This window comes from Alligator mississippiensis, chromosome 5 (genome assembly GCF_030867095.1).
Source record: "Alligator mississippiensis isolate rAllMis1 chromosome 5, rAllMis1, whole genome shotgun sequence".
Lineage (NCBI taxonomy): Eukaryota > Metazoa > Chordata > Crocodylia > Alligatoridae > Alligator > Alligator mississippiensis.
In genome coordinates this window covers 99,473,128-99,545,216 of record NC_081828.1, presented here as the reverse complement: position 1 = coordinate 99,545,216, position 72,089 = coordinate 99,473,128, and positions in this window count along the sequence as shown.

Here is a 72,089-nt window from a genome sequence, read left to right as displayed (position 1 = left end):
CAGAGAGAGAAGTCAGTCAATAAGCCTAGCGAATGAAGCACTGGACTATAAACTATAAATGATCTTTTCCTTCTCATAAAAACTTAGTCTTTGTCCCAAAAGAGCTTATATATCACAAAAATGTAAAGGTTCTGTTCTCTCTGTTGGTTAGTTGAACTTATTTATTAAAAGCACAAAGTTACCTCCAACCCAGGGCGGGCAATTATTTCATCTGGATGGATGCTTACCAACTTTTGGCAAGCTGTCAAGGGCTGCAAGAGTAGCCCTGCCCCTTGACTGGTGCCCCGTCCCCTAGTCACCATCTTGAAACTGCAATGCCTGCCCCCTCACCTCTGACTGTTGCCACCAGAATTCCCTCCCCTTGCCCTCAAAAGTACTCCTTTCAGCAAGGGGGTCTGACATCTCAGAACCAGAAAAATACCTAATTATGTTCTAAGAACCAAACATCTACTACAACATTCATTAATTTGATTTCAAAAAATATTTTTGTCCTGATTTACATGTGTTTGTGTAGTGTACATAGAAGTGACTGTATAATAGCTTAAAATGAAGTCTTATTCATATATTGTGAGGAGAGGTGTCGGGGGTATGGATGGGTGAGGGTGTGTGTGTGTGTGTGTGTGTGTGTGTGGGGAGCACATGGGTGCATGTATAGATATGTGGGTTGTGGGTAGGTATGGGGTTTGTGGGGGTTGTGAGTCTGTGGGGGGGAAGACAACTGGAGAGGGTTGTGGCATGTGTGGAGTGGGAGGGTGGCTGGGGTTTATGAGGAGATGTGGGTGTGGGGTCTGCATGTTTGGCAGTATGAGGGAGTGCGGGTACATGTGTGTGGTGGGATGTGCGTGTGGGACCTCTCTCTCTCTCTCTCTCTCTCTCTCATTGCCCACAGCCTCTGCCAGCACTCCTCCAAGCCTGGACTCCATGCTCTCAGTGTTCCTGGCTCAGGGCACTGACACGGGTCCCATGCTCCATCTTGCAACCACTTCCCCTTCCAATCTGCCACCACTGTTCTTCTCCTACCACTTCCCCCTTCCTCTCCCCCCCCCCCCCCGCCCCAGCTCACTGCTCTGGCACCATGTCCCAGCTATACGGCTGAAACTGCAGGACACAGCAGGAGCAAGATCAGCCCCCGTGATTCTTGACTGGCTCCCTGCAATGCCAGCCAGGCCAGCTCCTGCTGTATCCTGCAGTCTGGCAATGCAGCTGTGAACCACATGGTACCAGAGCAGCCAGCAGGCAGGCAGGGGGATGGGAAGAAGCGGCAGTGGCAGGCAGGAAAGCAGAGAAATGGCAGTGGCATGTGGAGGGGTGAGTGGCAGCTAGCAGGTACGCAGGAGCACAGCAACAGCTGGGTGGAAGCGCAGGGCTCGCACTGGTGCACCAGGGCTGGTGCCAGTGGAGGTCCAGAGTAGGGCAGCAGGAGTACAGGATCAGGTTGGCAGTGGCTCAGTGGAGACAGGCTGGCTCCCTCCCCTCCCTGCTGGTGCAGCCCATCCAGGCTTCGTGGAGCCCCTACCAGCCTGGCCCTGTGCTCCTGCCACCCTGCTCTGGGCCCCTGCTGGCACTGGCCCTGACACACCATTGTGGGCCCCATGCTCCTGCCCAGCTGCCGCTGCACTCGTGCTTGCTGCCACTTGCCCCCTCCACCTGCTGCCATTTCCCTGCTTTCCTTCCTGCCATGGCCGCTTCTCCCCACTCCTTCCCATCCACCTGGCCAGCCACTTTGGCACCACGTGGTTCCCAGCTGCATTGCCGGACTGCAGGACTCAGCAGGAGCTGGCCTGGCCCGGCCCCAAGGATTGCGGCAATCATCTGCAGTCCTTCCCTGCCTCCCTTCTCCTCCCCTCCACCCTTCTTAGCTGAATTTCCCTCTCCAGTGGAGGGATTTGAGGAACAGCCCCAGGGCCCCAGGCCAGAAGCCTCTACTAGGCAGAGGCTTCCAGTTGGGGACTGGGGGTGGAGTGGGGTGGGGTCAGGCTTTGCTGCTGTGGCTGCTGAGTCCTGCTGCTGGATCCTACTGCTGCTGGTGTCCTGTCATCTTTGACAGGCAGCCAAGGGCAGATAAATATTAAATTTTCTAAGTTTTTTAGGGGCCCCGTGGGCCAGATAGAATATCCTGGCAGGCTGGATCCAGTCCATGGGCTATATTTTGCATGCTCCTGCTCTAACCTCTGACCTAACTAGAATGTAATCGAACAAGACTGATTAATTCACAACAAATCTAAAATTTGAAGTTCAGTATGTCTGGGTGATAGTAAAGGTAACTTGCACCCTACAACAACTAACATATACTGCTACATCTCTTCTACCAACCTTAAAGTTAAAACAGATGAAAATGGGATGAAGGAGAATGACGACAACATTTAGACTAAAAATTAAAATTATTCTGTAATAACAAAAGTGAAAAGCAGCAAAGTATTTTTTGCAGTGTTTGAACTGCACCCAAAAAAGGAATGATAATTAAATGATTCATTTAGTATGTTGGGTGAATCCAGCTGCAAGTGATCCAATTTATCTATCTAAAGATGATGTAATCAATTACTTGTTTTTAGAAGATAATAACAATAGATTAGGTTTGCACATGCAGTTATTTTAATTTGCTGACCCTTTTGAGTATTTTGGCACTTAATGGGCCGTTTCAAGTTAAAAAATTAATAAAACAGCATCAAAAGGCAAAAGTTGAAATGCTTATGCATGTCTCCCAATTTGAGACCTTCTGGATCTGGTCATATAAAATATAAATAAAACACACTTTACAGGAAATTATTCAAAACTAAAGTAAACTAGATTGGACATTAGGAGGAACTTCTTCACAGTTCGAGTGGCCAGGGTCTGGAACGGGCTCCCAAGGGAGGTGGTGCTCTCCCCTACCCTGGGGGTCTTCAAGAGGAGGTTAGATGAGCATCTAGCTGGGGTCATCTAGACCCAGCACTCTTTCTGCTTACGCAGGGGGTCGGACTCGATGATCTATTGAGGTCCCTTCCGACCCTAACATCTATGAATCTATGAAACTAAAACATTGTCCCTGCCTCTTTAGTGTTATTTGTTACAAATATGAATGGGGAAAAAAAGTCAAAGTTCAATGTCATCTAAAAAAAGGCAGCGATTAGAAGACCATAGTACACATTACAGGCAACCCCTGCTTAATGCTGTTTTGCTTAGTGCTGTTTTGCTGTAATGCTCGTTTTAAATTGATACCTGATTCCGCTTAGCAAATTTCATTATAACGCTCACGGTTTCCATCTTGGGTCATTAAAAACACTTGCAGTTGCCATCTTGGGTTGTCAAAAACTTTTAGTTTCACTTAACGCTCAGTTTATCAGGAACCAATTAAGAGTACTAACTGTGGGTTGCCTGTACGATGAATGTGTGCAATGAATCTTGTGTGTTTTATTCCTAGCATGAGTCTATGCTTTTAGATTCCATAGGCTCTCTGAAGACAATCCATGGACCACTGGTGGCCTGGATAGTTATTACATGGAGACAAACTAGATGGTTACTACATGGAAATGAGAGCTAGAACTATGCAAGGTAGACAATGCAGTACAATGAAAAAGTACAGCTAAGAAAGAAAGAACGGTATTTGCCATAGGGAGGCTGTAAGATCAAGAATACGGAGGGATCCAGTCAGAGCAACTGTGACTAATAAGAGATTTCTACAAACACAGTTTCTATTACAGTAAGAGAGTCACATGCCAAAAACATTTCTGAATTCATTAATATTTAATTTTAAGACACAATTATGAAAAGTGAAGTCAACTGCTGCTGACTTCTAGAGGTGGATGCCCAGTAGATTTCTCTCTCAATAATGGTTTGAATTATTATATTTCTGCATATTGACACATTCTGCCTCATTCATGTAAGTTACTTTCAAGAAACTCAGTTTTGCAATCTATATCACAGCCAACATCCAGGAGTTGACTAATTTGAGTTCACGTGGCAGAATTTTCATCAACTGAATATACAAGGAGTAAATGAAATCTGAAGTAGATTGTACTTTGCTCAGACAGTTGGATCCCTTAATTAAGAAAAAGTGACATACACATATTTTAGCTCAGTGGTTCTCAACCTTTGGTACCTTACATGTCCTCTGCCAATCAACGCGGCAAAAGCGAAACTAGAAGTCCCACTGTGGCACTTCCGGTTTTGCTGCCGTGAACCGAGTCCCACTTTTTCCTCGTGGACCATGGCCCAGGGCAAAGCAGCCTGTGTGGAGCCTCCCTCCCTATCCCCTGGCACACTGACACTGGGGAGTGAAAGCTGCGGCACACCAGACACAGCAAGAGGGGCAGTAGCTGGAACTTCCAGCCTGAGCAAGCAAAGATGCCTCCAACCTGTCGAGCAGCCGGACGGGAGGAAAACTCAAAACGCACCACCCGTGTACCCCCTTCCCATGTCTCATGTACAACCAGGGGTACATGTACCATGGGTTGAGAGACACTGTTTTAGGTCAACAGGAACAGATACTAATGAGTGATGGAGATATCACCTTGGTATGCAAGACAGAGAAAGCCTGAAGGTTATAAGTAACACAAGAACGTTGCTAACATATGGATGTTAGGAAGGTCATATAAGGGTAATCCTTCTGCCCCCCCCCAATCAGAAAAAGAAAATGCAATGTGCCTCATTTCCATAACAATAATAATACAATAATGTTAGGCTGTGATGTGGATGACTGCACAGTCCGGTGGGTGGCGAATTGGCTGGAGGGTCACACCCAAAGAGTCGTGGTGGATGGGTCGGTCTCGATCTGGAAGGGTGTGGGCAGTGGGGTCCCGCAGGGCTCGGTCCTTGGACCGATACTCTTTAATGTCTTCATCAGCGACTTGGACGAGGGAGTCAAATGTACTCTGTCCAAGTTTGCAGATGACACAAAGCTATGGGGAGAAGTGGACACGCCGGAGGGCAGGGAACAGCTGCAGGCAGACCTGGATAGGTTGGACAAGTGGGCAGAAAACAACAGGATGCAGTTCAACAAGGAGAAATGCAAAGTGCTGCACCTAGGGAGGAAAAATGTCCAGCACACCTACAGCCTAGGGAATGACCTGCTGGGTGGCACAGAGGTGGAAAGGGATCTTGGAGTCCTAGTGGACTCCAAGATGAACATGAGCCGGCAGTGTGACGAAGCCATCAGAAAAGCCAATGGCACTTTATCGTGCATCAGCAGATGCATGACGAATAGGTCCAGGGAAGTGATACTTCCCCTCTATAGGGCACTGGTCAGACCGCAGTTGGAGTACTGCGTGCAGTTCTGGGCTCCACACTTCAAGAAGGATGCGGATAACCTGGAGAGGGTCCAGAGCAGGGCAACTCGTATGGTCAAGGGCCTGCAGACCAAGCCCTACAAGGAAAGACTAGAGAAACTGGACCTTTTCAGCCTCCGCAAGAGAAGGTTGAGAGGCGACCTTGTGGCTGCCTTTAAGTTCATCACGGGGGCACAGAAGGGAATTGATGAGGTTTTATTCACCAAGGCACCCCCGGGGGTTACAAGAAACAGTGGCCACAAGCTAGCAGAGAGCAGATTTAGATTGGACATTAGGAAGAACTTCTTCACAGTTCGAGTGGCCAAGATCTGGAACGGGCTCCCAAGGGAGGTGATGCTCTCCCCTACCCTGGGGGTCTTCAAGAGGAGGTTAGATGAGTATCTAGCTGGGGTCATCTAGACCCAGCACTCTTTCCTGCTTATGCAGGGGCTCAGACTTGATGATCTATTGAGGTCCCTTCCGACCCTAACATCTATGAAACTATCTATGAAACTATAAGAATATAAAATATTTTTATTCCAAGCAATTTATTTTTTAATGTCTATTAAAGAAAACAAAATGATTAAAAAGATACCTAATTGCATAGTAAGTTTTAGTTGCATGAACATTTTTATAATTATATCTCAAGAAACCCCTATGCCCCAATTTCTGTAATTATGGGAGAATATGGAGAGACTCCCTAGTCTACTACGGACTTTGGTACTGGCCTGGTTTCCTAGTCAGTGGTCTGCTGCTTTTTGCTCTTAGAAAGGATTGGACAGGATATAGCTTAGCTTAGTTTAGCTTCCAATTCATTTCTTTCAATTTATATTTGTTTTGTTTTGTTTTCCAATACTTCTTAAAGAGAAACCTCAGTGTTTTCCTTGGCAGTGTAATCCATCACTGTGCAGGGAAGCACACATTGCACACACACACACACACATCATAGAAGAAAAAGTCAGATATTCATAGAAAAAGAGATTCGGATTATATATAGTTATTAATATTATTATAGTCAGTTTAAATACAAACTGAAGACAACACAGAAGTCAGATAGAGATTCAGATTGAGATGAAAACACAACACAGAACTCAGTCTTAGAAGAAGCCAGTCATACATCACAGAAGAACAACACACACCATAGTTATTCATAATCAATAATCAGATTCATCAGCAAGCTGCAGTCGACTACACACAACACAAAGCAAACTAATCGCACAGCCCAGAAGAAAAAGAAGAGCCAGTCACACATCACATCACAGAAGAACAACACACACCATAGTTATTATTCATAATTAATAATCACAAAGCAAACTAATCACACAACCTAAAAGAAAAAGAAGTCAGACACACACAGCCACACACCTTTTGCAGCACAGGAAAGGTTAATATGAAGCGTGCTGGAAAGGCAGGTGCCAGGTCTTCCCTGGCTCAAGCAATTCTAGGGACCGAGGAGGAATCTGAGTTTGAGCTCCACACCCTCAAAGTTCCCCTAGATCCAGGTCTCCTTCTCCGGAAAGCAGCACCTCAGAGGAGTTTAAGGTTGTGGAGGCTCAGGCAAGTGGCTCAGCTGAGGCAGGTCCTCCTGCTGTTGTGCCTCAGCCTGCTGAGGAGGGGGATAAGGCAGGATTTCCACCCTCAACCCAAAAGCAGGGGAGTAGTGTAGTGTGGGATCACTTTGAGCTGGCAGATGATCCCAGGTTTGCTGTCTGCCAGCACTGCTGAAGGCAGATCAGCTGGGGCAAGGAGGTGAAACACTTTACCACGGCGATGCTGCTGCATCTCAGGAGGCAGCACCCCCTTGCCCTTTTTCCTTCTCAGTCTGGCACCAATGTGAGTATGCCCAAAGGAAAGTCTCCTGCTTGCTTTGAAGCCCCCATCCCCCCAAAGCAGAGGCAGGCCACCCTGGAGCGGTGGGGGAAAGCTGCAGACAGAGAGGGGTGCATTCCCAAGGTGAGCAAGATCACCCAGACCATTGGGGAGATGCTTGCTCTGGATAGCCAGCCCTTCTCCTTACTTGAATGGTCAGGGCTCAGGTAGCTCATGGCACTCAGACCCATCTTATCAAGTGCCCGCATGCACCATCTTTAGCAGGATGGCGGTGCCCTCCCTGTATGGAGGGAGGAGGGAGTACTTGAGGGAGGAGCTGCGCAAGGCAGGGCCGCAAGTAACCTTGCACTTCACCTCCAACATCTGGAGCAGCCAGGGTGGCAATCACACCTACCTCTCCCTCACAGGGTACTGATGAGATCAGTCAGGCCATCTGTGGGCACTCCTCCAAGCTGAGGTGCTGGATAAGACCCCCCCCCCCCACATCAAAGGGAGATCATGGTGGCCATGAACCGCATGGTATAGGGGTAGCTCATTGGGCAGGACAAGCTCACCCACGGGTTCATGGTCACCAACGTCTGGGATGCCAACTTTGTTGGCATCTGCTGTGCGGCACACAGGCTGCACCTCAAAGTCAGAGACATGTTGGAAGGATACAGGGCTGCTGTAGATGGTGCTGCCACCACTACCACTATGAGCCAGATCATTTCAAAATGCAGGAAGGTGGTGGGCTACTTCCACCACAGCATCAAGGTGGGCGAGATGCTGCAGGTTAAACAGGAAGAGCTGAGCATCCCACAGCACAAAATCATGCAGGATGTAGAGACTCAGTGGAACTCCACCTATCTGATGCTCAAGAGACTGGTGGAGCAACAGAAGGCCATTCATGAAATGGCCTTGCTCAGGGAGATCAGAATCAGTGGCCCCCTGAACAGAGCTGAGTGGGGTACCATCTCGTGATCATCAAGCCCTTCCTCAAGGCCACCGAGAGCCTCAGTGCTGGTGATGCCCTTCTTAGCCAGGTGGTCCCCGTAGTCATGGAACTAGAGAATGAAATGGAGAAGTTCCAGGGGAACAAAGTTTCTGGCTGAGACAGGCCGCTGGCACTGGTGTGACATCTGAAGGAGGGCATCAGGAGATGGCTGGATTCCTTGCGGTCCAGTACAGTCCACATGCTGGCAGGCATGTGTGACCCGAGGCTGAAGGGGACCATGTGCACTGGCAGCACCAAAACCCTCAATCACTGGATGCAGGTGTTGGTCAACAGAGTCAGGGAGGAAGAAGGATGGAGACGAGGGGATCTGGAAGAAGGGGATCCACTTTCCCATGACAGCACTTGCACCAGCACCAGCACCAGCCAGTCTCCACCACGCCAGCCACTGCCAATCTGGGCCAAGGGCATGGCTTCAATGCTGGGGTGCAAATGCCTCAAAAACCAGCCTCGGGCAGGTAGCATCAAGGCTTCTGTGGCTACCTCACCGAGGATGTGGAGTCACTGGACTGCAACCCCTTGGCCTACTGGGCAAGCTGCAGCCAGATGTGGCAGAATCTGGCCATGGTTGCCTAACAACACCTGTCCTGTCCACCAACCAGTGTTCCAAGTGAGGGGGTGTTCAGCATTGCTGGGGATGTTGTGACACCCCACTGCACCTGCTTGGATCCTGGTTTGGTGGAGTAGCTGGTGTTCTTGAGAGTGAACCTCCTGCTGCTGAGGTTCCCCAAGCTCCACCTGCATATAGACTGAGTGCCACCCTCCTCACTCTGTCTGCACCAAGTTCCTTTTTCAATTTTTTAAAAAAGTTAATGCCCTGCTCTCAGCTGGAGGGGACACACCACTCACTGCATCGCCAGCCAGCAAGGGAAGAACATGTCCCTGCTGAGCTCACTCCCATGCCAGGATAAGCTTGGAGGTATGGGCTGGGGCTATGGGGAAGGAGAAGTCCCCAGGTCCTGGGCATGACCACTAAAACTGCACCCTGCCAGGGTAGGGAGGCCTGGTGGGACTGCTGGCAATGCGACAGCCCAGTAGATGCCAGGACCAATGATCCCCTGGTAAAAGGCAGGTAGGAGGTGCCATAACCTCCAGCTGATGCACGCACGCATGCACGCAGTCCTGGCTGGGGAAAGCCCAGACCTGTCATGTCTTTGACAGGCCTGACACTTGCTGGTTGCAATGCAGTTGTGAGGCTCCAGGTGAGTTCAGTTTAGCTGCCTGGGATGCCAGCTTTTGGGTTGAAAAACCCTTTGTCAGGCTGAGAAAGCCCCTGCAGTTGGTATATCTCCTGGTCCTGGATGGAAGGAATAGTAAAAAAGCCAGAGGCTGGCCTGGCATGCAATGCAGGCAAGAAAGCCAGTCAGTGAAAATGGAAATGGAGGCATCAGGGAGTTGAGGGACAGGCTGGGGGTGGGGAGGGATGTAGCAGCACAGGTAAAATTGCAGAGGTACCTGGGGAGTCAGGATGTCCAGTGGGTTGTAGTGTATCAGAATTCCACTGTCTATATTGAGTGCATGAGTTTCTGAGGCACATAACCATGGATCCATGTTACATTCAGATGTACTTACAACATAACTGTTGCACAATATGTAAACTCTTCAATTTTCATTTGGGTCCCTCAATATTATTAAAGTTAACCTTCCCCCCCACCTCCCACCCCTGCCTTCCAAGCAGCTATAGCCCTGGGCTGGAAACCAAGGGATTGGGCTCTGTTCCAAGCTGTGCAACTGGCTACCTGAGTGACCTGCCCTCAGTTTGCCTATCAATAAAATGAGGATAAAGATGTTTACATAAAAAGAACTGACATCTATCAATAAAGCCCTAAGTAAGATGTTAGTACTAGCATCTATTTTGTGAAGCGACCACATGCTCTTTTTCAAGACACTATGAAGACCACAAGAGTGTTTCAAGATCTGCAAAGGTCACACACGCTATGCTGTCTTTGGACTTCAGTAATTGGCCCTGAACAATCCTGCCCTGCAACCCTTCCCTGATCCATGGCAGATCCAGGCAGGACAGGCACACCCAGCCCCAATTGCGGACAGCTCTGGGGAGATTCCAGTGCCCAGCCTGCTCCCACTGGCACTCAGCAGATGGGCTCCCCTGCCTGGATCCTGGCCCCGGCCAATCCCAGCCAGGCCCAGAGGTCCCTTCCAGCCCTGCTTCTCTGTAATTCCCCAATTCCTGTCACTGACAGAGCAGCAGGAGGGGGGACTGCTCCCCTGTGCCAAGCAACCAATCAGCGATGGTTCATCCCATTCAGCTATGCTCAGGAATGTCCAGCAGCCTAGGGAATCTGCAAGGCACTCTGGGAAGCATGCAAGCACTCCCCCTATCTGCTGAGCTCAAGCACCCCCCACCAAACACCAAATGTCTGTTCGTTTGAACATACTCTAACTTATAGTGATTTAAGCAAGGCATGATAGAGAGCTTTCACCACGAGCTTTTTCAACATCCGTATGTAGCTTTTGTTTCAGAAAGCCTTTTGTTTAGAATCTTTTCTTCTTGTGTGTTCCTAATGAATAAGTTCACAAACCTTGGCTTAAATATTCTAGTGTTTTTGCCAAAGGTTTAAGCAGGCCACAGCCTCTGTACTTAAATGTGTAACTGAAAAGGGAATAAAGCCCAAGCTTTCTAGTTACCAATTCTAGGATTCATAGGTATTAGTTTGTTCCTTGTCCCTCTCCACAATATTTTTTAGACAGATGCTAGATAGCATTGCTCAAGGTCATACCTAAAAACATTTCCAGATTAGTAGCATAACTCTTTACCATTGAGTATGACTTATTGACACACTTAATTCCAGAGGAAGTAGAGAATACACATATGTCAGAGGGAAGTACGTGCAGGTCTCTATCATGCCTGTAACTGCACGTGGGGTCAAAATTAAGAGAGATGAAGCCAAATGAATGAAAAAAATCACAGATGGAAGAGAACTTGTTTAATGTTCACTTCCATTATGTCTTTTTAACGATGAGAATGGGATAAACATTGGTATCTGCTCTTATGGTGAATTTTTCTAATATGCATTTTGACTAAATACTGTTCTAAAACTGCAAGCAAAGCAATGCTACATGACATTGCAAGGGTTGATTTATTATTCTAAGAAAACTTAGCATTTTATAATGCCATCTACTTTAAGGAAAAAACAACACATGAGATGGCCACTGCATGGCTATAGTTCCAGAAGAGAGACATAAATGAGAGCTAAATGGCACAGTTCCTGCTAACTGACATTTTGCTACTTTGCCTTATCCTGTTAGAAAAAAAAGCTGCATTGACAGAAATGCATGGAAACTAAGCCATAATATATTTTGCACCAGAAACAATCAATGGATAATGTAAGGTTATTCAATTATTTCACTACCAGTTCATTAGATACAGAATGTGAAAGTATTTGGCAAAGAGTCCTGATATAGAGCAAGTTAACTGAACAGAATGCATCATATCAGAGACATATATGGCACCAAAATGTTTAATGCATGGCTATGGAGAGACTATAAATTAAAAAAAAATGTAAGATAGCCCAAGTATACTGATAGGGTGACAATAATTTGGATTATTGAGGAGCATTGGATCTGTAGCTGGAACAAGGCTTTTAAATTTGTGTCTCAGCAAAGCTGCTGGTCACAAGGCAAAATGATGTATGAAAATAACCTTGCAAATACTCAGGCAAGTAGTTTCTTTAACAATGGAATAGTGTGCAGGATACATGATTCCTTGTGTAAGAAGAACAAGATGCAGCCCACCAGCTATCGTCAGGAGATAAGACAGAAGCCAGACCTTGGAGAGGCTGTTGGAGTCAGCAAAGAACCAAAACAAACTAGCAAATGACTGAAAGTACTTGAGTTCATGACCTTACGCATGCGCTCTTTGCAGAGAGGCATGTAAATGAATGAAATGCATAGGCAATTCCATGTTAATGAAGTAAACAGTAAACTGAGGAAGAGCTTGAGATGGGAGGCGAAATGGGTGGAACAAGAGGAGGGACACAGGTGGAATGAATGTTAATATGTATGAGCCAAGGTGTATAAAATGTAAAAAGAACTATTGTTCAGTGCAGGTCCCCGGTTTGTTGTTTTTTTGGGACCCTTGTCCGAGGCTGTCTCCATTCTGAATTAAGCTGTTGCGAGCAATGTGTGCTGGTGTTTGCTCCCTGCTTGCTCTGGCTAATGAGTAACAGGATCCATGGGCAATTGAATCGTCGTCTCCCTAGTCATTGGGTGCTGCATGGAGTCGGGGTCTAACGTATCTAATTAAGGAAGCAAGATATCAGTGCAGCCCACAGCCCAGATACAAGGCATTAAAGACAACATCATAATCCTATAGCCTTGTTAATTAGAAGCTTACTAGTGTGAAAGAAAAGAAAAACTCTTTTTAACTGAAGTTACAAAGGTTGATACAAATATTTCAATGGATGGATGTTCAGACATCAATAGGAAGTATATACAATATCAGGATATATATTTTAGTTATAGGTTTACATTTGACCCTGGATCATTAAAAAGTGAATGTGGCAAGGCACTTTTGGGTTCCTGCCACAACCTGAGCCCCTGCATCCTGGTGGGTAACCCTGTAGTAGGGATAGGCTTGCAGGTCCAGGCATGACTATCAGAGGCCAGGGGCCCATGCGGTGTAAGGCCTAGTGTTATGGTAAGAGGCCCAAGAAGGCGAACCTATATAAGATGGAGTGGTCTAGCTACTCAGAAGCCTGACCCAAGGTACCCTTGACTGGTCAGTGCTGGGGCCAGGACCAGAAGGATCAAAAGGGCCAAGAGTGCCTACTGCAAGGGATGCCCAGATCCAGAAGGCCTGGGATTCTGACTGGCCTAGAGGTGGGGCCAGAGCTTGTGTGCCCAAAGATCCCAGAGATGGAGCTACTGCTGAGAGGGAGAAAACTGCAGGGAGTTTGGCAGCCCAGAATGAGGGCAGAGTAGACTGCCTCATTAGGAGGGATCTAGTTGGGGTCCAGACTAGAATGTTATGGGGCCCAGTGTGGGGCTGGAGCCATTACCAACTTATGATGCCATCTGCGAGGCATGAGACATGGAGCAGGGACAGTATGCACCCCCTGGCATCAGGGCAGTAAAAGGGGCAGCCTCCCACATTTTGCACAAGTTTATGGAACAGCAAGTTGTGGCAGGTAAGGCTGGGCATACTGCCCTGAATCAACAGTTGGGCGGGCTGATGCTGAGACCCGGCCCCAGGATGGCCCCCTGCCACAGTGGAGCTATAAAATTTAACAAGTGGCTTCAAAAAGTATCATTTGAAAAACAAGTTTTCAACTTGTTTAGAATGGGTTTTGTTCTTGGTACAGTTTAAAAAAATACAGATGCAAATTCCTATAGCAAGTACACAGTGAGCACATCTACATGTGTTCATTTATTGCACAGTAACAGAAATTACTGTGCATTATGGGCACATGTCTACACATGCATGCCCATACAGCACAGTAAATATGGTAACTTATGCTGACTTGAGCGATTAGTTGACTGTGCAGTAATGCACGTGTAGATGCCTTACTGCACAATAACGCTTTAGTCACAAGTCAGTCCACACAGTGTTAATGTGCTTTAATGCCTGGACGTGTAGACACTGACCTATTCCCAGTTACTGCACAGTAAATTTAAGACAATATAAATGCACATGTAGACATGCTCAGTGAGTCCATCTACACATGTGCTTTACTGTGGAGTTGACTAATTAGCTTCACAGTAAAGCACCACATCTACATATTAGGGTGCAGTGAATGAACTCCTCCAGTACTGTCAGGAACAGTACTATCTTATGGCAGAGTACTTAACTGCACTGAAATGCACATGTAGATGGTAACAGGGGCTGGCTAGGGCACAAGGGTGCTGAAGTGTGGGGGCTGCCTGCCACCTAGCCCCATACTTTAGCATCCTCATGCCCCAGTCAGCCCCTCAGCTGCCTGATGCCACCACCTAGAGCCCAGGAATGACCCCTGATGCCTTCTGCCAGCCCCTGGCTGTTCCACCCCAGCTAAAAGAGCTGCTATTCTGGATGTAGATGTTGTGCCTGGCAGCACTTCAGTCAGTTGCAAACTATGCCAGAGTTTATTTCGTTACATTAACTTAACATGTAGATGCACCCAGGGTATAGGAAAAACATTACTGGGTTATTCATTCTACTAAGATATCCTGTTTTAAATAAAAGGAATTTCTATTAAAATAGTTGAATTAGACTTTATTTTAAGATTGTAATAGGGAACATTTTTCAACAAAATGTAATATTATTAGGTTTCTTACTCAATGTGATCTTATGATCCTTAAGCTAAGCCTGTAGCTCTACATCAAAAATGGGCAAAAGTTTGGTGGTCAGAGTCCAGAGCTGCAATAAAACCCAATTTTGAGGAAACAGGTGGCCACAATATCCAAGGGGAGCTACTTTTCACTGAAGAAAAGAAAATTCTTATTGCCAATATTAATGAAAATGACTAACATTTTTTAGTAGCGAGGGATCATTTCATCGTAAAAAGTGGAAGCAAGCTATTTTATGTAATTTTACCATTGCCCACAGACTTTAAATAGCATGTCTTGGATTTTAAAAAAAATCTTTTGCCAAAGAGCCAAGGCACAGTGTATTATTACTCTCACTTCACTTGACTTATTTTTTTACCATTCTTATGTAAACTATATGTAAAGAGTCCTCGGCTGGAGGGAAACTCAGCTGGGGCTGGGGGTGGCCAGGCCCCAGGAGGCCTAAGTATGACTGGGGTGTAGTTTAAATCCCTACCCTGGCCTGCAGGGTCCCCAGCCAGGGTATGCCTGGAGAGGGAGAGGGGAAGCAGCCCCTGTCAGGGGTCCCCATCCCCAAGTTTCAAGGAAATAGGTGCAGCGGTTTGGGGGAAACTACACCTTAAGCTGCAGACAAGCAAAACTCGTGACATAGGTGAGACTGTGTGTGTTAAAGGTGCAGCAGGGTGAAAACTGCAGGCATGCTAGCCCCTGCTGAGGCCATGAAGCCTGCCAGCTTTCAAGGAGATAGGTGCAGGGGCTTCTGGGTTCTGGGTCCCTACACCTCTGGCTGCTGACAGGCAAAACTCGTGACATGGGTGCTTGTGGGATTGTGTCTGTCTTGGGGCATAAAAGGGTGAAAACTACAGGCCTGCTAGGTCCTGCTGCAACCACAAAGCCGGCCAGCTGTCAAGGAGATAGGTGCAGGGGGAGTCTGGGTTCTGGACCTCTAGCTGCTGACAGGCAGTGTCATGGGTGAGTGACACTACATGTGTGTTAAGGTGCACCCTCACCCAACTGACACCAAGGCAGAAAGCAGGGCAGTTCAAACAATGCTGCCTTTTATGCAGTTTTTCCATCCCTCCCCCAGAACACTGGGATTGGAAGGGATCTCAGGAAAGGATGACAGTCAGTGGCCAGCTACACAGTCAATAATGAGAGCGCTCCTTCTCCACCCCCCACCCCGCTTCCCCCCTCCTCTCCTTACTTTAGTTTCTGTTTCCCTGCAGCCAAGCCCAGCTTGAGCTTCAAAACTTGAAACGTTTTGAAAGTTTCAAAACGTTTTGACTTGCCTCGTTTCGTTTCGAGGCTGCTTCAAAGTTCTCTGTTTCATTTCAATTTTGCTGTTTTGAGCTTGAAATGAGTCAAAACAGCGTCAAAACAAAACTGTCGGCAAAATTTTGCGCAGCCCTAATACTGGCCATATGCACACACAAACACATAGCACCCCCTTCCTCCAATCACCCCAAGTAGCTCCCTGCAGGCTGGAAGGCTGCCAGCCTGCATGGGGAAACCCATGGTTTCCTCCTTTAAAGAGGAAAAATCTGTGTTTTTCCACAGCAAACAGAAAAACCGGATCCATGGTAAACATGCATGCCACTAGGGCAAGCCAGGAAATGCAGTTCTACAAGCACTGGTGTTGAAAAAGGACTAGGAGAGTAAAATCCATTCATATTTCATAAAACTACATAAATGGAGATAGAAAAACCCAAAAAGAGGATATGTCCAGGAATACCCAGATATATGGTAACCCTAAGGTAGTTGCACTGCAGTTCATGGTTACTCATCTCCCTACTAATTATTCTTCCTAAAGGGGCACTGGAAGGGAAAAAAATGCAGAAGCATTTTCGAGTTTTGATTTTGAAAAGGTAAATAAATGCAAAAACTTCTTTAAGTCTATTGCACCAAAAAGTACTGGTACCAAATTCTTATTGTAGACAGTAGGCAGTGGTCTGACATGGGGTTTGTGGGCAGAGCCAAGTATGTAACTGAAAACAAGGACTGTCATTGACTCCTTGTTTGAGCTTTCAGTCATCAGAACCAAAATGAATCAAATCTTGGGCTCCCCAAATTAAACTCAATGTACAAGCAACTAAATGAGGAGTCCAAATTGTAGCAAAGCTAAGCACTTCTACAGTTCCCACTAGGCAATGGCAGCTATGAACTCTGAACACCTGGGGGGGGGGGGGGAGGGGAACACATCAAGGTAACCATTTTCCGCTCCTACATTTTCACCATGACCTCTGACACAGACACAGAGGAACACAAGAATAAGCAGAAACCTTTAACTATTTAACCAGCTATAACACACTTGTCCAGAAATGGTATAAGTAGGATCTCACAGGGGTAGCTTATATTTGATGTCTTTTAAAATCACTTGAAGATATTCAAACCAAAGTTTATTAAGGAGTCAGGCATCTTTTGAAAATGTCCCTCCATATGGATGCTGTTCAGTGGTATTTTTATTTGTTCCAGTGCCAAGTTCCAGTGCCAAGAGATGATATGAGGTAGTAAACTGATTTTTTTTATATTTAAAAAAAATCAAAAGCTACTGGAATCTGAAAGCTTTTAGATGTTCATACCTGGACACCTAACTGTTTCTCAGAAACATTGTTTTTAGCGAGAGACAAGAATCCAGTTAAATGAATTTCTGGCTGCATGAAACTTCTTGCTAGAGCTCAAGGGACTGGGAATGTTTTTATTTCAAACACATGAAGCAGTCCTCCTGAAGCTGTCTGTGCCTTATGCAGGGGAAGGGGGAGGGGGAAGAGACATCTCTCCTGTATTCATTTAATCCTAAATATAAGTTTACCACCATACGATTGGCTAGATTCTCAGCTGGTGTAAACCAGCAAAGCTCATTCTTGTCAATGGGGTTCTGTCAGTTTATGCCAACAAAGGCATAAAATGTCCTACCTCCTTTTAAAACAGACTTCTCATATTCATAACTTCAGTTTGAGTGCAGGGTGACTACACATCTCATACCTCTATATAGTAGACAGAAAATAACAGTAAAGTAAAGGAGCATAGTCCTGGCATCTAGGCCGGGAGAGAATGGTCACACATCTGAACACAACTCTTCCTAGCTCCTGGTTAATAGCAGCACTTCAATTACATTTAACAGCACTCAAAAAAGTCATTGTTTCAACAGCTAAACATCTGTTTCATGCAGGAGGATTCAAATCCCGAAGCAAGAGTTGAAGCACTGAAAGCTTATAAAAGGTTGACTTGGCCCCTTAAATCAAGTACTTTTTAAAATCCGTGCTATCTAAATAAAGCATTTAACTACTGCAGACAGAACAACGATACATGTCCTAGCAGCGTCACAGTGGGTTCTTAGTAGCTGCATCCATTTCTTCACCACAGTCTCATACCAAGGTAATTTTAAATCTATCCTTTTTCCTCCTAACCCCCAAACAGTTTCTCAGAGAATTAGTGGAAGTGACTCCTCCAGCTCTGAACTTTACTGTACTTTATCCATTACTAAATCATCACAAGTCCAACAAAATCCATTTAACTACCAATGAGCTGAAGAAACATGGAAGATGCTCAATTCAATGGAGCTGCTGTTGAATTTGGAACAGGGATGGGTCCACAGCAGTTTATCCTTAAGCAGGAAACCTGGCAGTTTGGATGTGCCACGGTTCAGGAAAGTGAGCAGGAGGATGTAATGACAGCAGTAGCCCTATGTTCCATGACCCCACTCGCCCTGCTGGCCAGGAAGGGGGTACACCAACCTCAATACCGCACCCCCCCCCCGAGGCAACGCAACCCATCCAGGACATCAGTCAGCAGCTGGAAGATGGAACCATCATTCAAACTCGTTCTCCATACAACAACCCGGTGTGGCCTGTACATAAACCAAATGGGGATTGGCGATTGACTATTGACTTTAGGGCTTTGAATGCCAACATCGACCATCCGACGGCCGCGGTCCCATCCATGCCTGCATTAACAGAAAACATTAAGTGTTATGGACCCCAGCGGATGGGATCCATGGACATTAAAGACATGTTCTTTGTGATCCCCATCCATGAAGATCACTGGCCTTTGTTTGCCTTCACATGGCCAGGACAGCAGTACACCTACACAGTCCTACCCCAGGGTTCGGTGCACAGCTCCACCTTGGCCCATGGAGTGCTAGCTGCAACGCTCCATGAAGTCCAACTGAGCCACCCGAAGGTGCATGTCTGGCAGTATGTCAACAATGTCACGATGGGGGGCCAGGACCAGGAATTAACCATTTGTGCTTTTGAGTCCCTAAAGAAGAAGGTGCAGGTGTTTGGGTTCACGCTTTCCAGCAAAAAGATCCAAGAAGTTGGGCCCCAGTGTGAATTCCTGGGAATCCAATGGCAACAAGGTGGACCCACCATACCAGCTAAAGAGCTGCAGAGCCTGGTAGATACCCCTACCCCCAACAATGTAAAAGAACTGCAAACCCAGCTGGGAGCTCTTAACTTCTGGCACCTGCATGTCCTCGAGTTTAGCGTGTTGGCCCAACCTCTGTATAATTTGTGCAAGAAAAAGGCACAGTGGGAATGGGGCCCTGAGCACCAACATGTCATGAGAGCCCTCAAGGAGGCGGTAACCACCCATGCCTCCCTAGCAGCACAACTCCCAGAAGGGGAGCTCTGGCACCATGTAAATGTGTCCATTGGACCTTATGCAGAGGGATACACCTAAGGCAAAGGGAAAGCCCCTTGGGTTTTGGAGCTGAGGCTAGAAGGGGGCTGAAGCCCAATACACCCTGCTAGAACAAATGCTGTGTGCAGCAGCCACAGCTTTAGAAGCTACAGAGGCCCTGCGAGGGGAGTTACCCACTGTCATAACCACCCTGGTACCCATCCTGGGAATGGCATTGTCTGACCGACACCTCCCGCCTGGAGGGAGGGCCCAAGAAACAACAGTGCAAAAATGGATCTATTATATTTTAAGTCAGGCTCAGCAGGTAACCCCAAAGGGGCGTCCAGCACTAGTAGAAAAAGTCACAGAAATCACGGTTAACATATACCCAGATGCAGCCAGCTCTGATGAGACATCTCCCATCAAGGAAGCACCTCCCTTCTCACCCGACACGGAAACATCAGAAGACATAGAGGTCTGGTTTACCGACAGCTCAGCCAAAGGTTGTACCTGGAGGAGTGCTGCCATATGGGTTCGAGATGGTAAGCAGCTTACGATGGGGGGAAACGGCCAAAGTGCACAGTACGCCGAACTGGCCGCTGTAGTCAACGTAGCCAAGTGTGAACTGTTACTAGGGTCAGGCTATACAAAACCCATTTATATCTACTGCGATTTGTGGATGCTAGTAGAGGGGTGCACCAAGTGGCTACCCCTAGGGAAAAGGAAAACTTCAAAAGGCAAGGCAGGGACATTTGGAGCTGTGATGAGTGGGAGGCTTTGTGAGAAATGGCACAGGGAGGCCTTCCCTTACATATATGACATGTTAGTGCAGCACATGGGAGCAAGAAAGCTGAAGGGCCTGAAGTAAAGTGGAACAGGCAAGTAGATGAGCTAGCCAAAGACAGCACAGAAGCTCTTGTTGCTGAAGCAGTGGCTCAACCACCCCCAGAGAAGGCACCCGGCCCTTCCAGCAGCCCCCTGGAGTGCTAGCTGCAGAATGGCTGCATCGGCAGCATGGGCACACTGCCCGCAATGGCACTGCTCACCTAGCAGCCACCTGGGGCATTCACCTAACTAAAAAGGAAGCGCAGGAATTGATCAACTCCTGCATCACCTGCCAGAAAGTCAAGGCCCGACTAACCCCCACCTCAACTACCCCTTTTTCGTTACACGATGAAAAGGTAATATGGCAAGTTTGGCAATGTGACTTTATAGGCCCACTTCCCCGCACCCTCAGAAAGTGACAGTATGTGTTTGTAGCAGTGAAAGCAGTCACCAGAATGATGTTCGCCTGGGCTTCCACCAAGGCCACTGCACAGGACACCTGTGCAGCACTGGAAAACCTGTTAGTCATCTACCCACCTCCCGTAGAGCTGCAAAGTGACAACGGTTCACATTTTCCCAACCATCTTGTCTATGAATGGGCCGCGAAACATCGTGTGCTGTGGACCTATCACCCGCAATCTAATGGACTGGTAGAACAAACCAACGGTATCTTAAAGTGCAACCTGCGAATGGCCGCTGGTTCGGCCCTCAAGGACTGGGACCTGCACCTGGATCGCTCAGTCAACCGGGCCAACAATCGGCCCCACACCAGAGGAAGCCCAATGCAGCAAGCCTTTGGTCAAAGCAGGCCCCATGAGCCAGCAGTGGAACGGCCAAGGGGTGGCTGGAGGAAACTCCAGGCGGGAGACCAGGTAGTAGTTAGGCATCCACAGGGGGACAAATGGGAAGGGGTGCTAATGGCACGGGACACATATAACTTATGGTAGGTGTCAAGGTCAGATCCATCTAACAGGAGCCAGACTCCATCTGTCCTTGTTCCTGCAGATTGGGTCCATCCATGGGCACAGCCGTAGAGGCCTCGGGGCGCTCTGGAGTCATCACCCTGCTCCAGAGCAATACTACCACCCTCATCCAGCAATGAAGGAGTGGAACATCATCATGACAGGACTGATAATCATTTGCTATTGTTTGACTAATGTGGGGCATTCCCACATTCCCACACCCCAGATTGCACCCACTGCCAAGGCCTCAGACACACTGGGATACTGGGAGTGCCTAGCTGCAATCCAAGAAGTGTGAAACTGGCCTTTCAGTCACCAGTGGTGGATTGTGGACTGGCAAGGGGGAATCTGTCAATGTTACTGTGGGACAGGGTGGTTGCTCGGTTTCCTCCCATATGCCGGGATCGGGAAAAACGAGTGTGGGACAGGGGGAGATTTTTCTGGTTTCCTCCAATGGCCCTGGTGCTGTTACATTCTGCCTGCAGGTACGCTGCCCACCCTGGGTCCCGACGTAACCACTGCTGCAATCCCACCTGCAGCTCAAAATTCTACAACCACCCAGAGCCCAAAGAGGTGACCAAAAACCTCCTACCCCACCTCCATGGGAAACAATAAGTCCAGCGGTTACCCTGCCCAATGATACTTTGGCACAATGGTGTACAGCTCACCAAATACACCGGTCCTCCAGGTATACCAAGGTACTATGGTGGTTTAAAAACGGCTCTTATGCTGTCAAGTGGTGGTCCACGGAATGGGAAGCCAACACATCCAATGTTCCAGGTATTTTGTGGTTCTGCCATATGGATGAAGGGGCGCACACTCATGGAATTGAATATACCATAGCCGCGTATCACCAAACAGTCTGGGAAAGTCTGCAGGCCACAGCCCTGGTCAACCCAGAAGAACTGGCTGAACCCATGGGGGGCAGAATCATTTTTGCAAGATACCTATGCCATAGTCGTACCTGGACAGTGTGCATTCAAGTTCACAGATGGAGATTCACTCCGGCGGATAGACCAACCCCATTGGGAAGTTTACCAATCCCAAAGACAAGAAGGGAAATGGTTAAGCACCCAAATGGGAGAACCCCTGTCCATTTTTTCCATTAAGCAGGGATGCACACTGCTAATCCAAAAGGACCATCCACAGATGTATCCGCTACCTTGCTGGTCTAATGTCACTCCATGGTGGAGGTCCCAGACCAGAGCTCCAGTTCTCCTTAATGCCTCCTTGTTTAATGCCCGTATCACCTTTAACCTTGAGCAATGGTTTATCAGAACAGCATTCCCCAACTGCTCCGCTGGCACCCGATTGGCAGAGAATATGTTGCGCTGGACTTGGCCAACTCTTTTCCAACCCACAGCCCAACAGCCTCCAAGCGCCCGAAAGAAAAGAGGTATCCTAGACCATGTGTGGAATGGGCTTAATTCAGCCATGGGAGTTTGGAACATAGATAAATCTCAGAAAAACACCGAAGGAGTCATGGATATATGCCAAGCCATAGATTTTCTCACTAAAGGGCGTATGATTGATAACATGGGCCCTAGAATACATTGATGAGTTAGTAGCAACCATTGGCCGAGAAGCAGCACAGATAAGTTACCTTTTAATGCATGCAGCCTTTCAAGCCGATGCTAATCAAACTTGGAGCACTGCGTGTGCCCAAGTGCAGCTTTCACTTAACTTTCACTTCTCCCAGGTGATGAGAGATCTCAGACACAAAGAATGGCTTGCTGGCTTAGAGCGCCATGGATTACCCCCAGTTTTAACCAAATGGTTAGTTTACTGAGACACGTGGAGCACACAACCAGAGGGGTGTGGCAACACAAAATGCTTTTTTGTCATCAATGGGGTAGCAAATGGCACATGATCCACTGCCCATCTCTTAACAACAGGTCTGGGGGGAGGATGTAATTTCCCATTTGGGAAATTATAACCCCAGAAGGTCCCAAGTATTTAGCTCAATCCCCAGTGTACCCTGTAAATGGCATTCTGATAGGCCTGGGAACTTTATAGAAGGGGTGGCCCAATAGTCCCACCGACATGGTTTGTATAACGCCCCTACCAGCAACTCCCTATATTACCCTAGCTCAGCAGATTTGTTGGGAAGGTTCTGGCCCCTTGTACTATCCCAACAGTATGTTTTGGACCTCCCGCACCAGCTGCTGTGCAAAAGCTCAAGATTTTCAAGGAGCATCAGCTACTTTAAATGTCCAAGGCCAGGAAGCTACTTTAATGTGGCCAAAGACCCAACTAGTAAGGTTTCACCCTTAACCTAAGTCTTCCAAAATCCTGGGTTCAAGATACAGACATGCCCCAACTAAAAAGGTGGGATAAAGTAGCGACCTACATCAAAAATTTGTTTGAAGATGCCCAAAAAGGTAAACAACTTGCCCTCATAGCTCAAGAGGGAGGGCAAATTATTAAGTGTGCTACTAACATTCTCCCGCTGTGTAAGTGGTATGAAGTAGCCTGTACTGTACAAATGTATACCTACACTAAAGGTGCTCCCTTTCCTTGGTTTGCAGTAGTAATAGGTTTAATCATAGGACTAATATTATTCAATATAATCCTTAGATATTGTTATTATAAAATTAGTCCTCGTGTTTATGCCAAAATAAATGTTGTTGCTCATTCTAATGTTACATATGCCGTCTGTCAAGAGTTATATTTGTAAAGTAGTTGCAGATACTTCAAGAAGCAAGGAGTGGATTGTGATGGTCAGAACTAAAGGGGTTAATGAGCAATTTATAGCAAAAAAAGATCTGCTTCTTGAAAGTATCTGGTAAAGCCATATAGTTAATACTGGCTGGGGCAAGGCTTGCAAAATTGTTTCCCGCAGACGTATCCCGTCTGTCAGAAGCATAACCATAATGTTAAAATTAACTGTCTGTACCAATCATAAGACTAACATGGGCCCCAAGAAGTGTAACTAGAAAACAAAACTGCAAACTTAGCTGACCTAATAATTTTTTGAATGTGGGGCCGGATCATGAACTGTTTATCACCCAGTGAGCCGGTGAGCCTGGATTATATGGTTATCACTTCTTGACCTCTTGAAGGTACGTAAGTGTAATACCAGGTAGAAATGTCATTAGAGTAGCCTATGCCTGATCTTTTCTCTGGAATAATTCTGAAATACAGTCACATAAGCCTATCACTGGAATAGTCATTAGGGATGTCCTATTTTTTTTTTTTTTTTACCCACTTTTACTTAGAAACGCTTCTGGAAACACAAGTTTGAATCCATTCATAGCTGCACAGCTCTCAATCCTATAATGCCCATGGAGTTAGATTTGGGGGGGGGGGGGGTTAGACCAGACCCTTGAATCCTGTTTTCTGCAGACAGCCAAGCATCTTGATCCATTTCTGAAGAGTAGATGTATTTTTGCCCTGTGTCACAGGCCAGCTGGGCACTGTGAGCACAATTTAGTTGCAGGCTGACAATTGTTAGGTCAGCCTAATTGATCACCACCCCAGCTGCTCCAGATGTCCGAGGTGAAGTGTAAGACCACCTGCGGACCTGTCTTGCGCAGCTCCTCCCTCAAGTACTCCCTGCATGCCTCATACAAGGAGGGCACCACTGTCCTGCTGAAGGTGAAGGGCATTTAGTATGATGGGGCCATGAGAGCCATGAGCCGCCTGAACCCTGGCTGCTGAACAAAAGAGAAAAGCAAGCATCTCCCCAATGCTCTGGGTGACCTCGCTCACCTTGGGAACACATCTCCCTGTGTGCCCACATTTCCCACACTGTTTCAGGGTGGCCTGCCTGTTCTTTGGGGGGATGAGGACTTTCGAGCGAGGGGAGGACTTTTTTTGGGCACGCTTCCAGTGGTGCCAGGCTGAGAAAGAGCAAGGGCAAAGGGGTGGTGCCTGCATAGATACAGCAGCATCCTCCTGGTGCTCATGTGTTTCGCTCCCTTGCCCTGGCTGGTTTTAGCTCAGCAGTGCAGGCAGGGTGCATATGTGGGATCATCTGCCACCTCAAACTGATCCCAGATCACACTACCCCCTCACTTCTGGGGTGCAGGTGGGGCTCCTGCCTTATCCCCCTCCTCAGCAGGCAGGAGGCACAACAACAGGATGAGCTGAGACAGCTGCCCCCACTGCCTCCTCCACAGTCCCTTCTGGGGAAGTGGACCTGGCTGTAGGGGAAATTTGAGTTTGTGCTCCACACCCCTCTGCTTTCCCCTCCTGCCCCAGAATTTATTGTGCTATTAAGCTGAGGTCCCCTACTTCAAGACTAAGCTCCTCTAAGACTGGGAGTGGGAGGCTCATGCTGTGACTGCAATTGGGGTGGAGGAGACTGTGCTGCTTGTTGTCATGCTGCTAGTGCTGAGGTTTATTATCACAGCTGGTGTCACAGGGGGTGCAGATGCAGGCACTTCTGTAACCTCCTTGCTCCTAGTACCAGCAGAAGCCTCACAGATGTTTGAAAAGAGGCTGCGTCTCAGCTTGGACGGCAGGGATCTGACATCTCTCCCTCTGCCCCCTCTCGCTCTCCTCCTAGACTTGGCAGCACCAGCCTTTCCAGCATGCTTCATGTTTTTCTGTGCTGGAAAAGGTGTCTGACTGTGTGTAGTATATGTAGATTGAATACACAGACACCTACATATAATCTATGCTGCACTTTCCTGAACAGTGCCCAGCGATCACACTGTCAGGCAAAACACAGATTTCTTTTTCTTCAGGTTAAAAAAAAAATACATTTCAAAGGAATAAATACAGGGGGAAAAATAAATAATATAGGGATAACAATACTAGTATTGAAGTTAGGCTAGAATAGGTAAGCTGTCAGTGTAAGCTGTATCCTATCCAATCCTTTGCAAGTAGAAGACAGTAGCCGCTAGGAAGCCGTCAGAGTCAGTGCCTTTCAGATGCTGCTCTCTGGTGAGAGAGAGGCTGACAGCTTAGGCACTCACAGGCGTATATGCTGTTTTAAAACTTTTTAGGTCCCTCCCCCAGAGCACTGGGATTGGAAGGGACTTCAGTGACAATTGGCAGACACTGGTCAGCTACTGATGTCAGTCTGTTCCCCCCTCTCCTCACTATCTCTTTCCCTGCAATCCCAGCTTCGAAACACCTTTGAAATGCTGAAACATCTTTGAAATATTTCAACTAGTTTCATTTTGTTTAGAATGTTTCGACATGTCTCCTGTTTTGTTTCAGATTTGGAGTTTCGAGCATCAAAATGGTCAAAACACCACCAAAATGAAATGGCAGTTGAAATTTTGCACAGCCCTACTACCTAGTATTGCACAACAGCATTCATGTCAGTAGTTGGCTATTAATACTACCAGCTAAAAAAGAAAAAGTACTCCCTTAGTTCAAGCAGGCACTAGTGCGTTGGCTGCTGAAGGTACTGGATTCTATACCTGAAGATCGTTTGAGAGGAGGATTCAGAAAAAGAAAAAACACAAACAAACCCATCCTCACGTTCCTAAACTAGGGACACAATCAGAATCAGTGGCAAATCTAAGAGAAACTACTAATGGGAGAGGTGTCCCACAGGTCATGGACCGTCTACGTACAGCAGCGGTTGGCAACGTATGGCCCACAGACCAAATCTGACCCACAAAGAGGTTAGAGCCAGCCTGGGAAGGTCCAACCTGGCTTGATGTAACACAAAAGATTGGGCAGCATGCAACCATGCCAATTCGCCCATCCCTTCCTCAACACCCGCTTTAGGCAACTCTGGTTTAACCCTCTCTGCAGAGGAGCCAGGGATCTGCAGGGAAGATAAGCAAAGGCAACTTCAGCTCTCTGCAGGGGTGGCCAAGATTTGCAGGTGGCCAGGTAACACGTTCTGGTCCATGGGGCCAAAGGAGGTTGCCAACTCTCAACATAGGCACGAAATACCATTAAGCTCTTAATGGGAGAAAAAATCCTAAATGCTCACAGTAGGGTTCATATATTTGTATTTACTGTAATTTTTCATACCAAGAAACAGGAATCTAAAATTGTACTGAAGAGGGGAAGACGTTCCCTATTCTGGCCCCCCCTCTTTAAGCAGAGCTAACGGTTCATGCTTCACTTCACCAATGTGTGTAACAGTAAACCTTTTCTACTGCAATCTAGGCCTTGGAAATAATTTTCTCCATAATCCTTCAGTAAACTACTAGGCAGTACTATTTTACCTTTGATAACTGAACCTTGTTCCCATGTCTCACCAGAGGAAGAGGTTTCCAGAGAAGTAAGCGCATCTTCTTCCTGTAAATGATGTGGGAGGGTTTGGGCTTGCAGACAGAATAACTCATGGAGCAAGAGCCATCATAATCAACCTATGGAGCCTGGGCCAAGGCTTGGGGCTGGTTCAGTCCCATGTGGCACAAGCCAAGTATTTGGGAAAGGAGTTATTTCAGAGTAAGATGAATTTAAACAATGATATGCTCCAAAGATTTTACTGTAAAAATGTTTTGTAAAACCCATCCCTTATTTAGGGCTACTGAAAACAGAAACAATAAAAATGTGTATGCTGGAAAAATAAAAAGCTTGGAGAAAGGCAGCTTTATAACTTATGGTCAATAAAGTCAATACTTAAGGCTATACAATCCATGTGGCAGAAATGGATTTCCAGACCTCTGTTGAAGAGTGCTACATTTGGGTTCACCACATATTTGTGAAGTTTCCAGAGAGCTCTTGCTTTCAGATCTGGTTGGAGAGATAAACAGTTCCCTTGTAGTGAATTTATTTTTCATGCTAATTGAAAAGATGGCTAAAACTCAGAGAAAGTCCTCCATTTTAAGGACATGCGCTGGAATTTTGAGTCTCAAGACTGACAGTTTCAAGTATTCGGGTCTTTCAGGTACAATAAACAACAGCTCCCAACTGTGCTAATCTAAGGAACTGCAATTACCAAAAAATTACAGAGAGATCATTCAATGTCTACCACATTTTTCATCCCTCAGAGGTTACATGTATTCAATATGCTGGGGGGGAGTAGGGGGGAGAATCTGTTAATTTAACATTAACTGAACAGTTTTGCCAGTCATCTGTAAAACATTTTAATTTGTGATAAACTAGTAGGTACGATTTTTGAACATTGTAACAGGGGGGACTTCTCGGGGCTGATTTCCCAGTGGCCCGCCCACCTGTTTCTGGGCTAACCGCCTGCCTTCTCACCCGTGACACCTTGTTGGTAATTAATTAATTGTTGTAAATTAAGTGGGAAGCTGCCCATTTCTTGCCCCAATGCCAGTGGGCGCTATCTGCAGCTCCGTTCTTCCCCTACACCGAGCCCAAGCTTCGCAGATGGCATCCAGATGTTATCAATATCACCAGCCCCACACTGGGCCCCAGAATCCCACTAGTTAGACCCCACTTGGATCCCTCCATTCAGGCAGCCTATTCTGCCTTCATTCCTGGCTACATAGGTCCTCGAGCTGCTTCCCCCTTACGAGTGAGGTCCCCCCAGGACCTTCGGCTCTACTGGCCCTGGCCCACCTCCAGGCCAGTCAGAACCCCAGGCCCTCAGCATTTGGGTGTTCCTCACATTGGGCCCCTGGGCCTTTGACCCTTCCAGTCCTGGTCCCAGCTTGGACTAGTCGGGGGGATGTCAAGAAGGTTAAGAGTCTATGGCCTGACTCTCTCTCTCTCTCTGGGGTCCACCTTCTAGACCCTACAAAGGGGTTAACCCAGCTGGTTGTGGTGGCTAGGGGGTTAAGGCACCCCAACCCGCCTTTCACCGGGATGGTAACTGGCCTGGCATTTCCTGGGGGCTCCTGTGCCACTGAGAGCCCCACCTAGCCACCCACTCCTGGCAGGATGCAGTTTTAGGTTGTTCCCAGGACCAGGAGCCTCCTGACCATTCCCTACAGCTCCTCCCTTATCTTGTGTATCTGTGTTTCATTGATCTGAATGTGGTAGTATTCCATGGTAGTTTCTTACCTATGATGTTAGATTCATAACGATAATCCCACCAAGAAGTGAATTCAACATGGGAATCAAGTCCAAGAATCCAGTTTGCTTAGACCATACACAGACACATTCTCTGAAATGTTCCCAATGCCTTTTAAGTGGTCCCTATAGAAGGGATGCAGACATTGCAGGAGATGGAAGGGGAGGAGGAAACCCTTGGGCAAGAAGAAACACCACGTTCTTCACACTCCGAACAGATCAAGAGATCCACGAGGACCCAGAGGAGGAGGTGACGAGTGCTCGTCATAGGCGACTCCATCCTGAGAGGTACAGAAGGACCCATCTGTCGCCAGGACCCCTCGGCACGAGAGGTATGCTGCCTCCCTGGAGCAAAGATTCGGGATGTGACGGAGGTAATCCAGGCCAGGATCAAGCCCATCGATTACTACCCCATGGTCCTAGTCCATGTGGGTACTAATGATGCGGCCAGGAGAACCCCTGATCACCTGATGGCGGACTACAGTGCTCTGGGTGGCGTGCTGAAGGAGTTCGGTGCATAGGTGGTTTTCACTTCCATCCTACCTGTGACCGGACGAGGAAGACGGCAGGAGAACTGCATCTGAGAAACCAACTGGCGGCTTCAGCAGTGGTGTCTCGAGGCAGGCTTCAGCTTCCTGGACAATGACTCGCACATCACGACGAGGGACATGCTCAGCTGGGATGGGCTTCACCTGTCCCCCAAAGGTAAGCGTGTGTTTTCTTCTAGGTTGGCGGATCTCTTCCGGCGGGCTTTAAACTAGGCTCGTCGGGGGGAGGGGAGTACGAGGGCAGGGGAAGCTGTGGACCACCAAACCATGTGGCACCCACAAGGACAGACCAGCCTGAAGAAAGAGAGCATTGGAAACCTGAAAGCCATGGGGAGACCAGCACTACAGAACAGGTAAGAAACAAGAAGGTAAGAAACAATGGGCCCCTTGGGACTCGGAGCGGGGGGGCAGCAAAGGCACCAGTCGCAGGGCTCAAGTACCTATATACTAATGCTAGGAGCATGGGGAACAAGCAGGATGAACTAGCGCTCCTGCTTGCACTAAACACCTATGACTTAGTGGGGCTAACAGAGACCTGGTGGGATTCATCCCACGACTGGGCGGTACATATTGAGGCTATAGATTGTACAGAAAGGACAGGTCGGGGAAGAAAGGGGGGGGGGGTTGCACTTTATGTCAGTGAGCAATATACATCAACCCTCATCAAGACAGAATCCAAGGTTGAGGAAGTAGAAGGATTGTAGGTTAGGCTAGGCTACATGGGGGGCAAGGAGAAAGGGATTTGGTGGTAGGGGTCTGCTACAGACCCCCACACCAAGGGGAAGAAATAGATGCGGGGCTCCTGAGGCAACTCTCAGAGACCATAAAAGCTAAAGAGGCGGTAGTCATGGGGGACCTAAACTACCCGGACATCTGCTGGGAGACACAGACAGCAAGGTCCCATCGCTCACGCAGGTTTCTAACCTGTGTACAGGAGCTCCACCTGACACAGGAGGTTCATGGTCCCACTAGGGGGAATGCCATACTGGATCTGGTATTGGCAACAGGGGATGACATGGTAGGGGACCTCCAGATCGGTAGCCATTTGGGAGACAGTGATCACCTAATAATAGAATTCAACATAAGACGTTGAGTGGGTAAGGTAACTAGTAGGGTGAAACTGCTAGACTTTAGGAAAGCTGATCTCAATGCACTCAAGCGATTAGTCAAGGACGCACTGCAGAGAAGGAGTTTTGAAGGGATGGGAGCCCAAGAAGGGTGGCTGTGCCTTAAGGAAACGATCCTTCGGGTACAAAGCAAGACGATCCCCGAGCAAGGCAAAAGAGGGAAAGGGGCCAGGAGGCTTCCCTGGCTGACCAGAGAAATCCAGGGCAGCCTAAGGGCCAAAAGGGGAGCACATAAAAAGTGGAAACAAGGTGAGATCACTAAAGATGAATATATCTCCTCTGCTCGTGCTTGTAGGGAGGCAGTTAGATGGGCCAAAGCTACCATGGAGCTGAGGATGGCAACCCAAGTAAAAGACAACAAGAAATTGTTTTTTAGATATATTGGGAGTAAAAGGAAGGCCCAGGGAGGAATAGGGCCCCTGCTAAATGGGCAGAAACAATTGGTGACAGACAGGGGGGACAAGGCTGAACTCCTCAACGAGTTCTTTGCCTCAGTGTTCCTAAGCGAGGGGCACGACAAGTCTCTCACTGGGGTTGTAGAGAGGCAGCAGCAAGGCGCCAGACTTCCATACGTAGATCCTGAGGTGGTGCAGAGTCACTTGGAAGAACTGGATGCCTTTAAGTCAGCAGGCCCGGATGAGCTTCATCCGAGGGTGCTGAAGGCACTGGCCGACATCACTGCAGAGCCACTGGCGGGAATATTCGAACGCTCGTGACACACGGGCCAAGTCCCGGAGGGCTGGAAAAGGGCTAACGTGGTCCCCATTTTCAAAAAGAGGAGGAAGGAGGACCCGGGCAACTATAGGCCAGTCAGTCTCACCTCCATCCTTGGTAAAGTCTTTGAAAAAATGATCAAGGCTCACATTTGTGAGAGCCCGGCAGGGCAAATTATGCTGAGGGGAAACCAGCACGGGTTTGTGGCGGGCAGATCGTGCCTGACCAATTTAGTCTCTTTCTATGACCAGGTTACGAAATGCCTGGACACAGGAGGAGGGGTGGATGTCGTATACTTAGACTTCAGGAAGGCCTTCGATACGGTATCCCACCCCATACTGGTGAACAAGTTAAGAGGCTGTGATGTGGATGACTACACAGTCCGGTGGGTGGCGAATTGGCTAGAGGGTTGCACCCAGAGAGTCGTGATGGATGGGTCGGTCTCGATCTGGAAGGGTGTGGGCAGTGGGGTCCCGCAGGGCTCGGTCCTTGGACCGATACTCTTTAATGTCTTCATCAGCGACTTGGACGAGGGAGTCAAATGTACTCTGTCCAAGTTTGCAGATGACACAAAGCTATGGGGAGAAGTGGACACGCCGGAGGGCAGGGAACAGCTGCAGGCAGACCTGGATAGGTTGGACAAGTGGGCAGAAAACAACAGGATGCAGTTCAACAAGGAGAAATGCAAAGTGCTGCACCTAGGGAGGAAAAATGTCCAGCACACCTACAGCCTAGGGAATGACCTGCTGGGTGGCACAGAGGTGGAAAGGGATCTTGGAGTCCTAGTGGACTCCAAGATGAACATGAGCCGGCAGTGTGACGAAGCCATCAGAAAAGCCAATGGCACTTTATCGTGCATCAGCAGATGCATGACGAATAGGTACAAGGAGGTGATCCTTCCCCTCTGGGCACTGGTCAGACCACAGTTGGAGTACTGCGTGCAATTTTGGGCGCCACACTTCAAGAGGGATGTGGATAACCTGGAGAGGGTCCAGAGAAGGGCCACTTGTATGGTTAAGGGCTTGCAGGCCAAGCCCTGTGAGGAGAGACTGGGGCACCTGGACCTCTTCAGCCTCTGCAAGAGAAGGTTGAGAGGCGACCTTGTGGCTGCCTATAAGTTCATCACGGGGGCACAGCAGGGAATTGGTGAGGTTTTATTCACCAAGGCACCCCCGGGAGTTACAAGAAATAATGGCCACAAACTAGCAGAGAGCAGATTTAGATTGGACATTAGGAAGAACTTCTTCACAGTTCGAGTGGCCAGGGTCTGGAAAGGGCTCCCAAGGGAGGTGGTGCTCTCCCCTACCCTGGGGGTCTTCAAGAGGAGGTTAGATGAGTATCTAGCTGGGGTCATCTAGACCCAGCACTCTTTCCTGCTTATGCAGGGGGTCGGACTCGATGATCTATTGAGGTCCCTTCCAACCCTAACATCTATGAATCTATGAATTCACAAATGAAAATGTGCTTCAAAAATGGCCCTTACAAAAAAAGAAGAACATCTTTAAAGCACTTCATTTTGAAGTGCTTCTGTGCACCACCCAGCAGAGCAAGATAACAAGTTGATAAGTCTTCTCGTATCTCACAATACCCTCTTCCCCCCATGCACAGACATGGTGGAGAGGGGCAGATAGCTGGCGAGCACTGCCCTGTGTGCTTCGCTATCCTCAGAAACTCTTTGAGACTGGAAGCCAAGCCGTATGTCAGGATTACAGATCTCCAGCCTTCCCCCTTCACTCCCCCACCCCACCACTACATGCTTTTGAGGCTGTTTTGAAGTCTGCACAGCAATGAAACATGCTGAATTTGATATGCTCTAAATATCCTTATTTGTTATGTTACAGTTTGTTGTTTGATGGTTTGTGTTTTCAGTGCTTACTGCAGGACTTAAGAAAACAAAGCCACCTAAAGCCTTGCACCTCCTCATTTCCCCCCCAAGATAAGCTAGTCAGATGATACACATCTTTACAGCATTATGTTCTAGTACACTGGTGCTCAACCTTTTTGGCTGGTAGGCCAGACAAGTGGCGCCCAGTCCCTCTCTGGGCCAGATCCAGCCAGTGGCCCCAATCTAGCACCCAGAGCAGGTACAGCGTGGCCCCATCCACCCATGCCCAGGGGAAACAGGGGGACAGCCCAGCCCCAATCCAACCATGCCAGGTGAGAATTGGCCCCATGTGGAGGGAAAGGGCATGGCCCAGCCCTGATCCAGCCACACAACAGAAGGGGGCATGGCCCAGCCCAGATCTGGCTGTGCAGGGGCAAGGGGATGTGGCCTGGCCCCAATCCAGCCATACAGAAAGAGGTGGCATGACCCAGCCCCACAGGGAAACAGAGCTGTGGCCCAGCCGCAACCTGGTCACATGGAGGGAAGAAGGCATGACTTGGCGCCAATCTGGCCATGCAGGGGGTGGGGGTGTGGTCTGGCTCCAACCTACAGGACAGGAGTTGGGAATTTAGCACCCAAGGAGGGTGGCAGTATTTAATCACCACTGTTCCCCGTCTACCAAATTTCCTAGCCTGGAAGAAGCCCTGTAGGCCAGATGCCATGGCTCTGCAGGTCAGATTGGGTCTGAGGGCCAGAGCACCCATGTTTTAGTAAGTCAGCTGCTACTGCCAAATGCATTTTGAGTACTCATCTTTGAGCAATGGTATACAGACCATAATCATAGTTACATGTTTGACTAGGGTTATGTTCTATAATGGAAACTTTGTGCTTTCTTCATCTTCATACCTTCATTTGTATGCAGATCTGAGGGGCCACTCACACCTGTTTTCACTGTTTGTGAGCTCAGGTTATACTGTGTGAAGTTACAAAGTGTAGCTCCCCGGGTTGGTTTGCCAGTGACTGACTGAACTGATCTGAGATAACTGCGACTGTGATCTGTTTTGAGCTATAGTTAAGGCTTAATAGTTAAGTTTTCCCTTAAGGTGTATGTTTGATCCTCTTCTCCCTTGTAATAAACCCTGTTTTAGTTTAACATTTTCTTCTGAGTAGAGAAGCTTGTTTACATTAGAAGAACATCCAGTTTCAATTTTACTTTCCCACTCAGTCACTACTTTTATTTTCTGGATGAGGACTCAAACTATATTTGAAAAGTGGTGTAAAACCCCTGAAGTTGAACCAAGCCCTTGTTATTGCTGTTCAGTGCCTGGCAGATATATCAGAGGTTACAGATATATACTAAAACTGTGAACTGAAAACCTTCTGCAAACTGACCCATAAAAGGAAAGAGTGGCTTCCCCACACTAGGAAGAACAGGCATCACCATATTCAGCCTGTAATAGATGATGAACTGGCTCACATAGCACAATTAAATAAAGCTTCATTTTAAATCAAGATTGATAACTTTTTGGTCTGGACAGTTTACACAGATGTATTTTGGCTATTCTCCAGGTTTGTAAAATAAGTCCAGATCTGAAGGGCAAAAAAAGTATTCCACTTAGGATTCCCTCTTCATCCAACACACACAACCACATACACACACATTAAAATTTGGAGTTCATACATTTGTCCTCTCTTATTTCCTCCTGCCTTCACAGGAATCTTTCCACACATCTATGTTGAGAAACAAGTCAATTAGCAGAATGGTTCACCATAAATCCAAGCAAAGCTGTGTCTTCACCACTTCCTTGGGAACAGAATATTCAGCTACTCAAGAGCTCCCACTTTTTGTTGGCCTAGCATACAGACCTAAGACATAAATTTTGGAACATAGCAAAGACAAAACAGACCTGTTCTATTAGTGTTTTTAAGCAAAGTAAGTAATAGCGATACACAGCCATATTTGAAAAGCTCTTGTCTGGTTATATTTGTTCTGGTTTGGATTCAACCCATCTGAAGGCTTATGAACTAACCTCACTTTCTGGTGTCTTTGTTCCTCACTTAGGCAATTAAATAAGAAATATTATACTGCTGTGTATGCGGGCCGGGTCAGGCCCTGGGCCCTTTTCGTCGCTCTGCACGCGGGCTGTGGCTGGCAACCCGGGCAGGCCGGGTAGGAGAGGGCGGGCGCCGAGTTAGAATTAGGCACGGACATGTAATGGTTGATTTTAAGATTGTTTACTTACACTGAGATGGTCGCGGTGCAGGCTGAGAACTTGCTTGAGTTCCGGTTACCACAGAAAACACGAACACACGTGGAGGTTGCTAGGCTCCACGCAGACAAAACACGAACAATCACGTGGAGTTTGCTAGGCTCCACGCAGACAGAACTCCGGATATCCAGGACAAGCGCGCATTAAACTCGTCGATACGTTTTATAGTAGGCTCCGTTCGAAGACGGGAAGAGGTGGGCGGTGGATCAGGCCGCCAAATTCCTCTGAGCGACACACAGGGTTTCTATTACCCTGCTGCGCACACCCAGAGTCCCCACGAGATGGATGCGGAGTCCTCTTCGGCTTGGGCGGAAACTGCTCAAGCCTCTTATACGGCTAGCAGGCCAATCGCTAGCCGCCATGTGTGAATAATTTAGCACTAGCCAATTGCGGGGCACGAATTTGCATACGACGAGCGGGAACTCTTTGCACCGTGCATTTAAATGCACCCTGCAAAGACCGCTGCAAAGTGGCGGGAACACTCCTTTGCACGCAGGTTCTCTGCGCAGCAGAACTCCTCCGTGCAATGAAGCTGTATACCCACGGGGATAATTCTTAGTGCTGAAGCACACCCAAAAAAATCAGACCTTCGGGTTATGACACTGTGAAGAAGTAGATCTTGCCCTGAGAAGGATGACACATTGCTCTAGAAAGTCACTTTTGGCAAAAGGAAACCTGGAAAACCAGAAAGGAGAAAGTGTAATGCTTGTTTTGCATGACTTTTATATTACTTGCATCTTTGTGTTTAGCTTTTATAGGAAGAGGGGGTAACTCATTTCCACTTGCATATACCCTACCAAATGGAGGAACAGAGACGCAATGCTTTACCTCAACATCTACAACCATTCCAGTTCAGCAATTAAAAAATGGGAATGTAATCACAGTACTGCAATGATTTAGGTATCCAGGGAGATCACTTTATAGAATGAAAGACTAGCTTCTCTTACTCACTTGCACTTCCTCTGACAAGCTGCTGTTCCATTCAGACTTCTGTTTTAAAATCCAATTCAATCTTTATAAACCATCAGTTTTGGGGAGAATTATCAACTCTTAAAGATTATGCTTTATAATCACCTTGATAATCACCTGGTAATTGTTTATGTATCTTGTCTTAACCATTCTCTGTACAGACTACTCAGTGGTGCCGATATACAAGAGTATGAATAACTGCATTACTCCAGAGCCATAAGAAAGTTATTCTGAATGTGCTAGGGGAGTGCCAATAAAAACTTAATAGCAGACTATATAATATATTTCTTACATGTATGAGTTGAAGACAATCTGGTTTAGCAAGGCTTTAAACAATGTTAAGGATGTTTCATCTGTAGTATTTTTCAAACTTCTGAACACAAAATCAAACCATGTGTCGCAGGGCACTAAGGTGCCTGCTCCTATTCGAGCAGAGACTGCCCGTGGAGGGAACACAAAGGGCCAGATAAGAGCCCAGGTGCAGGTTGCCATGACAACTGGCTAATGAGGGAATTGGCTGCACCTGCACCTGGTTAGCTGGCTGGAAGAGGTAGGGCCCTAAGCCCATATAAACCCTAGGGCTGGGACCTGGCAGTTCAGTTCCCTGCTAACAGCCGAAGGGGAAGGAGTCTTCAGGGAGGAAGGGCTCAGAGATGTGACAGCTATGGGATATGCTACCCTTAGGGCTAATGGGACACTAGGTGCCCATAAGGTACCCTTGCCTCCAGGCACCCAGTATTAGAGAGGGAGTTTTGCTCTTTTAAAGGGGCAGAACATGCCTTGCACTTTGTTATGTTATAGCCCAGGAGCTTATGTTTTGTTTGCTGTTTTACAAGACCGGTGCAGCATCTGGGGGGCACAGACCCTGGTGCCCAAGAGGATGCAGCATTTGGGGGGCACAGATCCCAGCACCGAGGGGCACAGAGACAAGGGGCTGTGGAGAGCCCAGCGCTAAGGGGCACAGAGACAAGGGGCCGAATTATAACGAGGCCTAGGCAAGACGACACCAGTACCATCTGCGAGGCTTGGGGCGTGGTAAAGGGACGGTTGGAGCCACACATATAGCCCATAAGGTTAGGGTGCCCTGAAACACCCATTGTAAAATGGGACCCACAAGGGGTCTGGGACCCCATGGGTTTTAGGGAGTCCATCAAACCGTGTCCAAGAGGACTTAAATGCAGCCTGCCTATTTTTATATTTTCCGTCAAAGATGTGGCAGGCGAGAGCTGAGGGTGCCCGTTGGGCCAAGTTGGCATGGTTGAGGGGCCTTAGGAAATCACTGCCATCCTGGAGGACCCCATCCCATGACACCATAATTTTAGCTTTGGCTGAACTTTTCAAGACCCTTCTTTGGCAGTATGTGGTCATAGGAGGTAGTCCCCCAAGAATTCAAGGATGCCTCCATCATCCACCTGTACAAGAGGAAGGGAAACCACCAACTCTGTGACAACCACAGGGTCATCTCTCTCCTCTCAACTGCTGAAAAGATACTCACAAGAGTCCTCCTCAACCAGCTGACTGACCATCTAAACGACCTAGTGCCTGAGGATCAATTCAGCTTCAGAAAAGGACACAGAGCCACTGACATGGTGTTTGCAGTTTGGCAGCTTCAAGAAAAGTGCCAGGAACAGAACTTTGACCTTCTCACATTCATGGATCTAACCAAAGCCATTGACATGGTGAACAGTGAAGGCCTCTGGGAAATCATGAAGAAGTATGGATGCCCCCCAAAATTCATCAATATGGTTCTGCAGTTCCACAATGGTATGATGGCACGTGACTGTGCAAGTGCTCTGACCCCTTTCCAGTCACAAATGGCATCAAGCAGGGCTGTGTGCTTGTACCTACACTCAGAGAATACCATGCTGAAGCTCTGCTTTTGGACACCTTCCAAGTGGTGACCTTGGTATGGGGATCAGGTACCGTTTTGATGGAGGTATCTTCAACCTGTGCAGGTTCCATGTGAGCTCCAAAGTCCAGGCAGCCACACTTCACAGCTTCCTCTTTGCATTATGCACAGGCTCACAGGCTGGCATGCAATTATCCACAGATCTACCCTCGTCAATAGTGAGTAGCACGAAGGATGAAAGTGTGTGTGCATGAATGCATGCATGCATGCATACACATACACTTTTGTCCTTCGCAGGCGAAGATACTTTTGGAAATATATATATACTTTCAGAGCTATATATATCTTCCAACATTCTGAACACACAAACTTCTGGAGCACAGTGGGTGATACTGATTCCACCGATTCCAGTCATACCATAATTTTAGCTTTGGTTGAACTTTTCAAGACCCCTCCACATAACTAGATGTTACTCTAAAAGTGAACACGTAATGAGTTATTGTGATACCCACACATGGTTTAATTCAGTGACTCTAAAACTTTCTGGATCAGCAGACCCCACCCAAGATTCATAGACCACCATGCACCCTTTTAATTAAGTCTGAAAAAAAGATGAGGGTGGTGGCATCAACAGACCTGCCATGCACCATTTACCATGGTATCGCAGACAGTGGGCACTGCCAGTTTTAAGACCACTGGTTTTCCAGGAAAAAATTAATGAGAAGGGAAAATGCACACAGTTACCATATTTACATTCATAATTGCCTCTTTTAGTCTGTCGGACAGAAAGCATACAGGAGAGACAGTTTTCATTTTAGCATGTGACCAGAATTTTATCCCAAGAGAAGGCTTTCATTCTTATTCTTTTTTAGGACCTCCTTCTCTGCAGATGGCAGGCTGAGTCCTGCTAAATATTATGAAGCCCCAGGATTATTTCTTGTTTACTACTTTCAGATTAAAATTGATTTTATTAATTTAAGATGCTGTTTAGTTTAGACTTCTGCAGGGCATTCCAATAATTTTAAAAGGTGATTGGTAACCAATTAAATTACAGTTAAAGGTTAAATGAAAATAATAACCTACACAGTAGGTACACACCACAGTACCACCTTTTGAACTAAAGATATCTAAAAGAAACAAAAGCTTTTACTCTAGCAGGAAGTGGATTTCCCTGCCATGTATTTTTAACTAGGAGTCAATGAACGAGCTTGAGAATTGCAGACAGGATTTCCTTTCAGGTTTAAATTCTGAGATGGTTTTTCATTTGTGTTTGTATTGTTTTAGAAAACAGATTACAATAACAATCACAAATAGAGTATAATTAGTTGAAGATAAACAATGACATACTGTGTCAATGTTACCTTTTCAAGCAAGCAGAATTGTCTCTAGTGCAAAAAAATCACAACACTTTGGCAACAATTTTATAATTGGCTTTCTGTCACCAAGTTGCTCAAGTTCTCCCTATGTCAAGAGCTTTTGAGGCATTTGATCTATTTTGTCAGTTCTTTACCCAAAGATTTTAGAGCCACAAGGAAGGGTTTCATTTCTGTGCATGCTGGAGAGCAAAATAGTAACTTAGATTAAAGAAAAGCCAAATCTGAACAAACACTAAGCTTTCTAGAGGTGCTATGTATACCCTCTGAGAAGCTGTAGCCAGGCAGAGACCAAAATGTCTATCATGTCCACAGAGGCACATTTCTCAGAAATGTTAATGTGCACTGAACAAAAAGTCCAAACCAGTCTCCAAGCAATGGCAGGGAGGTACTAAGACTTGAAGTACGAGGAACTTCTGAGGAAAAACAAAGGTGTTTGAACCAATATATTTCTAGCTTCAAATGTGTAAGTGGAATACTGCAAGGGATTGAGTTTATGAGTCAAGACAGCTTTAATGAAGTTAAGTGTTGAAACTTAATCAGGGCACCTGATCAGGGCATCTTTACTAGGGCTGTGCGAAGCTTCGGTCCCCGATTTGGTGGCTGAATCTCCAAATCCGAATCAAATCAGGAGACCCTTTAATCTCTCCAAATCGAATCGGAACCCTCCAAATCAATTTGGAGAGATTCAATGATTTGGACATAGACACAGCTTTAAATGTTTTTTCTACATACCTCAAGGTACCAGGAGGCTCACGAATGCTGAGATGCTGGGGTGGATGGAGAGTCCTACAGGAGCACAGGGGTCTCCCCTGCGCAATCCGGGTCTGCCCCTCCCCCCCCCCGCGCTCCCCGCAGCTCAGCAACTGTTGCCTCCTGGGTCTCCATCTGCCCCAGCATTGCAGCATTCATTTGCTGTGCCTGGTACCTTTAGGTATGTAGAAAAAACATTTAAAGCTGTGTCTACGGCTGAATTGCCGATTCTCCAAATCAACATGAATCTTCAGATTCGGATTCGGCCGAATCAAATCAGGGATTTGATCCAAATCTATGAATCGAATCACTGTCCCCGATTTGGGCCAAATCCGAATCAAATACATCCCATTTCACACACCCCTAATCTTTACATGTGCTCCGGGAGTGCAGGACGTGGTTTAATTAGAGCTGCTCTCAGGAGCCACTCTGAAAGCATCCGCAGCATCTTATGTATTCAGCATCCCATGCTTCAAAACGGCAGCGGCAGTGCTTAAATTAAAGTGCTTTGTGCCATCATTTTGAAGTGCAGGAACACTGAATACATAAGATGCTAAGTCTGCTGGAGTGTGCTCATTAGCATGCTCCAAGCAAATTCAATTAATAGAGTCTGCTCCAATGCACTGCAATTAGAGCACATCAGAGTAGGCGTCCCACACATCTACAGGCATCCTTTAGTCCTAAGAGTTAATCACTTCAAAGGCAATCAATGACTAAACTAAGTGAAGTTACTATCTTACTACCTTTCCTAGAGACTTGAGGAAGGGTACTGGAGGACCCAAAAGCTTGTCTACATCTATTCCAACTATGTAATTGGTCCAATAAAAGATATCATTTGAAAAATCCCCTGTCTCTTGCATCTTACCTCAGGTATTTGAGTTGCAGCAACATGCCACTATATGAGATTCTACTGCCTGCATCTGTTAAACATCCCAATCTCAAGAAAATATTTAATATAAGCTCATTTTCAGTAGTATCAGGAAGGACATCTATTTAACGAACACCAAACTTCCCAGTGACAGAGCAATACCTGCAATCCCAAAGTGCACTGGATACCCGTCCGTCCAGGCACTTCCTTTTCACTGCTACAGAAAGAGACAAGAAAGCAATACAGTCTCAGGGGAAACAGAAAAAGAAATTATGACAAACACTACTGAACAGCTGTTGGAGAGTCTCATGCTAGGTCATGCTGCAGCTGTAACAGAGCCACCTTTAGATGCCAGCTCCCCATCCTCAGGAAGCCATCCCTAAGGCAGTCATTTAAAACCTTTGCAGTTCAAACAGATATCATGCACAGCATAAACTGCTGCAATATATTGCACAATATAATTACATTAGACATTTCAGAACCTAAAACCTAGTGTCCATCTTCTTGATTCAAAAGAAAAGAAAAGCTACCACCGCAGACATATACCTGGATGCCCCCTTCCAGCCCAACTTTTCTAAGATACAACACTAATTGGTCCTCAGACACAGTCTAGGATACTAGGCAATTATAGGAAGTGGAGGTGGAAAATTCCCATTAGGTAGCACATTTCCTCATCTTTTCTATTTAGTTAGGGTTATCATAGTTCCAGTTTAAAAAAAAGAGGACACCTTTTGGGGGGAGGGGGCAGTAGCATATTGCTCATGCCCTGCCCCTGCTCCTCACTCCCAAGTCACAGTCCCCCCAGCCCTACTGCTGCCCCTCACTCCTGACCCATGGTACACCACCCCCCAGACCATGCTGGTGCCCCTCACTCCAAACCTACAGCTCCCTGGCCCTGCCTGTGCCCTGCACTCCTAGCCCACATTCCCCCAACCCCCTGGTGTCCCTCACTCCCAACCTGCAGCCCCCATAACCCTGCTGGTGTCCCTCACTCCCAACCTGCAGCCCCCTGTCACCCCAGCCGTGCTGCCCACATAGCGTCCTGCTGCCCCTGAAGAACCCCCCAGCCCCTTCCCCCACTGGAGGGGCAGGCAACTCCCATGCCTCCCTGCTCTGCTGCAGCTCTGGAGCCTGGACAGCTTCCCCCACTGCTGACAGGTATTCCCCCATACATACACCACCCCCCTGGACAGTCCCCAAGCCCTGGCCTTCCAACCCCCACTTCCCACAGACTTACCTGCATGCAGCAGCTGGGGCGCACATGCAGACATAAGTAATGTCCCTGCCTCCAATCACCCTCCCTGACTCTCCCCAGTCCCAGGAAGCTCCTTGCTAGGGCAAGCTGGAAAGTGCCAGGAAAAACTTTGATGCTGAGCAGAGCCAGAGCAAAATCCTAGACATCTGTTGTTTAACTGGAAAAAAAAAAAGAAGAAAAAAGAAAAGCCAAACATGCTTCTTTAAAAGCATCTTTTTTTTTTTTTTTACAGCTATACATGTCTCCTCATGACCCTTTTGATTATTTCATACTGGCCTTGTAAACATGGGAGTCCAGAGGCCAAAGGTGTGCCTGTAGATGTGAATTTTTACAAAATTAAGGAACATGTTAACTCCCAGCATAAATTACTTCTCCATGAGCCCCAGAGAAAGTAGAATGTCACATGATTTAAGATGTTAATATGACAAATTTATGTAGTTGGAGATGGGTATTTCTTGTTTCAGATACAAGCACAAGAGAGAACTTCCTGTTTCTTTCTTTTCTCTGTAACAGGAGGGACTTCAGGGTCGCCGTGCTCTCCCCTGCTGCCTCCTTCACCGTGCCAAGTGGTCGTCTTGCACCCTCCGATTCTCGCCTGCCACATCTTTGATTTTATTTTATAGGGAGGCTCCCTCCTGTCCTCTTGGCCACGGTTCTCCTGCCATGGGTGTCCCATGCACCCAAGCCTTATGGGCTATACATGGCTCCTACCACCCCAATACCACGCCCCAAGCCTCACAGATGGAAAAGATGATGTTCTGTCTGGGTCTACACCCCCTCTGGCACCCAGGCCCTTCGTGGCCCTGTCTCTCTCCGCACCTCTCTCCGGGGCTTTCTCTACAATGCTGCCCCTTCTCGGCAATGCGGCCCTCTCACAGGGGCCTTCTCGGCAATGCGGCCCTCTCACAGGAGCCTTCTCGGCAATGCGGCCCTCTCACAGGGCTCACCGCACCGCTACCCCCTCTTCTGGGATTTCTCAGCTGCCCCTCTCTGGAGCTGGGGTCTGTACACCCCAAACACTGCCCTCACTGGGGCTGGGGTCCTCACACTACCGTGAGTCCCCTATGAGGCCTCCTCCATCCCCTTATAGCCTCACCCAAACCACCGGTCTAACAAACAGTAACATAAACACAAGCCCCTAGGCTACAACGCAAACATAAGCCTCCAGCCAAACTATGCTCAGGCCTACCAGGGTTTTTTATCCCACCGCGGTGACCAACGCTGCTCTGGCATCCCAGCTTGGCTTCTCTTTTCTGGCAGGGAGCTCCTTCTTCCTTAGCTGCTGGTAGGGAACTACCACCTGGCCTCCTGCCTGTGGTTTATATAGGAGCCAGGCCCTGCCCCTTCTTGTCAGCTGGTTAGGCAGGTGCGGATCATTAGTTCCCTCTAGTTGCCTCAGCAACTGGCACCTGAGGAGTCTTCCCAGCTCCCTCAGTAGCAGGCACCTTAGTGCCCTGCTACATTCTCCAATAAAGTTCTTTAGAAGGCTTTACCAGTACAGCATACCATTAATTTCATGGAATACTCAGTGTGGTTAGGTATAATATTACCACATACAGTACTGCAACAAGGATTGTAGGGACAATAATAAATCTAACTGCATGACTCCCCACTTCATTTAAAAAATTGCCACTGTACTGTATGTCTCCACATTCAAGTTGCTGTAATAACTCACTTCCAGACTCCAATCCAAAAAACAGATGTGGTAGGTCAGATCCCTGACACTAGACAGAGATCCATTAGAGTCCATATAGTTGTCAGTATGCAGTTTGTAATTTGAGAGCTCTGCACTATCAGGGCCTGAGACTACCCTTGCAGGAAGGGGCTGTGCTGAGCCTCACAAAAAAATTAAACATTTCACAATTGTTATAATTGTCTCCATGCTGAAACAAACACACACATACACACACACACACATTTAGTACACTGTGGCAGGCAGCAAGGGGTGTGCCTGTGCTAAGCCACCCACCTCACTGCACCCAACCACCTACCAGGCCTTCAAGTGCCTCCCTGGGGCACCTCACATCTGGCCAACCCCCTTCTTGGAGCACACCCAGGCTACACTCCACCTGGTAGAGCAGACATTGGTGAAAGGTTGCTAGATACAGTGTATGAGAAGAAACTTGAACAGTGTGCAAGAAATACTTAGGGGAAAATTGACAGTTTAAGGCTTGCTGGGTGGTACACAATGATCCAGTAATATGTGCCTGTGTGACAACAGAAGATGGGGCTGCATATCTTTCAGAAACAATAGATACATTGGGAAATGCCCACACGGCAGAACATTTAAAAGATGTGGCAGTGAAAACTGTAATAAACTGTGAACAAAAATTCAACTGTCACATGCACAGTTTTATCACAGACAATGCTGCAAACGTGGCAAAGATGAGAAGATACTTAGAAGAAGAAACAGAAGGATGCTCCTTAATAACGTATGGCTGCAGTGCCCATTTAATGCATCTTTTAGCCAAAGACTTAAGTACTTCTCCAGGAATAAAAGAAAATGTTGAAGTTGCGAAATACTTCCGTAACAACCATTTTGCTTCAGCTTCACTGAAGAGAGCAGGAGGATCCAAACTAATTCCCCCTCAAGATGTTCGATGGAATTCTGTGGTTGATTGTTTTGAACTATTTATTAAGAACTGGCCTATTCTCATAAAAAATTGTGAAGAAAACCATGATAAAAGAGATGGAAGTATCTCATCCAAAGTATCTAACATTGGATTAAAGAGGAATGTACAGGATATGCTCGGTATACTGAAGCCTATATTCATAGACTTAAACTTCAGAGAGATTATTGCTGCAGTGCAGATGCTGTCAAAATTTGGAAGGCACTTCAAGAGACATTAAAGAAAGAAATAGCTAACCAGAAAGTTAAACTGCAGGCTATAAAGAAGCAAATGGATCAAGCACTAACTCCACCTCATTTTGTTGTGAACATTCTCAACCTCAGATATAAAGGCCTAACTTCTGAAGAAGATGCTGTTGCCATGGCATGGGCATCTCAAAATCACTCCTCAATTATGCCAGTCTTAATAAATTTCAGGGCTGGAGGGGAACCATTTAAACAGTACATGTTTACTGATGATGTTTTAAACAAAGTTACTCCCCTGAATTGGTGGAAATCATTAGCCAGGCACCTTGAAACAGAGTTCTCTCAGTTGAGAAGCCAACTTTTCAGAGCAGTAGCTTCCTCTGCAGGCACAGAAAGACTATTTTCATCATTTGGTATTATTCACTCAAAACTAAGAAATCGACTGGGAATTGAAAAAGAAGGAAAACTCATATTTCTGTTTCAGTCTATGAATAAAAATGACAGTGGGAGTGGGGAAGATGAGATATAGTTGCAGAAGTTTTAAGGACAGCATACGTTTAGTGTTGTGATAACTTGTCTGTTACAGTTAATAAAATTTGAAACATTAAAAGAAGAGAGTTTAAGGACAGATGTTGTAAAATGCTGTACTGAGTTGTAAATTAACATGTTTTAGTGATCAGATCTGTGCCATTGTTTAACATGTGAAGAAGTATCAGTGGGAAACTTGATTTAAATTAATGATTTAAATAACCTTGATTTAAATCAATCAACCCTGGTACAGCCACCCAGGATCTTTTAGCTGTAATGAAACATGAGCTCTTCAGGCATTAAAGTCAACTTAACTCAAGACAAAACACCAAAAATTGTTTGCTGGAAACTCCTTGTAACCTTTGCATGGAACCTGCAACCTCTGCACAGAACCATTTCCTTGCCCTTAGTATTTGTGTGTGTGCACATGCATATGTTGCAGTGGTATAAGTTATAAAGTAGAGACGCTACCTAGCAGAAGGCTGAGGAAATTGGGAATTGAGTGGTTTGCTTTTAGTACAGTCAATTAGACCAGGTACAGACATTACACTTTTACCAGTATAAGTGGTCGGAAACTAGTCCATAACCATAAGAGAACAGAAGTTCAGCACACATACACAGATTTAAAAATGGTGGAACCCAGTCAAAGATTTACCACCAAAGGGCAAATGTATGTCCTGTTCGCTACCGATCTAAACCATACTGCTTATAGAAAACTGCATAATTTAGATTCTACCTCCGGCTTTTTGAATGTTTGTATATAGCCTTAGTGACAGCCAGACAGGGACTGCAGGAGTTGCACACTTGTCCAGAATAAAACCTGTTGAGTTGTTCTTATTCATGCATACCTGTGTTAACTGAACCCAGTGATCACCGTGTGTGTATGTGTATGTGCAAGAGAGAGAGCTTTTATTGCTTCTGGGTGCTGCTGACCTGAGGAATAATTTTAAATTTTGGTGCTTGAGGTGGTACGGGGGAACGATCGCTCACCTCCTTCTGAAATCTGTGGTGGCAGCAGCAACAGTATGGGGCTCTGCTCCCTCTATGGGCTGCTGCTCCCAACATGGGCTGTGGCAGCAGCACAGGCTCTTTTGGGGGTTGCCATTCTGCCCCCCTGCCCCCAAATCAGCACCTGGGGGTAGTGTGCTAAGTTGTGCTGTTCCTGCTGAAAAAGCCTGCACTTTAGAGTAGCGGAAGAAAGTGAAGCAAGGAGTACCTATTTCAAGCCCTATCCTACAAGCAAGTCAGTACATGCAGACACTTATGCCCACAGAGAACCCTAAAGAAGCCAGTGAGGCTCTGTATGGATCAAACAAATGTCCCCATGTGGAGCAGTATCAGGACCTTGTTATGTTTTTCTGGAGGTTTCACAGAAAGTAATAAGCCATTTAACTTTGTTCCATAAACACAATGGAATCCTGTTTGGGGGCCTCATACTGTTTGTCCCCTCAGAAATTTGTACCATTGAGGAATTAGCACCACACTTTATCTGGCTGTTTCTGTAAATATCTGTGTCACTCCTGACTGATACTGATACTTAACATTCACTTTGAATTATGTAAAGAAAACATCGGCTTTATTGCTTACTTGGGGCTATTAAAGGATCAGGGGAGAATAAAAATAACTAATTACTTTTCTTTAAAAGAAAAACTTAAATGAAAGGATATGATAGTTCATCCTGCTGAGAGTTGAGAATTTCTAAAAACATACACTGTATACCAAGATCTCTCTCCCTCATTTTTTCCCTCCTGGCAGACAGTAGGGACCAGACTGGTCTTTCATTAAGGTTTTATTTAGTTTATTTTCAGGGGTTTTTTTCCTTTTATAAAGACTTCATGTTGTGGGAAAGCAAGCATTGTCTTGTTGAACCAGAAATTGTTCACATCTGCATTCCATTGATAGGGTTATAATGCCACAAGAGGATTTTACATATTGTCAGCAATAAGGACAGAAAAGCAATGTACCTATTAGCTGGAAAACAAGAAATATCAACCAGTTGGGGATTGCTCAATGCGGAGAGCAAAGAATTTACTGCAGTTCTTATGAACATGGGTGTATACACTGTTGATGAGTTACTTGCTATGGAGTTGGAACAAATGGGAATATAAAGGAGCAAAACAGGAAATGGCTTAGATAAACACCATTCCCACAAACAGTGAACAAAACCATGTTAATAAATGTGAAGCAGTGGCTCCAACCCTGGTGATATGCGTGCTGTACCTGGGTCCAAGGCACCAATGCTAGGTCATGCTTACTTAGAAGTTTGAGGTCATGGGCAAGTGTAGGCAAGATGGGATGTATGTGTCCATCTCTCTATTGTTCTGTAACTGTTTTCTTAAGTGCTATTTACATTTTGGCAAATAAATCCTACCTAGCTTCAAAGAAATGCTTTCTGAGGGAGCGCATATTTTCATCAAATGCTCTAGTAAGCCTGTGTAGAACAACCAAATCTCTCCTAGATTTACATTCAATCTACAAATCAGACATTTGCAACCGAACAAATGTCAGTTCACAAGGGGGCTGAAAATGCTAGCCAGACTGTATTAGGTTATGGCAATGAGTGATTTATGATCACTTTCACTCAACAATGTCCTCACATAAATAAAGATAAACTTTTAAAGGTGTAGCTTAAAGCCAAAGACTCCTTATCTATTGAGCATAATGATGCTAGGACTGCACCAACATCATTTTGGTTTGGTTAGGGAAAAAAATCCCCTAAAAGTTCACCATCCCAAGGAATCTTTGCATGGCTGTCGAGGCAGGCATATTAGTAATAGCCTCACTCTTGCTACAATCTACCTATTCACCTTGCTGTATTCAATTCTCTCCTTAATAGGTTCTCTCTCTTATACATTTTTGTTCAATTAGCTCTGGTCCAGGATTTCCAAAACTTACTTTCCAAACCTTCTTGGGACAAGTGGTGTCGACACTATTAGGTATAACACAGCATAATATTCAAGTCAAGATCACAACATTACAGAATTTCACACGGACTCTGTACATTTAACAGCCCATCATGAGAGCTGCAAAATAGTGTGATCTATTACTAATAGATAGCTAACACTGCAAACAGCACATACAATCACAAGAAAATGGCATATGGTGAATGGAAGAACTTTCCAAAAGTCACTTCTGAAAGCAGCTGAAAGACAGGAAGCATTTACCAGGTTTTTATAGGAGCATTTCACAGCCTGGCAAGGTATGCAGAAGTCAGCCCTTGTATGTTTGTGATGGGATGATATACTCCTGTTCCATTGTCCACACAGTTTTCAGGGACTGCATTTGGCCTTTTAGAATTGTTGCTTCCCTCCTCTGCAATATGATCCAATCCTGTAAGTTTCCCTTATGCAGAACTCCAATTAACCTCAATAGCAGTTCTGTGTATAGAAGGTTTCCAAGTTCAGGTACACAATGCAGGTATAATCTGACATCCCTGATGATTCACTGGCAGCTGGATTGAACCCAGAACTTCCAGCTCTAAACATGCTGTCTGCTACTGAATCTAAAAGGCTCTAGTGCCCATATGTTAGATGACTCAGTTGTTAACAGTTTGTACAGACTTGAAACCTCTGTGGTGCAACTCCCAGAAGGGGACAGAGAACAGCAGTATTTAAATTTGACTCACATAGGCTCAAACCCATGGAACAAATATGATGTAATAGTAATGTTGTGGTGCAAGGGCATGATGGAAGAGCAATTAAATAATCTTGCTATAGCTCCAGAGCTAGGAGTTCAAGCCCTACCTTGGTCTTATGTCAAAGACAGCCTGCTGGTTGACCTGGCTGCAAACCAGTATCTGCTCTTTCAGTCTGGGGGTCCATGTCACTCCCCTTAGTTAGCTATAGAAACTGGCTTGCTTGAGCCACACTGGCAGGATGGGGAAGGGGAAGGAAGACCTCTATTTTCATGATATCCTGTTGTGCTGGATTTTTCTGAGTCTAGGAAGATTTCTGTTTTGAAATCAGGCAAAGTTAGGGCATGTTGGCACCTTAGGCCCCCTCTACACATGCAGGTAAAGGTATAATGGGATATAATGTGTGATTTACACTATCATATTTATTCCACAGTCTCCCATACCACATGGGCATGTCAGGACGGCAAATATAAGGTTGCACATTAGAACCCATTGCACGTTATTGCTGGTGCAGGGGAGCCCAATTCTTGCCTCCCTTCCCTGTGCTGGCAAGAAGCAAGCTCTTGTGGCTGGGAGCCCTGTCAGCTGAGGGGCTCCCAGCCATGGGGGCACCCCATTCACCCCTAAGGTGGAGAGATTCCTGCAGCAGTGATCTTCCTGCTCCAGAGGTTTCACGCACTCCAAAGATGGGGAGATTGCAGACATGTCCTGTGGCTGCCATGACCCACTCTGACCCACACTGCGGACACCAGTGTCCGCAGCTGCTGGGGCTTGACAGCAGTTCGTAGATTGTAAGGGGCTAGAAGGGACCTCACAAGTTCATTGGGTCCAGCCCCCCTGCACTAGGCAGAAAAGACAAATGGGGTCAGGTGACCCCAGCGAGGTAACCATCCAGTCTTCTCTTGAAGATTTCCAAGATTGCATCACCTCTGAAGGGAGTTTATTCCATAGTCTGGATACCATAACTGTAAAGAAGTTTTTCCTAGTGGTAAGCCTGAAATGGTCTTCCAGGAGTTTGTGGCCATTGCTCCTGGTTTTCCCCAAGGGTGCCCTGGTGAACAGTTGTTTGCCAAGTCCTTGATGCATTCCCCTGATGTAGCAATAAGCTGCTACCAAGTCCCCTCGCAGCCTTCTCTTTTTTAGGCTGAAGAGGACCAAGTCCTTCAGCCTTTCCTCGTATAGCTTGGCATGCCAGTCTCTAATCATATGGATGGCTCTTCTCTGGACTCTCTCAAGCTTTGCCATGTCTTTGTTGAAGTGTGGTGCCCAGAACTGGGTGGAGTACTTCAGCTGTGGTCTCACTAATGCTGAGTAAAGTGGAAGAATCACTTCCTTGGTTTTGCTTGAGATGCATGGGTCGATGCATGCCAGAGTACTGTTTGCCCTGCTGGCTACAGCATTGCACTGGTGGCTTGTGTTCATGCTACGGTCTATGATTACCTCTAGGTCCCTTTCAGTCATAGTACTAGTCAATTTAGTGTCACTGAGCCTGTAAGTATGTTGGGGGTTGTTCAACCCCAGATGGAACATTTTATACTCCTCAATGTTGAACTTCATCTGGTTCCAATCTGCCTAACTTGTCAGCCTGTCTAGGTCCACCTGTATCTGCAGCCTGTCTTCAAGCGTAACCACACCTTCTCATAACTTGGTGTCGTCCGAGAACTTGGCCAATGAGCAATTCACCCCCACATCCAAATCATTGATAAAGATGTTAAAAAGCACTGGACCAGGCATGGACACCTGAGGGGCACCACTGGCTACTTCTCACCAGGATGATATAGCTCCATTCATTAGAACTCTCTGGGTCCTACCCTGCAGCTGGGTCCTACCTACCTAATTGTCGAGCAGTTAAGCTGGCAATTCTCCAATTTTCCTGTGAGAACATAATGGGATACCAAATCAAAGGACTTTTGGAATTCTAGGTATACAATGTTGACCTCCACTTTCTTATCCAGGTTGTAAGACTCACAGCCTTGACTGAACAAGGTGATGGGGCTCCCAGCCATAGGGGAGACCCTGCTACATGCAAATTAAAGCTCAGTATCAACCAGCTATGAAGTTAGTACACATTTTGTGGTCTAACTTTACAGCTTGTTGAAGCTTTTTCTGGCATGGTAAGTACTTTGGATGTACAGCTGGTCTTCAGGTAATTACGCAATTAACAAGGTATAATTGAATGATACTTGTAACTTGTAGAGGGGGCTTCAGAGATTAACTGGTTCAGAGCCATGAACTTTTGTAGGCCACAACCCACATTTTCAGATGCAATGAATAGTTTCTGCCCATGTCATATAACTGAGCATGATGCCTTCCATGAGGAGAGAGATGGTTAGCTGTATTAGTCTAAAGTCAGGCAGAAAATAGGGCAGGGTGGATAATGAATACAAAATGGACATCAATAGCCTCTGTTGAAGTAGGTTGTTGCCTGCGTGAACTGGTTAGTTTGTAAGGTGCCACCCTGTCCTACCTTCTGCTTGACTTCTGACTAACACAGCTAATCATTCTCTGCACTTTGAAATTAGGAGACCAAAGTGCATCACTCAAAACTCAGAGTTGTTTCCAAAATCAAACCAAAAATAACCCACAGAGAACAACTATAAATGATAACCATTTGTTAAAATACATTTCTCTAAAACTGTGATTCAGCATCTGAATGGAGCAATCCCAAGCACATCATTGGCTCAGATCTCTGCCACCACAAGAAATAGCTGTTCATCATGGAAGGAGTGCAACTGAAATTTCATGGACAGCAGACATTCATTGTGGTAGAATAGAACAATTAGAACCATTACCTCTGTGCTGAGTGTTGAATGTATGTATGTAGGTATTTTCTTAATTAATAAAACACTCATTTTGTCAATGTCACAACCACCTGTCCTGGGACCAGCTTTGGCAACTGTTGGAGATTTAGACCCTATTGGTGTGTAGTGGCAATGTCCAAACCTGTTCATATTTAATTTCTGCATGAAAGGATAAATCAAATTTGCAGAAGAGCTCTGTTTTGAGATGAACATGGAGACTAATAAACCAAAGGCACAGACAGAAATGCGTCCCTCCCAACCAAACAGAAGTTCACTGTTGGGTCTAGGAAGGGGGAGGGGAATCTAGCTGATGGCTCTGAGCTTACAGCATGTTCCCCCTAGCAATGGCCCCTCCTCCCTGCAAGGCTGCAAAGTTTTTGAATTGGAGGGGGGAAAGGGAGGAGAGGGAGCTCATTCTAAAGGTTCCCTAGCCTGCACTGGAGGGTGGGGTGGGTGAATTGGAGCTCCCTCACCTGGGAGGGGGGTGGGGCTCCATTACACCTGCCTCACCCTCCCCTGGTGGCTGAAAACCCCCCAGACTGAACTCCCTCCATTCCCCTTCCCCTCTCCCATTCTGAAAAGAGCTCAAGGCTGGCAGGCAGTACACACACAAGTTACAGGAGATGTCTTGTTTTGAAATGTCTTCATATGACCCCTCATGCAATGAGAGGTCAGATTTTCACCCGATCAGCCACTTTTGAAGCTGTCTGCAGCTGTGCACTTGTGTTTGGTCACAGCTATTTTTGGCCAGATCGAGTGAAAATTGTCACTTATGTCTGCACCCTCACATTGTCAGACTTATCAGCACTAAAACAACTAGCTTGGTAATAGGGCCATTCCGATATAAAATATTTTGATTCATATACTATATCACTGCAAACTCTTTAGTATCTGCAGCATATGTACAATCATGAAATGAACCAAAAACTACATTTAAAGAATGTTCAAGTTACAAAGTCCAGCACTCAATTCCTAACTGTCATCTGGCACTTTCTATCTGCCTAATCATACTTCAGCCTGTCTGTGCATATGTGCCTTCAATTACAGTCTTCAATTATGTGCACAGCTCAGAAGTGTAAAGGGGGGTGGGTTAGAGGGGCACCAAAATCATCTTCCAGCCCTGGCAGAGTCCATGCCCCAGCACTCAGGGGCAGAGCTACTCTTGTCTGTGCACCAGTGGCTGCTGCTCCACTGCACTGCTGCAGCTTTTAAGATCAAGAGCTGGGACATGTAGCAGTACAGCCAGGGCCTGTTTTAGAGTTTCTGGCATGGGTAAGACTCCTGTGGCTCTCCTGCCCTGGCTCTTAGAATCATGTGTACCTGCTCTGCTCTTCCCCAGGGTTTTCCCAGGGTACAAACCCTGCTTGTTATGCTGCAGGAACATACACTTATTTCCCCACCCTCTCCTGCCTCATTCAATGTATGGAATTGATAGTACTCACTTAATAATCAGTTAGTTATTTTATCTTCTCCTCATTGTTCAATGTAATCTACTATACTCACTTCAAGACTGCTCATTGCATTTCTAAGCTTATCATCACTGAGTGATTTGCAAACAGTAGTTTATAGTAAAAAAAAAAACAAAACAAAACCACTAGCAAAGTCACCACCTTAACACAAGGGCCCAGACCCCATGCTAAATTACAAGTCTCTGCTTCACAGTGTGCATGTGTGAAGGCATTTCAAAGAAAAGGATGCTCAGATTTTTTAATCTGGAAAAATATTTTGCCCTAGCTTCATTCTCAGAAACAGTTGAACCATTTCCAATGAATTTTTCCAATATTTAAACCATGCGCACAATTCAGCTCTTTAGCCTGAACAGGTAAATATTGGCAATGTTATAAGTAACTGAAAACTCAGTTTTAAAAAGGGAAGTAGCAGGCAACCTTAAAAACAGCGTTACCAGCCCTGCCTCTGGTATAAATACAGAATTAGCTTTAAGATGCTCTGATTACTGCACACAAATTATTTCACAAACTTGGCAGTAAATTAGCGATATTTTTTCATGGGTTTGGCTGCAAAAAGTATGCAGCCATTTCTAAGTCTGGGAGATGCAATACAGATCTGAAAGCAGTGCCTGCTACCAAGTTGTTTCAGCAGTTCTAATTAGATCCAGTTTGTGATTATCATGCCCTTCATCACATGACCTCTGCTTAGAACACAGCTACTCCCTCTGCAGAGACGTACATTTTTGCAAGGTCCTCATTAAAACTATATCACTATTTCTGTTATGCTACATTTAGAGGTATAAACTGAAAAAATCTTCAGCTAAAATTCAGGGGCTCTTAAAATTCCCCCACCCTAAAAGGGTATTTCTTAACTTGTAGGAGAATTCTATTTAACAGGAACTCTGTTTTATTCAAAAGATGCTTCCTTCCTGTGGATAACATGAAATTTCAAGCCCCAAAACTTTATCCTGACAACAATATGATCTCTTTAACGTTCCTTCTTTGAGACGCTTATCACAGTATTTTTCAAGAAACAAAAACAGGCATTAGCCTAAATCAAAACCCTGCTTTTCAACCTGCTGAATTATGTGCGCATATTATGCATTAGGGTTTGTATACACTGTAATGCTCTAGATCCCTCAGTGAATAATGGCAACTATGAATGAGGAAGAGAATAAACCTTTAATGATACCACAGCAGAGGGTTCCTGTAGCACAGACCATGTGGCTGCCTCCATCTTGATTTCTCCTTACTCTCCAGGGATCATGTTCAAATTCCTGACATGAGAAGACATTCCCTTGCAAGGAACTATCTCCAAAGTCTAACCCTTCTCACTACATCTACCCTTTAAAAAAAATAAATAAATAACCATCACAGTATAACAACAAAAACTATATAAAGCCAGTAGTGCTTTATATAAATCCTTTATATAAGTCATATGCTTTTTTCATTGGGTTTTTCACCGTCTGAAGGGATTGCTCTGCAAGGCCATGAGATTGGGGATAATTGGAACTTGATGTGGTATGACGAAAATCCCAGTCCATGGCAAATTGCCTAAACTCTGCACTGGAGAACTGTGCCCCATTATCACTGAATACTAATGCAGCACATCGTTTGGAGCCATGCTGCATTCCACACCGGCTACATGCTTGCCTGTACTCCATCTGCCCCGTAGTAGTAGTTGTGGTAGCTGGGGCAACCTCCATGTGAAGTGGCCTTTTCTGTCTGTCTTTACTACTTATTGAATGGACAACACCCTCAGCTGCATTCAGCTCTTCGGCCTGAGCCTTCACAGTTTCAGCTGCTCTACAAATCTGTATAGTTTTTTCAAGGGATAGGTCTCCTTCCCATAGCAGCTTCTCTCTTAATCCATTGTCTATAATGCCACAAATGATTCTATTCCTGATCAGTGAATCTGTTACATCCCCAAAAACACAGGTCCATGGCATTTACTTCCTTTTGATGGAAGCAATATTGAAAATCGTATTGCCTAATGTAGTGGTAAAAATGCCACACTGAAATTTCGTCCGAACACTCAGTTTATTAACTGCTAGCAGTGAGAGAAGCTCAAGCAACTCTGCCTGGGTGTGGCCAGGCTCCAACTTTTATACAACAATGTAAACAACCTGTGCGCGAAAACAACGGTACCATATATGGTCAATCAGGAAATGGAACTAAATGCTGACACAGCCCAGTACTTTTCCACTTTCCTTATACTTCCTGCTCACTTCTGTGCCTACGTAACAAGTTCACTGAGACTTAATGGTCTCCGGAGCCATCTTAGGTGACTGGCTTCCACAATCTCTCCTTTTGGCCAAGCTATGGTCAGGCCAACCCAAACTGCTACCATTAACTTAATACATTCTAATACCCATAAGATTTTTTTATCTCTTCTTCTCTTCCTAGTTTCTTCTCAATCTCCTTCATTATCATCAACTGGATTCCAGTTGTGCGTGCTTGTCTAGTTGCAGTGGTTTTACATGGTTTACAACAACATATAATCATTTGAACACAGACAAATTCAACAATGAGTATGAATACTCCTATTATAAGGTACTTGAGCATTTCCCTTATCCACCCGCTGACATTTGGGAGCCATCCCCAAAAGGACAGACTAGCAGGTGGATCTTTTCCTTCTTCAAATTCAGCCAAAGCCTTCTCCATTGACTGGATGTGCTCATTGATCTCTTGGGATTTGTCTGGTATATAGGTACAACATTCATTCCCTACTAATGCACAGGTTCCACCCTTGCTTGCAAATATAATATCTAAAGCCATTCGATTTTGCATTGCTACTAGTCTGGTGGCATATATTTCTAAATTTATGTCCTTTAAAGCACCTATAGTTTCATTAGCAAATTTTTCAAAGCTTTTACTTAAGGCATTAACTCCCCGCATGGTCTTGGCAGCTCCATACCATGGAAAGGCGGACCCAAAAGTCCCTTGGACATCATTTATGTATGGGAAGGATGTTAGCGCAGAGATACGAACGGTCCTTTTGTTTCTTTCCCGTCCCCCCAACCTGGGTCGCACCGTGATACCTGGAATAACAATTCCAATATAACAACTACCTTTCCAGTTGGGAGGGAGCCATTTGTAGGCTCTTTTCCCACAGATAAAGTAGCTGCCCCCAAACGCTATGCGGGCTAATGACATATCACATGTCTCCGGAGCAAAATAGTGGAATATTCCGTCTGCAGTGACATTGGTTTGGCAATCCAGAGTATGATTACACTGGCTGGAGCCCATAGAAATATTTCCGTCATTATTCCTGTGGCAGATATATCCTCCCGTGGTATAGCTTAGTGCCAGATTGGGGGGCCGCGCCCAACCACTAAAGTGCTGCAGCATTGCTTGTTTAAAGGGTTGCCCAGCCATGATAGTGTCCGGGTATTTCTCGCACCCGCTGACGTTTAAATTATAACCTCTCATTTCCCAGCACCAATCTCCTGCTGTCCATGATACCCCTATTAGTGGTAATCCTTGCTCGAGGTATAGGGGAATATGGCTACACAGCCAGCAGTTACTGAGGTTGAGGCTGATTTTCAGACTTTTTACCAAGGCAATGTGGGTATTGTTAACTTCCGGCATTTGGGTACGAATTTGTACTACCTGAGCTCGGCTGGGGACAAATGCAGCACAGAGAAATACAATGAGAATATTAACTGGCTCCATGGCGAAATAGCAAAAATGGAAAGGATGTCGTTCCTCCTTTCAGGAGAGGATTTAGTTTCATTTAAGGGTTAAGACGAACCCTTAGGGTTTAACCTTGACAAGTTTCAACTTTAAACCCTTTAAATGTGAAGCAGACCAGTGGCCACCTTCTTGTGGGGAAGGATTGCCGGTACCTTCCCTGCGACGCTCCTCTTCTAGTCCAGGGGCAGGGACCTGCTTGCACTGGGAGGTGAATCCACGCGTCAACACTGGTGAGCTTTACTGCTGTGTGGGATGTAAGGAGAACTTGATAGGGTCCTTTCCATCGGGGTTCAAGGGCAGTCTTTCTCTGGTGATGTTTAACGTATACCCAGTCTCCAACCTCGAGATCATGGCACTGTTCTATTACTGGGTTTGCGGGATACGCATCCTTAACCTGAGAATGAAAATAACTAACGGTTCGCATTAGAGCTTGACAATACTTTTGCATATAACTGTGGGTTAAATTTAAATCTGGAACAGGGGTGGGAGTGGATAGCAACCTCACTGGCCTGCCAGTGATTATTTCATAAGGGCTCAGCCCACATCTCCTGGACGGGGTGGCTCTCATAAACATGAGAGCTAATAACAGTGTGGTCACCCAATTTAGTCCTGTTTCCTGACACAATTTTGCTAATTTATTTTTCAAAATGCCATTCTTTCTTTCTACCACTCCCGCACTTTGAGGATGATAGGGGCAATGAAGATGCTGTGAAATGTTAAAAAATTTAGACATATGCTGAACTATTTTACCTGTAAAATGGGTACCTCTATCACTGGATTAGGTGGCAGGTATTCCCCAAGTGGGGATGATGTTGTTAAGGAGCTTCTTTGCAACAGTTAAAGAATCCACTCTTTTACAGGGGAATGCTTCAATCCATCCAGAAAAGAGACATACAATAACTAAAACATACTCAAACCCAGAATATTTTGGCATCTGTATAAAATCCACTTGCAGATGTTGGAACAGTCCCTCAGGTAAACCCCTGTATCCCTGTTCCACCTTTACAATTTTACCAACATTATGTGCTTGACAGGTGGGACAGGCAGCACAGAGAGAAGCTGCCGTTGGGCCAAAATTTCGGGCATATCAATTTTGAGCTAGAGTTCTTTCCATTCCCTCCTTTCCCACATGCAAAGGCCCACGAAGCACATAGGCAAGGGAATGGTGCAAAGCTTTTGGGGTTACCAAGCAGCCATCTTGGGAGCACCACAAGCCATCTGCATGTAATATACACCCATCTGCAACCCACTTGGCCTTCTCTTGTTTGGAGCCTGATCTTGAACAAGTGCCAATTCCACAAGGGATGGCAAAGGCGCAGGTTGCAGGGAGAATAAGGTGGCATCTGCAGATGGTGGGGACCCAGCAGCAGCTTTTGCCATTTCATCAGCAAGACGATTTCCGCAAGCTATCTCGGTATTAGCTGCAGAGTGACCCTCACATTTTATGATAGCCAGCTGTGATGGTAGTAGAAGGGCCTGTAAGAGCATGGCAATGTAAGGACCATTTTTTATGGGAAGACCTGTAGAAGTTAAAAATCCTTGCTCTTTCCGTATTTGTCTGAAGTCATGAACAACACCAAAGGCATATCTAGAGTCTGTATATATAGTGGCAGACTTTCCTTCTGATAAGAAACAAGCACGAGTGAGAGCAACCAGTTCAGCCACTTGAGCGGATTTAACCCCTGGAAGAAGTGCTGATTCAAGACTTTCGTGGACAGTAACAACAGCATACCCTGCAACTAAGTCCCCGTTATCAGTCCTATAACATGAGCCATCTGTAAAAAGAACAAGGTTGGGATTTTGTAACGGGATATCTGTTAAGTCTGGTCGAGGTGTCGTTAATGAGGAGACTAACTCCAGACAATTGTGGGGCTCCCCCTGTGGGGAGAGGTAAGAGAGTTGCAGGATTTAAAAGGCTGCAGCAGTGTACTGAAATGTGAGCCGCGGAAAGAAGCAAAATCTCATATTTGCTGAGGTGGGCATTTGAAAGATGTTGGGTCTTAGATTGCAGTAACAGAGTCTCCACAGAGTGGGGGACCATTAGTTTTAAAGGATTTTGTAATACAAGATTTCTGGATTGTTGAACCAGTCTAGCCGCTGCGGCTACTGCTCATAAGCAGGGTGGGAAAGCTTGGGCAACCGTATCCAGCCAGGTACTGAAATAGGCAACCAGGCATTGTTTCCCACCATGTTCTTGTGTAAGGACCCCTAAAGCGCAACCCTCCTTTTCGTGGCAAAAAAGAGTGAAGGGCTTAGAATAATCTGGCAATTTTAGTGCAGGGGAGAAGAGAGCTTGTGTTTCAGGGAAACAAAAGCATCATCAGCCTCAGGGGGCCATGGAATGGGGTCAAAAATGTCCTTCATAGTGAGGTCTTGTAAGGGTTTGGCCATTTTTGCAAAGTTGGGTATCCATTGATGACAGTAACCTGCTGCTCCTAAAAATCCACGCAGCTGCTTTTGTGTGGTGGGCCTAGGGTAGGACAATATGGATTGTATTCGCTTGGAAGAGAGGAGTCGCTTCCCTGAAGATAACTCGTGACCCAAATACTGGACCTGAGGTTGACAGAATTGCAATTTAGCCTTTGAGGCTTTGTGGCCTTTATCCGCCAGTGCATTCAGTAAAATCAAAGAGTCAGTTTGACAAGCTGGTTTGGTAAGGGAACACATCAAAAGAACATCTACATATTGAACTAGAACTGACCCACTGGGGAAAGTGATGTCCGAAAGGTCTTTCTGCAAAGCTTGGGAGAAGTAAGATGGGCTTTCACAAAAGCCCTGTGGAAGACAAACCTGGACAAACGTGTAGGTTTTCCCATCTGCTTTCCTTACTGGGAGGATTGGGGTGTTACAGGGACTAGTACATGGTGAGATGACTCCCTGTTGCAATAAAGATTGAATGATCAGAGCTATACCTTGTTCAGCCTCTGGATTCAAAGGATATTGTGACACTCTTGGAAGAAGTTTAGTAGGATCAATAATAACTTTAACCGGTTCTGTATTTAAGTGCCCTACCTCTGTGGGTGAGGCAGACCATAAAGAAGAATTAACTTGATCGAGCAGGGTTTCTTCTTCCATTGTGAGGCTTGCAAGGACGGACATGTACTCTGCTAAAGGTATGTCCAGTAATTCCTGTACAGCCTGAGGAGACAGCCCGTTTGTTTCCGGGAGTTCTAAATAGACTCCCTTGGGAGTGCAAAAAATAGAGCAACCAAGTTTACAAAGTAAATCCCTTCCCAAAAGATTTACAGGGGAAGTGGAACTAAGTAAAAAAGCATGTTCTGCTGATAAGGGTCCTATGGACACAGTTAAGGGCTCAGTTACTGGATGGGGAACGGGCGTATTAGAGATTCCTACTGCTTGAACTACCTGTCCGGTCAAGGGAGGGCTTGGGAGGCATGTAGTTTGAATTGCCGATACAGAGGCCCCGGTATCAACCAAAAAGGGGGCCACTTTGCCATTGACCACAAGAGAGATTTCTCCCTTTTTTGTTAGGGGGACAAGGGGTGCAAGGAGAGAACGGTCTTCTGCCGGGTCCTGTTCCCCAATGGCCCGTCATTGTGTTGGAAACTGAGCAGGTGTTGGGCAATTGGGACATTCATTTTTCCAATGCCCTGGTTGCTTACAATAATGACAATTCTTTCTGTCTACCTGATTCATGCCCATTCCTCTGTTTCTGCCTCTCTGTCCTCCGCCACGTCCCCGCCCTAGTGGAGGGCCCTAAAATTGCTGAATCTGAAGAGCTAACAATTTGTTATGTTGTTCTTCAACTTTCTCTTTTAGAGATCGCTTACAGTGTTCCACCACACTCTGCAACTTGTCCAAGTTTTCCATTTCCCATCCGATACAGATTCTCTTCAAGAAGTTGGCTATGGGTGGCAGTAATCCATCTACAAAACAAGCTGCCAAAGCTCCAGAGGCATTATCATCTGGTTCGTTAATGCATGAATGTTGATTAAAAACAAGTGCCAGTCTAGCTCTATAATCTCCGACACTTTCTTCCTCTTTTTGTTTGCAAGCCCGAATAATGAACCAATTGGTCTTTTTTGGGAAGGCTTGCGGGATGGCCTCCGACATTTGCCCGCAAAGTCGACGGCATTGTTCTGCATAACGAGCTGTAGGATGGCCATCTTCCATTTCACACTTTTTATCCCATCCCGCTTCTTTTACCCATTTGTCCAATTGAGCAAATAAGACAGCAAAGCTGTAATAAGTCTGCCTCCAAGGGCTGATATGTTTTGCACACCAATTTGAACTCTTCCTGGAATTTGTGGGGATTTTTGGTTATTTTTGGAAAGTCCTTAGCAATGGAGTGGAGTTCTGACCTAGTCCATGGTTTATAGAGCAGGCTTGGGTTCCCTTCAAGTCCCGAGAAAACCCTTAAAGGGGCTTGTACAAGGAGGTCATCTGGATCCATATTTGGGATTTCAGGGGGCTTTTGAGCTTTTTGTCTAGTGTGGTCAGCCACTGGAGAGGATACAGAGGTCAGCTTGGGTTTTGGCGGGCGCTTTTGGCTATGCCTTCTCAGAGCCATCAAGATTTCCTCATTCTCATCTTCAGAAATTTCTAAAGGACCCCTTTCATCTTCCTCGGGACCCTCGATTGGGGGCATCGGACAAGGAGGGAGCTTTTGGGGAGGACAGTCCGCAAGGCTGGGGTAAAGGGACTTCAGGCCACAATCATGTGGTGGCGCGCTTGGTGATGAGCCTTTAGATTTTTTATATTTATCTTCTAGTCTCTTATTTGAGTCTCGTGATGAGGCCAATTTGGACTCTGTGTCACATTTAGAAGCTTCACTATACCAATCAAAGAACGCTGACCATTGGGTGTCAGGGGTCTTTCTCCCTCTGGCCTCCAATGCTCCTCGAAGGTGAACAATACAGACAGGCAGATTCAGTGTTTGGCTACCAATAAAGGATAAATGCTGAGCTGGGTGTGTGCAGACACGGGTTGATTAGCATTTGAAGCAGAGATCCCCCATCATGCAGTGCTCCCCTGATTCTCTGGTCCCAGAATTCAGTGCAGTTCTTGCCTTGGAATCTCTGTTCTCCATTCTGAATGCTAGTGAAGGTGCTTTCCTGTCCCATCTCCCATGTAAATGAGATGCCATCCGGTTCCATCTCTGATGTAAATGAGACCAGGGGAGTTCTTTCACTTCTATCACGCTTGTCTTTTCATTGTCTTTTGTAAGTCCTTCTTCTAATCAGTTGTTGTTCAGGCAGGGGGAGAGGGGGCTGAATCCTTTGTGAGTCAGACAGGCTACGTACTGTGCCAGGGTTCCTCAAGAACACAGAGATGACAGGTAACAAAACACCCCAGAGTTTCCATATGTTACCATCCCTTGACTCTTTTCCTGAGGATCCTTGCAATTCCTCCTGAGATGTAGTGCATTCTCTCGTCTTCTTCCAGACTTAGAAATGCCCACAGAAAGAATGGACCCTGGGACTCGTCTACTGGTATAGTATGCCACACATAAAGAAGAGGTTTATGATCCATTGTAATTCTTGTGCACCTCTTCTTACACCACAGTGTGAGCTGTAGCAACCTGTCAGGACATAATCCCAAACCTCTGATCTAGGGCTCAGGGACCAAGAACCATTTCAGGTTTCTACAAGGCTCATGATGGAAGACAAAATGGCAAGAAAAGGGGTCATGCCATGGAATGCCTTCTGCCACTGGCTCCTGGGTGGCCCAGGGCTCACAGCCCCAGTTTGGATCCTATATAAGACTTCCTGTTTCCTGGGGAAGCTGGCTGCACAACAAGCGTCCTGTTGTCCTTAGACTACTCTGCTGTTTCCCTGCCTTTGGGGAACCCTAAACCTGACCACCTGTTCTTGACCTTGCTTGTTCTTTCACCTCTGCCTCTACCTTGCATCTCAGATGGTTGGAACTCAGTTCTCACAGGTATCTGACCTGGCTTGCTTTCTAACCTTGCTCTGTCTAGCATTTCATCCCTGGCTTAGACTCTGATCCTCTGGCTTTGCCCCCAGCTATCCCTTGGACCTCAGCTAGCAGCTTGTACAAACCACAAGCCAAACCATCTGCATCTCAGTATGTGACGCTGCAGTCTGCATTTCCCAGGTGGCCGCTGAACATCGGGCAGCTGGGAGGGACGGTTGACATCTCGGTGGAACCTCCAAATTGTTGTGGGAAAGAAAGAGGAAGGAAGAAAAGGTAGAAAAGAAAAAACATACCCAAAGAAGGGAGAGCAAATGCAGGCAAGAGGAAAAAGGGCTTTCTGCTACAGCAGCACTGATAGAATTAGAGACCCCAGAAATGTACCCCTAATAAATGGGTGCACCCCAAAGTGACAGGCAAATCTGGTAACAGCTTAGGGGCAAGTAGATGGTTGAACATAAGCCAGACTAAGTCAATTGGCCTTCATAAACCTATTTTTCCCCTTTACTAAAGCCATGGCGTGACCATTTATCTTGCTGTACTCATGTGCAGCATCTCGAAAAGAGCTCCAACATCATCTGGAAGGGTTGCATGCCAAGACATCTGTTAGGGTAATGATAGAACACTTTGTAAAGCCAAATTTAGGGTTACAGGACAAAACTAATGCTTCCCTTAGTTGCATACTTCTTAATTTTGAGGTTTCTATGTGGAACCATTTAACACTGTAGAAGGCTCAAGACACTACTTGTCAGCCTTAACTGTGCCCTAAACATTTTGGTTTGACTGAAGAACCTCTGTGAGGGTAGGCCAGGAGGCAGCTTCCTATGATTACCACTCAGTTACCAACCTGCCTTCCCTACATGATTCCCTTCATGATCCAGCAGGGCTGTATAGGCTATGGGGAGAAAGAAAGGTAGTAATCATTGGGTAAGAAGTACCTCACAAAGGCAGACAGTCAGGATGGAGTAGTGTCTCAGGCTGAAAATAGACATCACTAAATGAAGCTGATCAGCTGTGCTGGGATGTGTCCCAGCATAGCTGATGTTTCACTGGGCAAAGCACACATCTTATACAACAAAGGATGTGTTCCCCACTTTCGGAGACTTGCCCCTGGGATCTCTGGAAATTGCCAGAGACACCTCTGGAATTGACCCTGACCTTCCCTGCTTCCAAAGACATGCTTTGAAGATTGCTGGAGAAAAGCCAGGGAGGTGCTCCCAGGGCTTGAGGAGCCTGATTTTGCAAAGGAATTCCCAGGGTGCAAAGGATCAAGTCTCTCAGGTCCCTCAAGCCCATCCTACCTAAAGTGGCTGGAGAGCGCAGACAGCTCCAGACAGTCTGCATTCTCCTGCCATAGAGAAAATAAACCTCAATAAAGCCACATAAATTATTACTACCATTTTCATGGTCACAAACTGGGCACATGTGGCAAGATAAAGGTCATGGACATCTATGTGCTTTCACTTTGTGCCAGCATAAAATTTTATAGTGACACAAGGGCAATGAAAGGTGACGTCTGTTTCAACCCTTATATTCCACACTTTACTTCATGGATAGGAGTGGACCTTACTTCGTGACATTTAATAACCTGTCATCTTCCCTTCCCATTAATACCATTTTCCTTGACAAAATTGCCTCAAAGTAACATTTTAAATGCATGCATGGGTTTTAGAGCACTTTTTAAATAACTTAAGCCAGAAACTCTGTTCTTGTGGCAAAACTTGCAGAAACGCCCTCGTAAAGAATGTAAGCAAAGAGCTGATAACATGTGTAATAACATTCCCAGATGGGTGCTAGGATCTAAACTCTGACCTGTAGTACCAAGTGCTGGTCAGGTTCAGCAGCTACAGCATTCTGCCATCAGCCATCCACTTAATTGAACCACAGGTTTCCAGCACATACTGTGGCTTACAGCTGGGCCAGAGAAAGTAATTTTTGTGACACAAAAAATGATTATCTCTGGCTTGCCCACTCAGCTCAAGTAACAACATGAGTCCAACTTAACCGGACTAAGCTGAAAAAAATATTGCTTCTTCTAAGACAGAGTAGGACTTGGACCAAGGTTCAGATCAATTTCCAAGCAATCAATTTCCAAGATTAGAGGCAAAACTGGATTCCGTTATATGTGCAAAAATACTGTAATTACTGTAATATTTTGATTTTGTGAGGGTTTTATTTTATTTTTTTTTTGTACAACAGTTTTTTTGTACAACAGTACTCAGAAACCCCTTTCTCAAATGACCTCAGGTTTGCAATACTAACCTATCCCAGATTCCCAGGAGGCACAGAAATTTTCAAGGGAAGATGAGTAAGCATGTGGCTTTTAAATACATTAGAAAAAAAATCAGACGCTAATTACCTTAACTGCAGTGGTGCTACTGCCTTACTAAAAATCATTCCTGCAAACACTTCAATTTCAAAGGTTCTTCTGTTTCTGCATTGACACAATGCATCTTCTAAGTAGATTCGTCCTTGATTCCCCAATCATCTGAATCATTTTATCATCTGATAAAACTTCTGAGACCTCCCTCCCTCATATCATTCAACCCAGCTGCTTTTTAGCTAATGCTTTCTCTGAGGCATAGTAAAAGGGAAGAGGCTATTAAGTTTTCTGAAAAAAAGAAAGAATGAACAGCAAAGCTGTGGTTACATAATAAAGTCATCTTCATTTCCATCTTACCTATTGTTTACTTGACCATATGCTGCTTCTTAAAGAAGTGTTGATGTTTCTTCCTATTTCCAGTATATGAGGTTTCACTTTGGATTGACTTAAAATAAAGAAGGGATGCATTCTTACTAAATTGATTCACTGTGGCAATTAGTTTGGCTTCCTTTCCTACAGTACTTGGTTATTGAACTAGTAACTTCTGTGATGGGTTGTGAATGGACAGGAAAACCATTTATTTCAAAGCCTTGACTGGCACAAATGTTACTTCAGCCCAAGGAAATCTTCAAAAACTCTTCCATCTCATCTCAGTTCCTCACAAGATAACACAATATTTGTCAAAGAATATCTAAGAACGCTTTAAAAACAGGGGTTAAGACACTGAATAAGTTTATTGTCTTCATAATACATGCATACTAGATACATTATCAGGAGTCATAGGCCTAATATGCAAAGCTGAAATGCACTTATGAAATTCAGGCTACATGTGAAAGTGCATGGAAAAAAATCTAAATTTGCTATAGATGCATTATCATTTTCAAAATTGACAAGAAATATCCCCTTCCCAAAACCATTTTATGGCAGAAAGGATTGGCAGAACAGAGGTGGGAATGGTAGATCAGGAACAGGTATCTGTTTATTTTTTGATACAAGCTGCACTGTAGTGAGCAAATTTGAAATGTGCAGTATATTAATCTGAAAAAACTCCAAATTAGGTTTCCTCCTCTCTCTTCCCACCCCCTCAAAACAACATGGCAATGAATATTTTATTCATTAATATCATAATGCCTTCAGCTTGGATAAATAGGCTAAAACTCTTTCTGACCTGCATTAAACAACCATTTTTATAATAGAACATTAAACTTCCCACTATCATTTCACACAGAGCAATAGTGGCATCCAGTAGTCAGTTAAGCAAAGCCTCAGTGAGTATATTCTACAGGAATATATTTTTTATACCATAAAGACATGGGAAACACTTGGTAAATTACAGTTCTCTAGAGATTCTATTGTATTAAATTTGAGATTGACATGCGACTCACAAGAGCTACAAATGAGTAATTCCCAGTAAGTACTCATAAAACCATTATACCACTGGAGATTTTTCCATTGCTATTTTTCTTCCCTGCTTGACCCATCTGTAACCCCCCACTTAATTGAACCATGGGAACACAATACCAAAAAAATAAATGAAGCAAATGATGGCACAGTTGGCTTCTATTACACAGAAGGCTGCATGTGGGAACTGTGATAATTCATGTGACAAATACTGGAGAGCTGCTGTGCCAGGCAGTTGGCCACACTTGTGACAAGTCAGCCTCCAGCTTTTTTGCCCTGTGTTTGAAAGTACATGACCTACATCCTTGTTACAGTACACAAGATATGCAGCAGACATTTTTAATCTGCTCTTCTGCTCATGGTTTTCTGTTTGAGGGTTTAAGTGTCTATCATACTCTGATCTCTTACAGTTAAGCATCACTGGCACCTACCTACTTGAGTATGAATAGAGTGCTGAGTTGCAGCTTCACACTGTTGCTAAAACATTTCTTCTGCACAAGGTTAGTAGAAACCTAAATGTCTCAATTTCAGCCCTCCATTTAGGGTAGAGTCATGACAGTCTTGTTTAATCTGCCACATCTCATCCTAAATTATATAATTATACTAGTTACAAATGTAACAGGTCGCCTAGGATACCTCTGCCAAAGCAGGATTATTCCAAGTGTATATTTCTGGGGCTTGAAGTTTTAATGTCTTTTTAGTTGCAACATATTGGACAGCTATTCCTAGTTCTAACCACCATACCACATAAGGAGGTAAAAAATAAAGCTATGGCTAAGTATGTAGTAGTGTGGTGGAGCACCTTTGGGGGTGCTTACCACTTGAGGGCTTTCACAGGCTCTGAGGGGAGCCTGCTTTGGAGGAGCAGCAGGGTAAAACTCTCCCAGGAACTATTTTAAGGGGAAAGGTGTGTAAAGTGAAGCCAAGCAGCCGGCAGGTGCTCGATTGCGGCAACCATTTTAGACCTCTGGTTGCCTGTATAAAGAGAGTAGTTCGCTGCTGGCAGGCCAGGCAGTAACACTGCTTGGCTGTAAGACTCCATGCAATATCCTGGAGATAAGGGCAGGAGCTATAGGGGTGGCTTGGAGGCTCCTGGCCCTGGGCATGACCTAAAACTGCACCCTGCCAGGAGTGGGTGTCCTGGTTGGGCTCTCAGTGGCACAGGAGTCCCCAGGAAATTCCAGGCCAGTTACCACCCTGGTGAAAGGTGGGTAGGGGTGCTTTAACCCCAGCCCTCACCTTTGGGTGTGTCACGTAGCATGGGAGGTAGTTGGGGACAGGCAGCTGTGGCCACCTGAGCCCTGTGGGGTATAGGACCGTGAGGAAAGGTAATTGGGACCAGGCATGGCTATGGCCACCTGAGCCCACTGGGGAGGGAAGCCCCATGGCCCCAGTAAGGAGGAGGTGTGGAACCCCAGTGAGGGGGGTAGAGATGAGGAGCCCCAGTGAGGGGGTGGCCCCAGTGAGGGGAGGCTGAAGTATGTCTTTGGACACCTGAGGCTGCAGTTTGGACCAGAGGCTGAGTAAGGAGGGCTCAGTCCGAGAGAGGGGGGCACGTCCTAACCTCGGTAAGTCCTCCACCACTGGGAGGCCGAGAGTGGGTCTAAAGTAAGAGCTATAGTAGAGCACAATGACCTGCTGCTCTGTCGGGGAGTGAGAGTCCCCGTGAGACCCTGGAGCACCAGTCATGGTGTGAGTTAAGAATGCCCTGGTGAGGGGTGGCCCCAAAAAGGGGAGCAGAGGAGCCCCAGTGAGGAGGTGGAGATGAGGAGCCCCAGTGAGGGGAGAAAACCAGAGGACTGGGAGCCCAGTACCATTTGAGTGTACAGAGTTGCCGCAGGAAGGCCAGGGTAGGCTTAGACCCAGTTGGGTACTTGGCTGGCCACTACCCTAGTAAGGGTTGTGGGAGAGGCCCAAAAGATGGTACGTCTGCCCCCCAAGGTATGAACTAGCTAAAGCCTATGGCCTAAGGGGCCCACTCAAGGAGGAAACAAGGCAGTATAAGTTGTCGATGCATGAAAGAGACCCTGTGAGAAGGGGGTGTGTGAGGCCCTAGTGAAAGGAGGGCAGTATGAATGTGTGTGCGACTGAGGCCTGACAATGAGGCCTAAGCTTGGTCTGGCTGTAAGCTGGGAGCATTGTCACCTGGATACCATCTGCAAGGCTTGGGCTGCAGTGTAGGGCAGGAACTGAGCCACAGATCATGCCCCCTGGCATCGGGGCGAGAAGGTTGATGTGGAGGCAAGCCATCTACATGGCTTGATTCCTTCCCTCCCACAGTTTCATGTGGAGGCAAGTGGCTCAGCTGAGTCCGCTCCTCCTCTTGCTGTGCCTCTCCTTGCTGAGGAGGGGGAAAGTGCAGTAGCATCCACACATGTACCCACATTCCAGAAGCAAGCATGTAATGTGGTTTGGGATCATTTTGAGCTGGCAGATGATCTCACGTACGTTATCTGCTTGCACTGCTGAGCCAAAACCAGCCAGGGCAAGGGAACAAAACATATGAGCACCACTGGGATGCTGATGCATCTCCGCAGGCACCACCCCCTTGTTCTTGCTCCTCCTCAGCCTGGCACCTGTGGGAGCATGCCCAAAGGGAAGTCCTCTGCTTGCTCCAAAGCCCCTGTCCCCCCAAAGCAGAGGCAGGCCACCCTGGAACAGTGCAGGAAAGGTGGACAGAAAGGGGGGCACGTTCTAAAGGTGAGTGAGCTCACCCAGAGAACTGGGGAGATGCCTGGTGTTGATGGCCAGCCATTCTCCCTAGTTAAGTGGCCAGGGTTCAGGTGGCTCATGGCGCTCGTAGTTCCATCATACCAAGTGCCTGCATGCACCACCTTCAGTAGGATGGTGGTGCCTTCCCTGTATGAAGCATGCATGGAGTACTTGAGGGAGGAGCTGCACAAGACAGGTCTGCAGGTGGCCTTACACTTCACCTCAGACATCTGGAGTAGCCGGGGTGGAGATCATGCCTACCTCTCCCTCACAGGGCACTGGTGTGATCAGTCAGGCCATCAGTGGGCTCTCCTTCAAGCCAAGGTGATGGATGAGTCCCACACAGCTGCAGAGATCATGGGGGCCATGAACCACTTGGTGCAGGGGTGACTTGCCAGGCAGGGCGAGCTCACCCGTGGGTTCATGGTCACCAACAATGGGACCAATATAGTCAAGGCAGTCCATGATGCCAACTTTGTTGGCATCCACTGTGCAGCACACAAGTTGCACCTTGTTGTCAGGGACACCTTGGAGGGGGACAGGGCTGCTGGTGATGGTGCTGCCACTACCAGCAAGCTCATTTCAAAATGTAGGAAGGTGGCAGGCTACTTCCACCGGAGCATCAAACTGGGCAAGATGTTGCAGGATAAGCAAAAAGAGCTGCACATCCCACAGCACAAAATCATGCAAGGTGATGGAGACTTGATGGAACTCCACATACCTGATGCTCATGAAGCTGGTGGAGCAACAGAAGGCCATCCATGAGAAGGCCTTGCTCGGGGAGATTGGGATCAGCGGCCCCCTGAACAGAGCTGAGTGGGATACCTTCTCCCAGTTCTTGGTGGTCCTCAAGCCCTTCCTCAAGGCCACTGAGAGCCTCAGCGCTGCTGATGCCCTCCTTAGCCAGGTGATCCCCATAGTGAGGGAGCTTCAGAGCCAAATGGAGAGCTTCCAGGGGATCAATGTTCCTGGCTGGGGCAGGCCACTATCACCAGATGTGCAGGCAGCTGAAGGAGGGCATCAGGAAATGGCTTGAACCCTTGCAGTCCAGTACAGTCCATGTGCTGGCTGCCATGTGTGACCCAAGGGTTAAGGGAACCATATATGGCAGCCAAACACTGAATCAGTAAACGGAGGTGCTGGTAAAGAAAGTCAGGGAGGTAGAATGGCAGAGGCAGGGGTACGCCATCCATGAGCCAGTCTTGTCCTCCACCACAGGTGCTGCCAATATGGCAATATGGGCTAAGGGCACGGCTTCTATTGTGTGGTCCAGAGCCACCAGACCCCAGCATCAGGCAGATAGCACTCACACCTTGGTGGCTGCCTATCTTGCCGAGGACATGGAGCCGCTGCTGTGTGCCCCTTGGCCTACTGGACAAGCGGCAGTCAGGTGTGACCGGATCTGGCCACAGTTGCCCAGGAACACCTGTCCTGTTCACTGACCAGTGTGCCAGGCGAGAGGGTGTACAGCATCACTGGGAATGTAGTGACACTCCACCGCACCTGCTTGGATGCTGGTTTGGTGGAGCAGCTGATGTTCCTGAAGGTGAACTTCCCACTGCTGGAGTCCCCCAATCTCCAGGTGCAGATGGACTGAATGCTACCCTCCTCACTCCGTCCACACCTAGTTCCTATTTTCATTTTTTTTTAAACTGAGTAATGCCCTGCTCTCAGCTGGAGGGGCCACTAACTGCATCACCAGCCAGCAGGGGAAGAACATGTCCCTGCTGTGCTCATTCCCCTGCCAGGACGAATTTGGAGGTATGGGATGAGGCCATGGGGAAGGAGGAGATCCCAGGTCCTGGGCATGACCACTAAAACTGCACCCCGCCAGGGTAGGGAGGCCTGGTGGGACTGCTGGCAGTGCAGCAGCCACATAAATGACAGGACCTGCAGCTTTCACCCTGCTGTGCCTTAACACAAATAGTGTCACCCATGTCACGAGTTTTGCTTGTCCGCAGCTTGAAGTGCAGTTTCCCCAAACTCCCTGCACCTATCTCCTTGAAACTTGGCAGGCTTCGTTGCCTCAGCAGGGGGCTAGCAAGCTTGCAGTTTTGACCCCATTGTGGCTTAACACATACACATGACACAAGTTTTGCTCTCAAGATTCTGGGGTGCAGTTTCTCTGAACCCCCTGCACCTATCTCCTTGAAACCTGGTATGCTTTATGCCCTCAGAAGGAGCTACCATTTCAGCAAGTTTAATTGAAATCAGGCTAGACATGACAAAGTTATAGCCTGTTTCAACCTTCCCCATTATATCTTATGGGCAAAACATTGAAACAGGCTTGAAATGCGAAACTGTTTCAACGGAACGATACGGCACAGCTGTTTCAACTAAAAACAAGAGTTGAAAAGGAATGCTGTTCCATCAAACCGTTGAAATGCTGATCGAAATGGAGTGCTTCCATTTCACATGGTCCTAATGGTTACTCTCATTGACATCTCCTGACCAGCCACACCTTCCAGCTTTTCATGTTGGCCATTCCCCCTATAGCAGTTGTGTAGGAGTTGGCATAACCAGAAAACTCATGCTCCACACTGGAAAATTGATGGTAAACAGACTTTGGTGTCACCATTTAAAAACAGTGGTAGGTTTTGTGTTGCTTTCCTGTCAGTCAATTCATCCACAGAGGGCAGTGTGGTTCAAAGCGA